This window comes from Gymnoscopelus braueri (genome assembly GCF_963280865.1).
Source record: "Gymnoscopelus braueri genome assembly, chromosome: 13".
Classification (NCBI taxonomy): domain Eukaryota; kingdom Metazoa; phylum Chordata; class Actinopteri; order Myctophiformes; family Myctophidae; genus Gymnoscopelus; species Gymnoscopelus braueri.
This window is the reverse complement of record NC_137615.1, coordinates 52,484,210-52,556,298: the sequence shown is the minus strand read 5'-3', so window position 1 is coordinate 52,556,298 and position 72,089 is coordinate 52,484,210. Positions and strand designations below refer to the sequence as shown.

General features: G+C 42.1%; 3 protein-coding genes across 3 annotated transcripts in view; 2 read left to right on the top strand and 1 right to left on the bottom strand.

The window, feature by feature from the left end:
* The first annotated feature begins 13,524 nt into the window (after positions 1–13,524).
* LOC308098261 (transmembrane protein 272-like) lies at positions 13,525–31,769 on the top strand. The gene is made up of 4 exons (XM_080446542.1): positions 13,525–13,607; positions 13,874–13,958; positions 16,605–16,808; positions 31,435–31,769. Exons 2-4 carry the CDS (start codon positions 13,895–13,897, stop codon positions 31,749–31,751), a joined length of 585 nt encoding a protein of 194 aa, XP_080302668.1. The 5' UTR covers positions 13,525–13,607; positions 13,874–13,894; the 3' UTR covers positions 31,752–31,769.
* A 10,187-nt stretch (positions 31,770–41,956) lies between these two features.
* LOC308099690 (toll-like receptor 13) lies at positions 41,957–43,905 on the top strand (the record flags this gene model as incomplete). The annotated part of the gene is made up of 3 exons (XM_080448423.1): positions 41,957–42,545; positions 43,388–43,505; positions 43,689–43,905. The coding sequence occupies 3 exons, from the start codon at positions 41,957–41,959 to the stop codon at positions 43,903–43,905; spliced, it is 924 nt and encodes a 307-aa protein (XP_080304549.1).
* Positions 43,906–54,948: 11,043 nt separating this feature from the next.
* LOC308098037 (aldehyde dehydrogenase family 3 member B1-like) overlaps positions 54,949–72,089 on the bottom strand; it is a 19,466-nt gene continuing 2,325 nt past the window's right edge. The window contains exons 2-10 of the mRNA XM_080446258.1: positions 71,668–71,837; positions 69,257–69,367; positions 67,942–68,062; positions 64,288–64,373; positions 63,141–63,222; positions 60,972–61,364; positions 59,169–59,335; positions 57,032–57,131; positions 54,949–56,205 (exon numbers count right to left, since the gene is read on the bottom strand). Coding sequence (XP_080302384.1) covers positions 56,009–56,205; positions 57,032–57,131; positions 59,169–59,335; positions 60,972–61,364; positions 63,141–63,222; positions 64,288–64,373; positions 67,942–68,062; positions 69,257–69,367; positions 71,668–71,829 — 1,419 coding nt within the window. The 5' untranslated portion in view covers positions 71,830–71,837 and the 3' untranslated portion in view covers positions 54,949–56,008. The remainder of the gene's footprint in view (positions 56,206–57,031; positions 57,132–59,168; positions 59,336–60,971; positions 61,365–63,140; positions 63,223–64,287; positions 64,374–67,941; positions 68,063–69,256; positions 69,368–71,667; positions 71,838–72,089) is intronic.

The window sequence follows — 72,089 nt, the reverse complement described above, 5'->3', positions numbered from 1 at the left end:
AAGCCTCTCAAACTTTTGATCTGATAGCCTGTTCCTCTTTGGACACAGAATCAGGCTCCCCAGGCTAAAGAGTCTTTCTACTGAGGCACTGGATGGAGTGGCTGCATTATATCTAAGATACAGAATCCCCAAAACAAGAGCAAACAGTCCCGTAACGTAACGTCACGTCAGAAACAGTTACTGCAGCAGCAGTGCCGGTGTCACACAGGTGGCTACCCCAATCACCTCCCGATATGCAGGCTATGGTATGGAACATCTTGTTCTAAATCTGATCATTTTCTTGCATATTTAATAGCAAATAGATAGGTGTCAATGCTTACTAGGAATACAGGATAGGTGATTACAATAGGGACATCTGGGCACCTCGATGTAAAATTGGCTATTTAAGTACATATAAATGCATTTTAGTGGGCACTTTTTTTTTTTTTACCCTTTAACGGGAATTCCCGGGAAGCCCGGGAAAAGGTCTGAAATTCCCGGGAATTAAAATGAGCTATTTCCCGGAAAATGTTAAACCCTAATTCGAACCCCTTGAACCTGTGATGCCCTTGATGAGTATTTAGAACTTTATTAGGACCTGCACTTTACTTATGTAATTGTAGCACATTTCGTTGCTAATATTGTACCCTGCGCTTTGCACATCATTGTAGTATTTTAGTATTGTATTTTAGTTAGCATAGTAGGCACCATAGGAGGTTAGGGTGTTTTATTAGTCCAGTGTTAATTTGGTTTTTGCTTTGCTTTGTATTTTATGGCGGAGAAGCCGATGTATTAGGGACCCAATAAATGTACTTACCTTTTTATACAAAACTGTTTCGTGTCAGTTCTCTCCTGGGTTTTACCGTGTTGTTCTCATACAAAAGTATTCTAAACTTACCTGGTATTACTCAAACCTGTGAATAGCCTGAAAGGAAAAGTGTGTGTATATAGGGGACCTTCCTCTTTATCAAAGGTGGCGTAGTCGACAAGCATTACTATTTGAGTAATTCAATTTGAGTTCACAATAATTACGCACCCCGCACTTTAAGCAGTGCAACTGTTATTTTATTGTTGAGGCGAATAATTTGTAAGAGTATAGAGATTCAAGGTGCCATTATTCTGAATATAATTAGCAAGTAAAATGTGACACTGTCACATACAGTTCAAGTACACATCACCAAGGACCTCAAATGACACACACACACACACACACACACACACACACACACACACACACACACACACACACACACACACACACACACACACACACACACACACACACACACACACACACACACACACACACTTACTTGCTTATGGTAGTCCATCGTATCCGATGATGACTTCTACTTCTTCCTTTGGTGAGTTGTGAGGTGACTGTGGAGTCCAATGCGAGAGCCACATCGTTTATTGCAGTGGGGGCATATGAAGTCAATATTTGTTGTGGTCTTGGCTGCAGTGGCCATCTTTCTCCCCTGGCGTTTCCTTTCCCTCGCCTCACTCCTCTCCTCTTCAAAACGCTGAAGTCCAGCATGGCATAGTTGCCTCCACAAAGGACGTTCTGAAGCAGAGCTTTCCAGTTGGGTATGCTGTAGTCCACATCTCTTCAGTGCCGTTTTGAGCTGGTCCATGTATCTCCGCTTTTGACCTCCTGCAGATCGCTGGCCATGATGTAACTGACCATATAGCAGTTGGCGTGGGAGCCTGTCGTCTGGCATCCTAATGGTGTGGCCAACCCATCGCAGTTGGTGCTGAAGAAAGGTGGCCTCCATACTTTTGGTGCCCGTTCTCTTCAGGACTTCCGTATGTGGTACACGGTCGCGCCAGGTTAGCCCAAGGATGCGCTGGAGACAATTGATGTTGAAGTTCTCCAGTTGATGGATGTGGCGGCGATACAGGGTCCAAGCTTCACAGCCGTAGAGAAGTGTGGAGACACAGATGGCTTGATAGACCGCAACCTTGGTGTGAATGCTGAGGTCTTTATTCACAAACACCCTCTTACGCAGTCTACCAAATGAGCCTGAGGCAGACTTTATCCGGTTTTGGACATCATTGTCCATACTGCAGTTGTCAGAGAGAATACTCCCTAGATATTTCAAATCTGGGACTACTGCTAAGGGCTTGTCGTTGACGATGAAGACAGGTGATGGTGGTGGAGTTGGGGGAGGGGAATTCCACTGGCAGAGTACCTCAGTCTTTGCCGTGTTTACGGTGAGACCCAGTCTGCTATAAGCCTTCACAGCAGCTGTCAGTGTTGCTTGCAGAGCCTCTGATGTATGTGCCACAAAGGCACAGTCATCTGCATACTGTAACTCCACTACGTTTACAGTTTCGATTTTACAGCAGCCTGTAGCCTCCTGATGTTAAACAGGTTCCCGTCCAACCTGTAATCCACTAACACACCACTACTTCCCTCAACCTCTTTGTGCAGTAGCCAGGTAACACTCATGAGAAAGATGTTGAAAAGTACAGGTGCAAGTACACAGCCCTGCCTGACACCTGTGCATACTCTGAAGGGCCTGGACTCCTGTCCTCCTGTAGTCACCTGAGCCATCATCCCCTCGTGAAAACTTTGTAGGATGTTCACAAACTTCTGCGGGCACCCTACCCTGAGAAGGACCGCCCAGAGCAAGTCTCTGTTGACCGTGTCAAAGGCCTTTGATAAATCCACAAAAGCCATGTATAGGTCTTGATGTTGCTCTCTACACTTCTCTTGTAGCTGGCGAGTTGTGAAAATCATGTCCACAGTACTGCGTTTTTTCCTGAAGCCACATTGAGACTCGGGCAATAGGTGTTTTGTTACGCTCCGTATGAGTCTGCACAGCATCACTTTGGCAAGGACCTTGCCGGCAACAGACAGGAGAGATATTCCCCTACTATTGCCGCAGGCAGACTTCTCACCCTTCCCTTTATATATGGTAACGATGTTTGCGTCCCGCCATTGTTGAGGGACGGCTCCATGCTTCCATACATCGGCAATGGAGTGGAAAATTGCTCTGGTGCAGAGATAGCCTCCCTGTTTAAGGATCTCTGCAGGGATGCCATGATCAGGGCCAGGGGTCTTGTTGTTTTTAAGTGACCTGACCGCAGCCAGGACTTCAGAGAAGGTTGGTTGAAGATCCAGCTCCTCAATGGTTGGATAGCTGGGAAGCTCTTCCAGGACTGCCAAATCAGGAGTGGCAGGTTGGTTTAAGAGAGTCTGGAAGTGTTCAGCCCATCTATCCACAACTTGCTTCTGGTCCTTTATAAGGGTTGAGCCATCAGCGGACTTCACAGGTGAGAGAGAAGAGTTCTTGGGGCCATGAATGGTTTTCACAGCATTGTAGAAGTTGTGCATGTCGTTTTTCACTGCAAAATTCTCGATTTCTCTGGCCTTGCCAGTCCACCAGTCATGTTTCAGTCTTCTTAAAACAGACTGCACCTCCTTCCACACACACACACACACACACACACACACACACACACACATGTGTGTGTGTACGCGCGTGTGCGTGTTATTATTGTGGGATCGCTAAAGCGATCACACTACTGTTATCTTCACAGCTTTTGGGACAGTTTTTTGGACCGTAACTAGTCCTTCATACTTTTAGCTACAAACTCCGTTCCAACTCTTCAACATTCGGCCTACTCAGGACATGTCGGCTATCTTTTTTTTTATTTTTATAATTTGTACTTTTAGAGATATTTCACTTTTTACTGCTAAAAAAATCCCATTCATTTCAATGGGGAAATCCTATTTAGCTACACTAGCAACTGCTTATTAGACCCTAGCAACACCATATTAGACCATAGCAACCACCTATCATACCCTAGCAACCACCGATTAGACCCTAGCAACCACCGTTTTACCCTAGCAACCACCTGTTTTACCATAGTAACCGCATATTAGACCATATAGACTGCATATTAGACCTTAGCAACCCCCTATTGGACCCTAGCAACCGCTTATTAGACCCTAGCAACCACCTGTTTTACCCTAGCAACCACCAATTAGACCCTAGCAACCGGCTATCAGACCCTAGCAACCACAGTTTTACCCTAGAAAACTACATTTTACACTATTCAACACCGACAAACCTTTAGAACCGTAGACCTTTAAAACCTTTACAACCTTTCAAACCTTTCAAACCTTTTAACCTTTCAAACCTTTCAAACCTTTCAAACCTTTCAGACCTTTCAACCTTTCAAACCTTTAAAACCTTTCAGACCTTTCAAACCTTTCAAACCTTTCGAACCTTTCGAACCTTTCAAACCTTTCAAACCTTTCAAACCTTTAGAACCTTTGAAACCTTTCAAACCTCTTAAACCTTTAGAACCTTTCAAACCTTTAGAACCTTTCAAACCTTTAGAACCTTTGATTGATTGATTGATTGAAATTTTTATTAGGCAAAAGAATGTAAAATAACACAGTTACATTTATAATGCTTTTGTCTAAAAGGTCCGGCCAAAAAAGTCCTTGCGGACTTGTTTCCGTTGGGGTCCTTGAATTAATTTCATAGACATATATAGTAGCAACCAAACAGTTCAAAAATCAACATGAAAATACAGATAATACAGAAAAAATACCACTATGTACAAAAAAAAGCATGAAAAAATAAAATAAAAGGGGGGGGGGGGGGAGCATGGAAAAATAAAAATTATATACAAAAAAAGCATGAGGAAATACAAAATATGTACAAAAAGGAGGAGGGGGGGGGTCGTCTGTCTACAGGGAAACTGGTACTAGCTCCTCTTTAGGCCTCCAGAAAGATGAGTTGCTGTTTTGAATGAGCCCAGCGAACTGCATTTTTTGAGGGATGGTGTTAGACTATTCCATTCCTTGGTGGCTGTGCTATAGAAGGAGAATTTGCCCATGTTTGTTTTATGGGTGGGTGGTACCAGATTGTTGTTTACGCTCCCTCTAGTTTCGTGGCTGTGGGTGTCACTAACTTTTTCGAGGTATTTATACAGATATGCGGGTATAGGGGGCATTTCGGGCAAATCTGCATTTACAATTTTGAAGACCAGTCCCATTTTTAGTTGTTTAACCCTGTCTTCCACCCTGAGCCAGCCTTGGCTGGCAAAGTGAGTGGGAGAGAGGTGGGTCATGGGCCCCAGTCCGAGAAGTAGTCGAATCAGTTTGTTTTTGGGAGGTTTGAAGCTTAGTCTTCAGTGACACTGAGGTGTTGGAGTACCAAGAGGAGCTAGCATAGTCAAAAAAGGGGCTGAATCAGGGCCCCTGAGAGGGTCCTGAGGGCCTGAGGGTTGACAAAAGAGGAAACTCTGCCCATAAATCTGGTTCTCTGGTTTACTCCTTTGACCACCTTTGTTGCCATGCTTTCACCTGTCAGGTATTTGTCAAGAATACATCCCAAATAGGTAATCTCTTCTTTGCTAGTGATGATTGTGTCATCGACTTTGACCTTGAAGTCATTTACCTTCATTTTACTGAGGGAATGTTTGGTCCCAAATAGAATGGATTCAGTTTTCCCAAGGTGTAGTGACAGTTTGTTATCGGTAAGCCAGGTACGGATTTTTGAGAGTTCAGAGCTGAGAGCTTCCTCAACTTGCAACTTGTCCTCACCCGAGATCAGGATTGCCGAGTCATCAGCGAACAGGAACAGTTTGCAGTTACAGGCAGCATTCATGTCGTTAATGTATAGAAGGAACAGTAACGGCCCTAGAATGCTGCCTTGAGGAACCCCGCAGCTCACCGGGAGGGATGAGGACATGGTTCCGTTGATGTCAACCACTTGTTCTCTACCCTCCAAGTAAGATCTCATCCAATTTAGTGATGTGCAATCAAAACCAATCGCCTTCAGCTTATCAAGTAGAATTGCGTGGTTTACAGTGTCAAACGCCTTTTGGAGGTCCAGCATGACCATGCCACAGTATTTGCCAGAGTCTACCTCACGTTTGATGTAATCGGTCAAATATAGTAGGCATGTGTCAGTGGAGTGGGATGTTCTGAAGCCCGATTGGAATTCAAACAACAGTTTACGCTCGCTGAGGTAGCTGTTGATTTGTTCTTGGATTGATCGCTCTATAACCTTTGAGATGGAACAAAGGATGGAAACAGGCCTATAGTTGCCAGGATCTAGTTTGCTTCCTTTTTTATATAGAGGGATTACTCTTGCCAACTTGAATTCTTGTGGGACGTGACACTGACTGATGGATAAGTTTGTAACGTGGGCTACTATGGGAGCAATGGAGACCGCTGCGTCTCTGAGGAATCTGGTGGGGATGTTGTCAAGGCCGGTGGCCTTGTTTGGCTGTAGGGCGAGGAGTTTGTTTTGCACATCATCAGTCAATACAGTTTTGAAAAAGAAGGAATATTTTTTAGCCCCTAGTTTCTCATAGTGAGCTCGAATGTGGTACAGACCTGAATGCTGAGGGAGTTTGCTTACCAACTGGGTTGCAACTGTGGTGAAGAAACTGTTAAAACAGTCCGCTACCAATTGCTTGTCGGTAGTGAGCGAGCCACTTGAAATAATGCAAATGTTTGTAGATTTTGTCTGAATTTTTCCGTTGCAGCCTAATTGTTTTAGTGCCTCCCACAGTTTTTGTGGGTGGCTTTTGTTTGCCTCTATGTTCTCATTTAAGAAATTCTTTTTGGCATTTCTGATCAATTTAGTAACTACATTTCGTAGATTTCTGCACTTTTCAAGTAGCTGCTCACTTTTGTTTTTCCTGAACTCGGAGTAGCTTTTGTTCCTGAGTTTGATGGCATTCAAAATGTCACCCTTCATCCAAGGTTCTGTGCTAGCTTTGACCCTCACCACCTTTGTGGGTGCGATGTTATCAAGTACACACAAAAAAGCTTTTTTGAAACAGGACCAGGACTCCTCCACAGAGGTGCAATTTAGGACATGGGACCAGTCCATTTTTTCAAGAGCTGTTGTTAGAAGATCACTTGAGTAGTGTTTCATAGACCTGCAGCTGATTGTCCTGTGACAATAAGCTCCAGGTCCGTGAATCTTCCGAGTGCAGAAAATGATATTGTGATCACTTAAGCTGCACTCAATCACCCCACTCTTGGAAATTCTGGACTGGTCCGTTGTCAACACTAGGTCTATGATTGATTGAGAAGCAATGCCTACCCTTGTAAAATGCTTTATCAGCTGGGTAAAGCTGTGCAGGTCACAGAACTTTCTGAGGGACTTAAAGGTAGCTGAGTCTTTCTTCAGAACACAGGTGTTAAAGTCACCAATTAGTACCGTCTCAGAGTTTCCTAAACCCGCCACATGATCCTCAATCAAGTCATAAAAAGCATTTTGATCTGGGGGTCTGTAGATGGCGCCAATTATCAGTGGTTTTGCATGTGGGTATAACATAACCCAGACCGATTCAGTGGGGTTGTTATCCATATCTGGGATCACATCGTAAATAATGTCTGATCTCACATAGATGCAAACCCCACCCCCAGAGAAATTTCTGTCTTTTATGATGACATTGTAGCCCTTTATTTCAATCTCAAAGTCTTTGATGGAATTATCCAACTTAGTTTCTGAGAATGAAATAATGTCTACCTTGCCACTTCCAAACATGGATCTCAGCTCAGACATTTTGTTTGAGTTTTTAAGACTGTTAACATTCAAGTGAACAATGTGAGATGGCATCCATGTCTTCAGTTGAGTAGTAACCATTGTCCCTTACAGGCTCTGGGGGGTCGGTGGGGGGGGTCGGAGGTGTGGGTGGGGGAGGGGGGGACTTTGTGATGTCCGCGGGGGGGGTGTGGAGGTGATTTGAGGCCGCATATCCTTCCTTAGACCTGCCGTGGGGGAGGGGGGGTGGGGGTGGTGGATGTGGGGAAACCCTTGTGTCGACCTCGGCCAAATTCCCCCAGGCAAAGGACTGTTTGGGAAAATGGGAAACTCAGGGAGAAAAAAATCTCTGTTTCCACGCCGATCCCACAGGGGAAAACCATGTAGATGTCCAGTGACCGCTTGGAAAACAGGGAAAAGAACTCTGTTTCCCAGCATTCCTCTCGGTGGGATACTATGCGGTTGTCCTGGTATCGACTGGTGGTGGTGGTGGTGGAGGAGGAGGAGGGGGGGTGGGGGAGGGGTGAAGCTGTTGTCCCGCGTCGACGCCAAGCGGTGGTGCCAGGAGATGGAAGAAACAGGGGAAAAAACACCGTTTTCCTGTGCTTCCCTCTGAGAGATACCCTGCGGTTGTCTTGGGCCCGTGTGGCGCATGAGGAAATCCTCTTGATGACGCTGCTGTTGGGGAAGCCCTTGTCTCGTCACCGGCCACATTCCTTCAGGCGGTGGTCTGCTTGAGAACGCAGGTCTTGGAACCAGCATGGACGTTAACCGGGACAAATAATCCATCCTTGTTTCTCCAGCTCTTTGCTGGGGTTCGTTCTTATCAGGTGAGGTGGGCCGTTGCTAAATAAAGTTATTTGTCTGCATGTTGTGGACCGGACCTTGTCGGGCGCTGCCGTCGCGTGTGAAATCAGCTGTGATGTTGTTTAGGCCATTGAAGTTGTGATCATAGCGAGTCTCCGTGGTGCTCTTCACGGTCGGTGGGCCGGGATTAGGATGTACATTTCCCGACAACAATAGACTCAACCAAATAATCTTTCTTACTGTAAGGCCGTCTAGCTGGTTTGGTGTCCTTCTCCGTGTTTGTACCGATTTACTCGCGCCGAACACTTTAAAAAGTAACGTCGCCACGTCTTGTGGCGATAATTCACGCTGTTGACACTCGGCAGCCTTTGTAAGCTTTGATAAGAGGTGTGAATGGTTTGTTTTTGATCGATAAGCGAGGTAGACGCACTCTCAGTGGTACGCACGTGCTCCTGCTCAAAAGACTGGCGGGACGCCATGGTACTGCGTCCAATGAGCACTGTACCACTGCTTATAATCACTTTAGAATTAATTATAACAGTGATTATAATACATTATAGCGTTATTATTAATTATAGCAGTGATTATAATACATTATAACGTTATTATTATAACTATGGCAAAGTATTACAACAAAGGCAAATGGAAATTATAATACACCAATGCTACTTGCAAAAACAAATGTCTATGAGTGTCCAGCAACGATGAAACATTATGATATGATATGACCTTACAAGTCATTATAAAATGACCCATAGGTGGTTCAAGCCCAGGATTTCTGGGACTGTTCCAGAGGCGAGGGGGTTCCATTCCATTCATTTTCAAACATAAATATCAAATTAAAAGGAAATGCATGCATTTAAACATAAATAAATCCACCGGCCATAAAATGGGGGGTTATCAAAAGCAGAGGCATAGACCCCCACTCTCGCCATTCCCCCCAGAAAATCCAACCCTATCCACTTGTACTGAAAGCAATAACTCCACTGTTAATCCAATAGAAGATGTCGAGCGAGAGTCTCACTTACGTTATTCTATGAAACACAAACACACATAGTTAAGGGTATGCCAACTCATGGCCAAATCTGCCATTGTCACAGAGGTGTAACCCATAGATATTTAGATACCATACTGGCTGCTTCTGTCTATAGGGCCGATGCGTCAACGTGGCCACCATCTTGGTCCGGCAGCGATTCGTAATGCATGTATGTACATTTAAATCATGATAATTCACTGAATTAAAAATGTTCTAATCGTTTGGTTTGTTACAAATACCAGACATGCAAAGTTACTCTATATTATGATACAGGATACTTAGGGGGAAAAAACGTTCATATACCAAAATATCTTATTGCGAACGCAGCTCCGCGCGAAGTGGAGCTTACTATGAAACCGTGCTCGGCTTGTGTGTGTGTGTCTCTGTGTGGTCTCTGTGTGCTGTATTGTGTGCGTGCACTGCCTGTGTGCAGCCGCCAGAGTGCGCCAGAGTGCACTACAGTGTAGCAGCTACAGTCAAAAATAACAAGGGCCATGAAGAACGCAGGAATGTAGACAATGCTCTGATTAAAATGCACAACAGCCTGCAACATGCCTAAACCAAACACATTTCAAAAACTACAAAGACAAAACACATTTCCAAAAAAAAAAAAACACACAACAAACAAACATAACAATTTAAAAAAGACAAAAACTGTACCACCCACTTCTCTACAATTGCTCATTCCTTTCGATTCTTCTTATTGTTATTTTCGAGCTGCGGTCTGACCTTGTGGTTGTGAGGCAAAAAAAAATCAGCAGTCAGTTGTTTTGTTTAGTTTTTTACTGGTGTTTTTAGCCAGTGTTCTTTGTGTTATTTATTTTGTAAAACACTTTGTAAATCCAGATTCAGAAAGGGGCTATACAGTTTAAATAAAGTTATTATTATTATTATATTATTTCTTCTATAGGCTTCAGTCATCTCTTCTTAAAATGATAGATGATGATCAACCACATCACATTCAACGTCCTGCTTGGCGTTTAAAACCTGAAGGAGGTGAGAAACCCCTCCAGCCTTGAAAAATGTACCATGACATGAACACTGTTGGTGTTGTGTTTACTTGCAAAGTAAATATTTGCTGTCTGCTTTCCCTTAGTTTTGCCTGTGATGTATTTCATTGTCCACATTGTAATTGGTGAGTAGATGAATATGTATTACATTTAACATTGACTAACGATATTGATTACATTTTAGTCGTACATTCAGTACTGTTTGGCAATACCTCTGGTAGCTCCGTTGTTATCATGCCCTGTCTATACAGAAGTATCATTCAAGAAGGAATGATGCAGGGTCCTCACGCCCAAGGTTATTTTGGAAAGCTCACAAAATTGTCAGAAACTGTATTTATTCACTTTAACATACATAAATAGTTAGAGTGTCGGGGGCAGCCCGGGGCGGACACTTAGGGGTTAAGTGTCTTGCTCATGGACACTTCAAAACATAGACGGGGTCAGGAACTTGAACTTGGAACCTTCTGTTTCCCTGCAGATGGGACCATATCAATGTTTGTGAAACACTGCTATATGCTCCCCTTTATCCCTTCCACAGGCGCAGTGTACCTGGGTCAGTGCCCCAGGCAGCCCTACATCCCCATCTACCTGCTGGTGATGGGATGTTTTTGTCTCTTGCTGACTGTGCTCATCTACTGCCTGGAGAAGGAATTATGTGAATGTTTTCTTCCTGTTATGCTGGTTCATCACTGGTGAGTTTGAAAGGCTGGTTTGTCCATAACCAGGAAACAACCACATGGCATATGGACCACTGTGTGATTGTGTTAAAGGGACATTTCACTTTAAAACACTTTAAAAAAAAAGAGTAACTAGTCAAGGTGGAAATTACATAATCTTGACAGTTGCAATATGCATTCTAATGAGTGGAATCGTTATAGTTTACTATAAGATTAAATAAGAATTAAGAAAAGTATAAAACAGCATTAAATTGACCAACCCCATTCTAAAATGTGTTTTTTCTTTTCTCTCATTTTCTCTAGGTAATGTGTGGACCTTCTCCATCTATGAGCCCAACTACTACAAGATTACAAATTCAACAAATTCAACAAATACACCAAATTCAACGTTGGATCAGTATTGTGACAAGACAGTCTACCAGTTTACCATTGTGACCAACGCCATACTGAGTCCCTTGATGGCTATCTTTCTGAAATATGGCTGCTGTGTCATTTTTGTCCCCTTTATTAATGGCCTGGTTTACCCTGTTGACGGCCAGGCTGACTCTGTCATAGCCACAGGAACTATGGGTGCTCAGGGTGCGGCTGCACACTCACCCCCAGGTGCCACAAACCCTCATTGGGAACCAGAATGAAAGAAACTAGGCCTATTTTAGAAATAAATATATATTTTTTGTAAATAGTTTTTAATCTGAACTTAATTTTGAGAAAAGAAATATGAAACAAACAAACAAAAAACCTGTATGTATAAATAAATAAATAATATTTAACCACCCTATTTTTGGCATGTCCTTATTGTCAATATGTCTCTTCTTTTTTTTTAAATAGTGGAAATACCGACACTAGATCTACAAGTTAACATCGCTTCACATTGGGAACTTGTGACGCGTTGCAACACGTGTACTTGTATTAGATCATTTATTGTTACTACTTCTTTTTTTAAGACATTTTGCAGTGTATTTGGGGGTCCTTGGTATGGATGAGTTTGGGAACCCGAGTTTTGGAACGTTCAACAATGTATTCATTGAGGAACAAAGTTTCAGTCAACTGACCATCAGGTACGTGATAACCTATAAATTCATCACACAGACCAACAAGCCTCAGAGGACCTGGCACACATCTGTGATACTGCAATGGCCACTTCTGTCTATAGGGGCGATGCGTCAGCGTGGCCGCCATATTGGTCCGGTCCAGCAGCGCTTCCCAATGCATGTATATCCCATGGATGTCTATTAAAGCAGGAGGATTCAAATCATCATAACTCACTGAATTCTCAGCCTATAGAATTATACATGACTGGCATTTGTAACAAACCAAACGGTTTGAAAATTGGTTATTATACATACTTAAAAATTGGGGTTTTCATACCAAAATATCTTATCTTATAAAGTAATGTTATAAAAAATAATTTAAAAAGGCTCCAGGTTATATACTCAGGCATATATATTTCTTGCAGTATACACAAGGCAGAGCACATGAACTGTGTGGCTAATCCAATCATACGTACAGTATGTGAATAAATGCAGATATTTAAACACGGCCAATGAAGTATTGACGTTCACATGAACAGTTCCACTTGGTTTGTCATTGAGAATGATACTCATTCAGTTAAAAACAAAAGTGAACAAAGGTCACGCCAAATCACACTAGGAAGCGATGGAAAGAGGAAGTGAAATCAAAGGGGATGCGCAAGCACATGTGTTTGTTTGTGTGTGTGTGTGTGTGTGTGTGTGTGTGTGTGTGTGTGTGTGTGTGTGTGTGTGTGTGTGTGTGTGTGTGTGTGTGTGTGTGTGTGTGTGTGTGTGTGTGTGTGTGTGTCTGGTCAGGTGTATTTATTTGGTGTTGGTAGGATTTAGGAAACACAGGAGAGAATGAGATACTGCAGATAGAGGGAAGTGGAGTCAGGGGCTGATAAAAGAAGGCAAATAAAGAAAAAGGAATAATTCAAGGCTTCAATGAGAGGATTTCCCAAAACAAACTGATACGACTACTTATCGGGCCTTGAGCCAATGACCCACCTTATTCCAACATGACTTTGCTAGTTTGGGATGGCTCAGGGTCGAAGACAGGGTTAAGCAAATAACAATGGGACTGGTATTCAAGATAGTTTAATGGACAGTGCCCTCAATACCCTCAAACCTGTCTAACTACTTTTCCAGTGACACTCACAGCCACATCACTAGAGAGAGCAACCATGATCAAACATGGGAAAATTCTCATTCTAGGCCTACTACTCTGCCACCAAAATGTGGAATGCCCTGACACCATCCATTAAATTAAAGGATGTGAAATGTGTCTAAAGTATTCGATCAATCAAACAAAGGTTAATTCATAACAGAGAGAGAGAGAGAGAGAGAGAGAGAGAGAGAGAGAGAGAGAGAGAGAGAGAGAGAGAGAGAGAAGAAGTAACCCTGCTCAACTGTCTACAAACGTACAACAATGCATTCATTGAGGAACAAAGTTTCAGTCAACAGACCATCAGGTACGTGATAACCCATAAATTCATCACACGGACCAACAAGCCTCAGAGGACCTGGCACACATCTCCCAGACAGCTCTGTCTACAACGCAGGTTGGTGTTCTCCAGGGGTGGACAGTAACACAAAGTACATTTACTTGAGTACTGTTCTTAAGTCATTCTTTCAAATCTAGGGAAAAGAGCCAATCTACAAGCTCTTTACGTGTTACGATGTGACGTGTTGTGAGCTTGCAGATTGGCTATTTTCAGTATTATGGATGTATTGATGTAGATCATTGATATTTTAGTCTGTAAAACACTTCGTAAACCATGTTTTAGAAAGAGGCTATTTAAATCAATTTGTTTATATTATTCATCAGGCTTCAGTCATCTCGATTAAAATGTCTAATGATGCACGGACCACAGCATGCCCTGTGATGTACTGCATTGCTCACATTGCAATTGGTGAGTAGATGATTATGTATTCTATTTTTTTTAATAAAGTGTTTGTTAGTTTTTTAAGGCAGGGCAACATTAAAAAAATAATAACAGTACTTATCTTAGGGATGTCATAAACAATAAATATGTTTACTATACATGCTGGAAAATGTGTTTGAATAGCTAAATTATTATCATATTACTATCAGAATATAGAGCTATTTAACACGCACGCACACACGCACACACACACCACCTTAAAGTCTTACTTCCATGTCATTATATATTGTTGTTGTCAGGCAGAAACCTCTTATCCCTATCTCTTTGTGTTTTTTGGTAAATGTATGCCCTACTTCAGCATAGTGTCACACAAAAGCATCAAAAGTAGCGACCTTGTGGATCTATTACTTAAGCAATTTTTTTATTTGAATCCTGAAAAGTAACAGTTTTGGACATACTGTATGTGGTATCCACCCCAGAGACGACATACTGTACATCAGGGGTGGGCAACTTTGATGATGGGCCTCTATATTTCCACACTCACTCCAGAGGGCCACATTGCATATACGGTCGGGCCATTCTATGTCACACAAAAGTAGCAAATATAGCGGATATACATGTTCAAAACACGTTTTGCAATGTGTTTTGAGCTTGTAGATCTGCTATTTTTGCAATTTTTTTATTGGAATCCTGATAGTTTTTTTGGTGCAATTTTTTAATTGGAATCCTGAAAAGTAACATTTTTATTTAATTTCAAATTAATTTAGTTATACTTATGTTAACTTTATGAACTTAAAGGTAGGGTAAGTGATTTGCTTTGGTTAAAATAAGTGTTAAATAGCTCTATATTCTGATAGTACTCATTGCTAGAGTGTTTGTTCAGTATTAGGAGTCTCCTTGTCTCTCCACCTCTTTATAAAACAGAAAATGCATTTTCGTTTCAGTTTCAGTTTCATTACCAATTTTATCCAACCAGGACAGAGAACTCAATCAGGATACAGATTAAACAAGTGAAATTGGAAGTGATGACACCAAGAAATGAGCAAACAAAATTGGAACTGGAACACTATACAAATTAAGCTTAAAAATTGGTACTTTCTCCTGATTGGCTGAGATTTTGACACCTACCGAAAAATGTATTTTCTGTTTATTAAAGAGCTGGAGAGACAGGGAGACATCTGTTACTGAACAAACACTCTATAGCAATGATTACTATCAGAATATCGTATTTTAACCTTTAAACAAAATACTTTTTGTTTTAACCAAAAAATATCACTTACCCTACCTTTAATTACAAATACACAGGACGTGAAAAAGACAATAGAATTGTAATACTGTAGTCATTAAGCTACTAATATAGACTGAAGTAATTAAAGCGGGTCATGTTTGGAATTGTAACAGCTGAAATAATATATCAGTATTCTGTTATTAACCTGCAGGCCGCATTAAGTGAAGGTGGAGGCCGCATGTGGCCCCCGGGCCGCCAGTTTCCCATGTATACTGTACATCAATCAGTGGTTAAAACATATCTCTCCTGATCCAGTTAGGTGTCGATGTGGGAGGGCTGAAATAACACTAGAATTGTTATTGAGTTCAGCATGAATCAAATATCTGATGTGGCAGTTAGATACTGTATGTTACAGTCTAGCATAGCATTTCTCAAAGAGGTTGCCGTGACACAAGTCCAGGGGTACTTTGATAACATTTGGAATTCATCAATAACTTCAGTTTAACCACTTAGACCCTCTAGTTGGCTATAATGGACCTGAGTTGCACTGTACTTGGTGAGATTTATCAAACAAATGCAGTCCATGCCAACTAACACTGATATTAGACCAGTTATACTCAAACAATGGGTTGCGTGTAACCCCACAGTTTTATTATTATTTCAAAAGACAAAAAACATAAGAAATCATTTCTTTTTAATACCTTTTTTATCCCGCGATTTTTGTAACCCTTTTTTTTCACCCGGTGCCAATTTCATAAGTGATCCTGGGCGCTACACCTGCCCTACACCAGTCCCCTTCAGCCTAGGGAGGCCAGGGCCGAGCTCATGCTTCCTTCAATGCATGAGAGCCAACTGACCTTCTTATCACCTGACAGGGGGGAGTTTCCCTGGTAGGACGTAGCGTGTGGAAGGAACACGTTATTCCAACCAGTTCCCTTCCCCTCCATCAGGCGCCCCGGCTGTCATGGGGGAGGCGGTATATCGACCAGGATTACTACATGTTTTTGTGAGGGTATTAACTACCCTAGGAGACACGGGGAGAACATGCAAACTCCACACAGAGTAGGCCCTTTCACCAACCCCACCTAGGGTATGGGCGCTGATGACGTGGAGGAGAAGACACGCCCCCAGCGCCCACAGCATCCCCGGCGGGAATCGAACCCAGGACCTTCTAGCTGTGAGGCGACAGCGCTACCGACTGCGCCACCGTGCCCCTAAGAGAAATCATTTTAAAAAGAAGAAAAATAAAAACATTCCATAAATCCTCAAAAATATTCGAAAATAGTAAAAAGTAGCTGATTTACCGACACGTGTGAGCTTGTAGATCACACTATTAAAATAAAATAGGGCTTAACTGATTAATTCACCAAAATCTATCTTTGTCTTGAGTGAAAACATGTGGTAGCCCCTGCTATAGACTCACCCTTATCTCTTCTCTTCCACAGGTGCAGTGTACCTGAGTCAATGCCCCAGGCAGCCATACATCCCCATCTACCTGCTGGTGCTGGGATCTTTTAGCCTGTTGCTGATGCTGACTGTGTTTATCTACTGCTGCCTGGGGAAGGATGGCCTCCCCAGCCCCCTCAGAGGATGCTGCACTATTTGGAATTACGTCAATGCTCTTTTCCTCTTATGCTGGTTCATCACTGGTGAGTTTGAAAGCCCGGTGTCTCCATAAACATACCACTGTGTGTGGTGTTAAAGGGGTATATCACTTCTGAGGTAATTTTAACGTCTACTCAGGCTTTTGTGTGCACCCCAGACAGTTTTAAAGTTGCTTGATTAAATATTAAGGTAATTATTTTGGAAGACTACAACAAGTTTTCATAAACAGCATTTATTAACATTAAAATGCATATAAATCCATTTCCGGGTGCACACGTCATTTCCAACGGGCCATTGCTAATTGACAAAGTTACACAGTATGACTTTAACTTTTGCGCTCAGGAAAACAATCAAGGGTCAAATGGTAAAATGATGTAACCTATGAGAGGTTACATCATTTTACATTTTTTTTTTACCATTACCATTTTACTTATTTTAGGTGGAAATTGCATAATATTGACAGTTGCGTAGTGTTGGCGGTGGTATATGCACTCTATTGAGTGTAATCTTTCTAGTTTGTTATTATTACGTACATATTAAGTGTTAAAGCAAGTGACATTATTATTATTACAATTATTATTATTATTATTATTATTATTATTATTATTATTATTATTATTATTATTATTACCCTTATCGCGTTTTGTGTCCACGAGCCATAGTCCCTATGCCCTGTGGACACGGCCAATTTCTGGGTTCCACTGTACAGTCTGTGGGGGCGTGAAAATTCACCGGGGGGACTCTAAATGTCTTCTGGGCCCCCCTCTGCGTGTGGATACCACGTGTTCGCCCATCAGTCCCACGGATGATTTTTGTTTCCTTTTTTTGTATTTAGAGTCCTTTTCTGCAGTTCAAGCATAATTCCACAGGGTGGCAGGCTATTTTCCAAAACTATTGGAAGTGGACATGTGTACACAGCCAGCATTAACTATTACCGATGGACACAAACTCATGTAAAACTATTGCCCGTGGACACAGTGGTTAATCTCAAGTGCAAAGGGAATACAGGGCTGACAAGAGCCTAGTACAGCCTAATAGAGCCTATTCTAGTCTAGTAAGGCCTAGAACATTCTAGTCTAGCCTATTCCAGCTGGACCCAGCCCTGTATAGCCTAGTACAGTCATCTAACTACCCATATACCCTATAGGCTATTCTCCCACTGGGCTGGACTTGGGTGTGCTGGAATGTGCTGGGCTCTGGTGGGCTGTAATAGGCTCTGGTGGGCTGTGCTGGGCTCTGTTAGGTTGTACGGGGCAATACTGCACTATAGCCTAGAAATGTTCATGTAAAACTATTGCCGGTGGACACAAACTCATGTAAAACTATTGCCCGTGGACACATTGGTTAATCTCAAGTGCAAAGGGGCTACAGGGCTGACAAGAGCCTAGTACAGCCTAATAGAGCCTGTTAGAGTCTAGTAAGGCATAGAACACCCTAGTTTAGCCTATTCCAGCTGGACCCAGCCCTGTATAGCCTAGTACAGTCATCTAACTACCCCCATACCCTATGCTATTCTCCCACTGGGCTGAACTTGGGTGTGCTGGAATGTGCTGGGCTGTGCTGGGCTCTGGTGGGCTGTAATGGGCTCTGGTGGGCTGTGCTGGGCTCTGTTAGGTTGTACGGGGCAGTACTGCACTATAGCTTAGACATTTTCATGTAAAACTATTGCCGGTGGACACAAACTCATGTAAAACTATTGCCCGTGGACACATTAGTTAATCTCAAGTGCAAAGGGGCTACAGGGCTGACAAGAGCCTAGTACAGCCTAATGGAGCCTATTAGAGTCTAGTAAGGCATAGAACACCCTAGTTTAGCCTATTCCAGCCGGACCCAGCCCTGTATAGCCTAGTACAGTCATCTAACTAACCACATACCCTATAGGCTATTCTCCCACTGGGCTGGACTTGGGTGTGCTGGAATGTGCTGGGCTGTGCTGGGCTCTGGTGGGCTACAATGGGCTCTGGTGGGCTCTGCTGGGCTCTGTTAGGTTGTACGGGGCAATACTGCACTATAGCCTAGAACTTTTCATGTAAAACTATTACCGGTGGACACAAACTCATGTAAAACTATTGCCCGTGGACACATTGGTTAATCTCAAGTGCAAAGGGGCTACAGGGCTGACAAGAGCCTAGTACAGCCTAATAGAGCCTGTTTCCTGTTAGAGTCTAGTAAGGCATAGAACACCCTAGTTTAGCCTATTCCAGCCGGACCCAGCCCTGTATAGCCTAGTACAGTCATCTAACTACCCCCATACCCTATGCTATTCTCCCACTGGGCTGGACTTGGGTGTGCTGGAATGTCCTGGGCTGTGCTGGGCTCTGGTGGGCTGTAATGGGCTCTGGTGGGCTGTGCTGGGCTCTGTTAGGTTGTACGGGGCAATACTGCGCTATAGCCTAGAAATGTTCATGTAAAACTATTGCCGGTGGACACAAACTCATGTAAAACTATTGCCCGTGGACACATTGGTTAATCTCAAGTGCAAAGGGACTACAGGGCTGACAAGAGCCTAGGACAGCCTAATAGATCCTGTTAGAGTCTAGTAAGGCATAGAACACCCTAGTTTAGCCTATTCCAGCCGGACCCAGCCCTCAATAGCCTAGTACAGTCATCTAACTACCCCCATACCCTATGCTATTCTCCCACTGGGCTGGACTTGGGTGTGCTGGAATGTCCTGGGCTGTGCTGGGCTCTGGTGGGCTGTAATGGGCTCTGGTGGGCTCTGCTGGGCTCTGTAAGGTTGTACGGGGCAATACTGCACTATAGCCTAGAAATTTTTATGTAAAACTATTGCCGGTGGACACAAACTCATGTAAAACTATTGCCCGTGGACACATTGGTTAATCTCAAGTGCAAAGGGGCTACAGGGCTGACAAGAGCCTAGTACAGCCTAATAGAGCCTGTTAGAGTCTAGTAAGACATAGAACACCCTAGTTTAGCCTATTCCAGCCGGACCCAGCCCTGTATAGCCTAGTACAGTCATCTAACTACCCAAATACCCTATAGGCTATTCTCCCACTGGGCTAGACTTGGGTGTGCTGGAATGTGCTGGGCTGTGCTGGGCTCTGGTGGGCTTTAATGGGCTCTGGTGGGCTGTGCTGGGCTCTGTTAGGTTGTACGGGGCAGTGCTGCACTATAGCTTAGACATTTTCATGTAAAACTATTGCCGGTGGACACAAACTCATGTAAAACTATTGCCCGTGGACACATTGGTTAATCTCAAGTGCAAAGGGGCTACAGGGCTAACAACAGCCTAGTACAGCCTAATGGAGCCTATTAGAGCCTAGTAAGGCATAGAACACCCTAGTTTAGCCTATTCCAGCCGGACCCAGCCCTGTATAGCCTAGTACAGTCATCTAACTACCCAAATACCCTATAGGCTATTCTCCCACTGGGCTAGACTTGGGTGTGCTGGAATGTGCTGGGCTCTGGTGGGCTGTAATGGGCTCTGGTGGGCTGTGCTGGGCTCTGTTAGGTTGTACGGGGCAATACTGCGCTATAGCCTAGAAATGTTCATGTAAAACTATTGCCGGTGGACACAAACTCATGTAAAACTATTGCCCGTGGACACATTGGTTAATCTCAAGTGCAAAGGGACTACAGGGCTGACAAGAGCCTAGGACAGCCTAATAGATCCTGTTAGAGTCTAGTAAGGCATAGAACACCCTAGTTTAGCCTATTCCAGCCGGACCCAGCCCTCAATAGCCTAGTACAGTCATCTAACTACCCCCATACCCTATGCTATTCTCCCACTGGGCTGGACTTGGGTGTGCTGGAATGTCCTGGGCTGTGCTGGGCTCTGGTGGGCTGTAATGGGCTCTGGTGGGCTCTGCTGGGCTCTGTAAGGTTGTACGGGGCAATACTGCACTATAGCCTAGAAAATTTTATGTAAAACTATTGCCGGTGGACACAAACTCATGTAAAACTATTGCCCGTGGACACATTGGTTAATCTCAAGTGCAAAGGGGCTACAGGGCTGACAAGAGCCTAGCACAGCCTAATAGAGCCTGTTAGAGTCTAGTAAGACATAGAACACCCTAGTTTAGCCTATTCCAGCCGGACCCAGCCCTGTATAGCCTAGTACAGTCATCTAACTACCCAAATACCCTATAGGCTATTCTCCCACTGGGCTAGACTTGGGTGTGCTGGAATGTGCTGGGCTGTGCTGGGCTCTGGTGGGCTTTAATGGGCTCTGGTGGGCTGTGCTGGGCTCTGTTAGGTTGTACGGGGCAGTACTGCACTATAGCTTAGACATTTTCATGTAAAACTATTGCCGGTGGACACAAACTCATGTAAAACTATTGCCCGTGGACACATTGGTTAATCTCAAGTGCAAAGGGGCTACAGGGCTAACAACAGCCTAGTACAGCCTAATGGAGCCTATTAGAGCCTAGTAAGGCATAGAACACCCTAGTTTAGCCTATTCCAGCCGGACCCAGCCCTGTATAGCCTAGTACAGTCATCTAACTACCCAAATACCCTATAGGCTATTCTCCCACTGGGCTAGACTTGGGTGTGCTGGAATGTGCTGGGCTGTGCTGGGCTCTGGTGGGCTGTAATGGGCTCTGGTGAAGCTGTGCTGGGCTCTGTTAGGTTGTACAGGGCAGTACTGCACTATAGCTTAGACATTTTCATGTAAAACTATTGCCGGTGGACACAAACTCATGTAAAACTATTGCCCGTGGACACATTGGTCAATCTCAAGTGCAAAGGGGCTACAGGCTGACAAGAGCCTAGTACAGCCTAATGGAGCCTATTAGAGTCTAGTAAGGCATAGAACACCCTAGTTTAGCCTATTCCAGCCGGACCCAGCCCTGTATAGCCTAGTACAGTCATCTAACTACCCACATACCCTATAGGCTATTTTCCCACTGGGCTGGACTTGGGTGTGCTGGAATGTCCTGGGCTGTGCTGGGCTCTGGTGGGCTGTAATGGGCTCTGGTGGGCTGTGCTGGGCTCTGTTAGGTTGTACGGGGAAATACTGCGCTATAGCCTAGACATTTTCATGTAAAACTATTGCCGGTGGACACAAACTCATGTAAAACTATTGCCCGAGGACACATTGGTTAATCTCAAGTGCAAAGGGGCTACAGGGCTGACAAGAGCCTAGTACAGCCTAATAGAGCCTGTTAGAGTCTAGTAAGGCATAGAACACCCTAGTTTAGCCTATTCCAGGCGGACCCAGCCCTGTATAGCCTAGTAGAGTCATCTAACTACCCCCATACCCTATGCTATTCTCCCACTGGGCTGGACTTGGGTGTGCTGGAATGTCCTGGGCTCTGCTGGGCTCTGGTGGGCTGTAATGGGCTCTGTTAGGTTGTACGGGGCAATACTGCACTATAGCCTAGAAATTTTCATGTAAAACTATTGCCGGTGGAATCAAACTCATGTAAAACTATTGCCGGTGGACACAAACTCATGTAAAACTATTGCCCGTGGACACATTGGTTAATCTCAAGTGCAAAGGGGCCACAGGGCTGACAAGAGCCTAGTACAGCCTAATAGAGCCTGTTAGAGTCTAGTAAGGCATAGAACACCCTAGTTTAGCCTATTCCAGCCGGACCCAGCCCTGTATACCCTAGTACAGTCATCTAACTACCCCCATACCCTATGCTATTCTCCCACTGGGCTGAACTTGGGTGTGCTGAAATGTGCTGGGCTGTGCTGGGCTCTGGTGGGCTGTAATGGGCTCTGGTGGGCTGTGCTGGGCTCTGTTAGGTTGTACGGGGCAGTACTGCACTATAGCTTAGACATTTTCATGTAAAACTATTGCCGGTGGACACAAACTCATGTAAAACTATTGCCCGTGGACACATTGGTTAATCTCAAGTGCAAAGGGGCTACAGGGCTGAAAAGAGCCTAGTACAGCCTAATGGAGCCTATTAGAGTCTAGTAAGGCATAGAACACCCTAGTTTAGCCTATTCCAGCCGGACCCAGCCCTGTATAGCCTAGTACAGTCATCTAACTACCCCCATACCCTATGCTATTCTCCCACTGGGCTGAACTTGGGTGTGCTGAAATGTGCTGGGCTGTGCTGGGCTCTGGTGGGCTGTAATGGGCTCTGGTGAAGCTGTGCTGGGCTCTGTTAGGTTGTACAGGGCAGTACTGCACTATAGCTTAGACATTTTCATGTAAAACTATTGCCGGTGGACACAAACTCATGTAAAACTATTGCCCGTGGACACATTGGTCAATCTCAAGTGCAAAGGGGCTACAGGCTGACAAGAGCCTAGTACAGCCTAATGGAGCCTATTAGAGTCTAGTAAGGCATAGAACATTCTATTCTAGCCTATTCCAGCTGGACCCAGCCCTTTATAGCCTAGTACAGTCGTATAACTACCCCCATAACCTAGGCTATTCTCCCACTGGGCTGGTCTTGGGTGTGCTGGAATGTGCTGGGCTGTGCTGGGCTCTGATGGACTATAATGGGCTCTGGTGGGCTGTCCTGGGCTCTGTTAGGCTGTACGAGGCAGTACTGCACTATAGCCTAGACATGTTCATGTAAAAATATTGGCCGTGGACACAAACTCATGTAAAACTATTGCCCGTGTACACAGTGGTTTATCTCAAATGCAAAGGGGCTACAGGGCTGACAAGAGCCTAGTACAGCCTAATAAAGCCTATTAGAGTCTGTAAGGCATAGAACACCCTAGTTTAGCCTATTCCAGCCGGACCCAGCCCTGTATAGCCTAGTACAGTCATCTAACTACCCACATACCCTATAGGCTATTCTCCCACTGGGCTGGACTTGGGTGTGCTGGAATGTGCTGGGCTGTGCTGGGCTCTGGTGGGCTGTAATGGGCTCTGGTGGGCTGTGCTGGGCTCTGTTAGGTTGTACGGGGCAATACTGTGCTATAGCCTAGACATTTTCATGTAAAACTATTGCCGGTGGACATAAACTCATGTAAAACTATTGCCCGTAGACACATTGGTTAATCTCAAGTGCAAAGGGGCTACAGGGTTGACAAGAGCCTAGTACAGCCTAATAGAGCCTGTTAGAGTCTAGTAAGGCATAGAACACCCTATTTTAGCCTATTCCAGCCGGACCCAGCCCTGTATAGCCTAGTACAGTCATCTATCTACCCACATACCCTATAGGCTATTCTCCCACTGGGCTGGACTTGGGTGTGCTGGAATGTCCTGGGCTGTGCTGGGCTCTGGTGGGCTGTAATGGGCTCTGGTGGGCTGTGCTGGGCTGTGTTAGGTTGTACGGGGCAATACTGCACTATAGCCTAGAAATGTTCATGTAAAACTATTGCCGGTGGACACAAACTCATGTAAAACTATTGCCCGTGGACTCATTGGTTAATCTCAAGTGCAAAGGGGCCACAGGGCTGACAAGAGCCTAGTACAGCCTAATAGAGCCTGTTAGAGTCTAGTAAGGCATAGAACACCCTAGTTTAGCCTATTCCAGCCGGACCCAGCCCTGTATAGCCTAGTACAGTCATCTAACTACCCCCATACCCTATGCTATTCTCCCACTGGGCTGAACTTGGGTGTGCTGAAATGTGCTGGGCTGTGCTGGGCTCTGGTGGGCTGTAATGGGCTCTGGTGAAGCTGTGCTGGGCTCTGTTAGGTTGTACAGGGCAGTACTGCACTATAGCTTAGACATTTTCATGTAAAACTATTGCCGGTGGACACAAACTCATGTAAAACTATTGCCCGTGGACACATTGGTCAATCTCAAGTGCAAAGGGGCTACAGGCTGACAAGAGCCTAGTACAGCCTAATGGAGCCTATTAGAGTCTAGTAAGGCATAGAACACCCTACTTTAGCCTATTCCAGCCGGACCCAGCCCTGTATAGCCTAGTACAGTCATCTAACTACCCACATACCCTATAGGCTATTCTCCCACTGGGCTGGACTTGGGTGTGCTGGAATGTCCTGGGCTGTGCTGGGCTCTGGTGGGCTGTAATGGGCTCTGGTGGGCTGTGCTGGGCTCTGTTAGGTTGTATGGGGCAATACTGCGCTATAGCCTAGACATTTTCATGTAAAACTATTGCCGGTGGACACAAACTCATGTAAAACTATTGCCCGAGGACACATTGGTTAATCTCAAGTGCAAAGGGGCTACAGGGCTGACAAGAGCCTAGTACAGCCTAATAGAGCCTGTTAGAGTCTAGTAAGGCATAGAACACCCTAGTTTAGCCTATTCCAGGCGGACCCAGCCCTGTATAGCCTAGTAGAGTCATCTAACTACCCCCATACCCTATGCTATTCTCCCACTGGGCTGGACTTGGGTGTGCTGGAATGTCCTGGGCTCTGCTGGGCTCTGGTGGGCTGTAATGGGCTCTGTTAGGTTGTACGGGGCAATACTGCACTATAGCCTAGAAATTTTCATGTAAAACTATTGCCGGTGGAATCAAACTCATGTAAAACTATTGCCGGTGGACACAAACTCATGTAAAACTATTGCCCGTGGACACATTGGTTAATCTCAAGTGCAAAGGGGCTACAGGGCTGAAAAGAGCCTAGTACAGCCTAATGGAGCCTATTAGAGTCTAGTAAGGCATAGAACACCCTAGTTTAGCCTATTCCAGCCGGACCCAGCCCTGTATAGCCTAGTACAGTCATCTAACTACCCACATACCCTATAGGCTATTCTCCCACTGGGCTGGACTTGGGTGTGCTGGAATGTCCTGGGCTGTGCTGGGCGCTGGTGGGCTGTAATGGGCTCTGGTGGGCTGTGCTGGGCTCTGTTAGGTTGTACGGGGCAGTACTGCACTATAGCCTAGAAATGTTTTTGCAAAACTATTGCCGGTGGACACAAACTCTTGTAAAACTATTGCCCGTGGACACAGTGGTTAATCTCAAGTGCAAAGGGGCTACAGCGTTGACATGAGCCTAGGACAGCCTAATAGAGCCTATTAGACTCTAGTATGGCATAGAACATTCTATTCTAGCCTATTCCAGCTGGACCCAGCCCTTTATAGCCTAGTACAGTCGTATAACTACCCCCATAACCTAGGCTATTCTCCCACTGGGCTGGTCTTGGGTGTGCTGGAATGTGCTGGGCTGTGCTGGGCTCTGATGGACTATAATGGGCTCTGGTGGGCTGTCCTGGGCTCTGTTAGGCTGTACGAGGCAGTACTGCACTATAGCCTAGACATGTTCATGTAAAAATATTGCCCGTGGACACAAACTCATGTAAAACTATTGCCCGTGTACACAGTGGTTTATCTCAAATGCAAAGGGGCTACAGGGCTGACAAGAGCCTAGTACAGCCTAATAGAGCCTATTAGAGTCTGTAAGGCATAGAACACCCTAGTTTAGCCTATTCCAGCCGGACCCAGCCCTGTATAGCCTAGTACAGTCATCTAACTACCCACATACCCTATAGGCTATTCTCCCACTGGGCTGGACTTGAGTGTGCTGGAATGTGCTGGGCTGTGCTGGGCTCTGGTGGGCTGTAATGGGCTCTGGTGGGCTGTGCTGGGCTCTGTTAGGCTGTACGGGGCAGTACTGCACTATAGCCTTGACATGTTCATGTAAAACTATTGGCCGTGGACACAAACTCATGTAAAACTATTGCCCGTGGACACAGTGGTTAATTCACACAGCCACCAGCTGGCGACAATTGAGTTAATTGATTGGAATGTTAGGTGATCAGCTTGCAAACACCTCTCTGAAGATGACAGCATTGGTCTGGCTATAAATATACCTGAACATAGCTGCCTGCAATATCCAAACTGTACTCAAAGATTACACACATTATGCATGAAAATTAATGTTGTTACAAAAATACACACATTATGCATGAAAATTAATGTTGTTAGGAAAATATTAATTATTATTATTCACTGATATTTTCTGAATATTAGATCATTGTTCATTATTGAACATAAAATAAAAATAATTATTGTCCTGCCTCAAACAATGTTTTGTAGCCATTTACAAAATATAGCAGAGACTGTATTAGGAATTGAATTATTCTATTAACAAATGGTTTATTCTTATTGGCACTTCTTAAACAAATAGCTTCTCTCATACAAAATGTCTTGAAGGCTGCAAAACCAATAATGAAAGTAGCTATTTTACATGATGAAATACAATGTTTCATTTTCTACCTCACTCAAATCAAAGTATTCACATAATTATGTCTTCCTCTGCTAGCCCCCTGTATCTCTTTTTCATTAGTGGCAGAATGCCACATCATATTTGTGCACAACGTGACCTCTGACTTTTAGATAAATTATATGAAACATATATATATATATATATATATATATATATATATATAATATATTTATAACCACTGTGTCCACAGGCAATAGTTTTACATGAGTTTGTGTCCACCGCCAATAATTTTACATGAACATTTCTAGGCTATAGTGCAGCACTGCCCCCGTACAGCCTATATATAGGCTGTATATATATATATAAATGTATGTATGTATGTATGTATGTGTGTGTGTGTGTGTGTGTGTGTGTGTGTGTGTGTGTGTGTGTGTGTGTGTGTGTGTGTGTGTGTGTGTGTGTGTGTGTGTGTGTGTGTGTGTGTGTGTGTGTGTGTGTGTGTGTGTGAGAGAGAGAGAGAGAGAGAGAGAGAGAGAGAGAGAGAGAGAGAAGAGAGAGAGAGAGAGAGAGAGAGAGAGAGAGAGAGAGAGAGAGATCATAGGGCAGGTATAAAGAAACCTTGACCATTACAAAATGTCTTTGGCCTACAAATATATAAACTTGGGTCAGTGCAATGAATGGAGGAGTCTGATTTCACCTTCCCAGAGTAAAACTTCTTTGGAACTAAACCCAATATACTTATAATTATAAAATTACAAAATATAAACTCATATCTGATAATAATATCAAATTATCTGATCCTGATAGCATTATTGCGAACGCATGCGCAGCTGCCCACTACAGACGAAAACCAAAACTCTCGCCCCAAAACAGTCACCCCAGGAAATCCGATAAACGTAACCTCATTAAACTATGCCTAAAACCTAACCTTATTCCTAAACGTAACCTCAGTAAAACTAATAATATGGCTAACCCTAAACTTATTTCTAACCTTATCCTCAGTAAAAACAAATACAGTGTCAGGAATACAAGAACCGCTGGTCCGCTGCGGCAGCAACGCGGCTTGCGAGAGATTTTCTCTGTGGATTAATTAAACGCCACAAACAACACGGTTGTTGTCGACACAAACACACTGGAGCGACTTAGAAGCACTTTATAAGAAGACTAACACTTCTGTTGATTTAAAGTTAGGCCTACATGTGTTTGAATGTTGACATGCGTTCATGGCAGATTATAATATGGGCATTTGACATCCTCTCTGTTCCTGGTACAGTGGACTTGCCCTGACACTTTTAACAAGTTTAATGTAATCATCATGGTACAGTCTGGCTGTGGCTTTCTTTTTACATTAGGGTATGGGGGTAGTAAACTGACTGTACTAGGTTATACAGGGCTGGGTCTGGCTGGAATAGGCTAAACTAGGGTGTTCTAGGCCTTACTAGACTCTAATAGGCTCTATTAGGCTGTACTAGGCTCTTTTCAGCCCTGTAGCCCCTTTGCACTTGAGATTAACCACTGTGTCCACGGGCAATAGTTTTACATGAGTTTGTGTCCACGGCCAATAGTTTTACATGAACATTTCTACGCTATAGTGCAGCACTGCCCCGTACAGCCTAACAGAGCCCAGCACAGCCCACCAGGGCCCAATACAGCCCACCAGAGCACAGCATTCCCCAGCACACCCAAGTCCAGCCCAGTCTAGCCTTCCCAACTGGGAATAGAAAAGGAGAGGGGGTAGTTGGATGGCTGTACTAGGCTATACAAGGCTGGATCTGGCTGGAATAGGCTAGACAAGGGTGCACCAGGCTGCAATAGGCTCCACCAGGCTCCACCAGAATCCAGGGTCTATTACTGCGCTCTTACACTATTACACATATTACACTATTACACTATTATACTATTACACTTAATGCAATATCACAATATTACACTATTACACATATTTCACTGTTACACTTTTACACCTATCACACTTATTGTGCTATTATACTATTACACTTATTACACAATTACACTGTCACAACTATTACACTATTACACCTATTGCGCTATTAAACTATTACACCTCTTACAATATTACACTTATTACACTATTACACTTATGGTGAACCAGCCATGGACCCCCTAGAAGCCCCGGTGGTCCCCAAACCACACTTTCGGAGCCAGCCATGAACCCCCTTTGGAAACCCCTCAGGGACCCCCAGAGGTCCCCGAACCACATTTTGGGAACCAGCCATGGCTGCTCTATGTTGTTGCGAACTAGTCATGGATCCCCTGGAAACCCTGGGGGTCCCAAACCACACTTTGGGAACCAGCCATGGACCCCCTTGGAAACCCCTCAGGGACCCCCAGAGGTCCCTGAACCACACTTTGGGAACCAACCATGGCAGTACAAGGCTGTTTGAAGCTCAACCAGGCTGTAGTAGGCGAGACCATGGCTCTCTGCTGCCCCCCATTGATAAAATGTAGTCGTTACAGAGACTAGGCTTCGTGGACACTATAAGAGCCGTTTCACACTCAGGTCCCGGGTGCGCATTCCAGACCGCTTGGCTAGTGTGAATGTAGCGAATCGACCCGCGAAACGGATCACCGTTCCGTTCCCGAAACCACCTCCGGAGGCAGTTTCGGATCCGGATCATGCGTTTGCGGGTACGGTACGCTGCAATGTGAAAGCAAGCGTACCGTTAGACGGAAGTGGCCCGCTATTTGGAATAGGTGACGGTATATAAACTCGACAAAAACAGCCAACAAAAACACTGCTCTTCTAGCCGGTGCTACTGAATGAATGAAAACGCCCCAGAATGCATTGCGCACTTAAAGGGATACTCCACTTTCAAATAAAATAAACATTAAAAATATATATTTAAAAAAAATGAAAGAAGTTATGGCAAAATCACGGCCCCCTCACACATTAGAGTGTGTTAAGGTGGGCTGGTGCATATTACTCTTAAGGTGGAACATAACAATTGAAATAATAATCAACTTATATTATGGGAGCCTTTCTAACAATTTTACTCATTCAATTCTGAACCGATTCTTAAAATTAAAAATTCTCTATTAGCTGTGAAGGGCCTTCTTTCATGTCTATCAGTCATGAAACATTGGCGGGTCTCCATCGCGCATTTCAGGTGCGCGAGCAGCGCATATAGTATATCTTGTGGGTATCTTGTGGAGTTTCAGCTACTATGCATCCCAGAAATATATAGCTTATAAGGCTTTGTAATTTGAAATTTGTAAGTAAATATGGGAACTCATTTAGATGTAGGCCTACGTAGGTTTATAGTTTCCCAAGGACTATAGCCGTTTCATTCATGATGCAATTTCTCTTTCATAACAGATACATACATGTGCCAGATAATCCCCACACCAAGAGAGTCAAAAAAGAAAAGACGTTGGATTGATGTACTTTATTTAGACATGAGACATGAGAAACAGTACATGGAAGTACCATTCACAATACAAGGTTTCAGTCATTCAGTCGGACTTCACTGTATAGGCTATAGTTGCCTTTTCATAAATGATATATTTTTGTACTTAAGCTGTCGTGAAAGTTTATAATATTTAGAGAAATTTAAAGTTTCAAATACAAAAGTATTAGTAGTTGTGAAGGTTAGCAAATTGGACATTTAGACTGAATGTTTCCTGTATCCTCATCTTGCGCTAATGCACACAAGTGTTTCACCAGGTTTTATTTGTGTTGTTTCTCATAAGCGTACATCCGTTGTCCGTCAACAACACAGAAGTCTGTGGCTTGACTTCTGTGCGCTCACTGTGTTGAGCGCTCAGTGTGTTCTCCCCGCTTCGGGGCGAGGCTCCCCAAAGACCGTGCACTTACATAGATCGCCTCCCCTCCCCAGCATAGCTCTCCAGCCTATATTTCTGCGCGACGACCACAAACTTTGTCGCATAGTTGATGACGTCTGTGTCCACAGAAGAAACACTATGTGCATTCCGCCACCTATAGGATCGGGGGTATACATGCAAGTGTTCTCTGATGCGATTGGATCTTGGGCAGTGTGAATGCTGGCCAGCCAAGCGTACTGGGGAACGCTTCGATTCAAACGGATCCAGTGAGAAACCGCCCTAAGAGTGTCCACGCTCCATAGCCAATATGGGAAATGGACCGTGCCGAGTCCACCGGCAGTATGTTGTCCACGGGCCATAGGATTTTCTATTGGGACTCCCTGAAATGGACACCACTTTTATTGTTACCCTTATTAATAATAATAATAATAATAACATTTTGTAAAGCAAAACAAATACTAAAAGGTTAAAGCATTATTTTGTGATAGTAATTGCTATAGAGTGTTTGTTCAGTAACAGGAGTCTCCATGTCTCTCCAGCTCAGAAAATACCTAATCAAGTTGACAACATTTCAGCCAATCAGCTTAAATTGTATACTGTTCCAATTTTGTTTGGTTATTTCTTTGTGTCATCACTTCCACTTCAAATTTCACTTGTTTAATCTGTATACATGTGTGAGTTCTCTCTGCTGATTGGATACAATTGGTATCCCGACCTGAAAAGGCATTTTTTTTGCTGGAGCGACATGGAGACTCCTGTTAATGAACAAACACTCTATGTTATGTTTAAAAAAAACATTACCAATGTAATACATTGTATGTTTTCTTTTTCTTTTTTCTCATTTTCTCTAGGTAACGTGTGGATCTACTCCGTCTATGAGCCCAACTACAATAAGACTTCAAATTCAACAAATTCTACGTCGGATCAATATTGTCACAAGACTGTCTACCAGTTTGCTTTCTGGAGCACCATTGTGGTCTACATCATATTGGGTCTCTTGCTGTTATGTGGCTGCTGTTTTCTTGTTCTCCCCTTTATTAATGGCCTGGTTTACCCTGATGATGGTGGCCAGGCTGACCCTGTCCTAGCCATGGGATCTATGGGTGCTGAGGGTGTGGCTGTGCCCCCACTCCCAGGTATCGCAAATCCTCATTGGGAACCAGAATAAAATATAAATAAAAATGTTCTTAAACTATAGATTTGTTTTTGTAAATCGTTGTTTTGAGCTGGGCATACAGCAGATTTGGATCCAGCACCCCTTAATACCCCTACAAACATGTATTACCTACCCTAAATTAACAGGATTTGCCTCCAGGGTTAAGATTTTTTTTTAATCTGACAAAGAAAGAAAGAAAGAAAGAAAGAAAGAAAGAAAGAAAGAAAGAAAGAAAGAAAGAAAGAAAGAAAATAACCCCTTCTGTTGGAAAGTACAGTATGTGAACTTACAGTATAGTTTAGTTACTTAAAACACAACAAAATACTCCAGACAGCTAGTGACTTGATAAATATTCAAAGTAAATAAATAATATAATTTACGTATGAGACATGAGTACACACAATGAGTCTTATTAGATTAAAGTGGGGCTTTCCATTTTACCATGAAACACTTTGCACTTTGTTTGAAAATCTGCTCAGTTTATTAGCCCCAACATGAATGTACTTCTGCGAAATAGTTAATGAATTATGTCCACCATTTGAAAAAGAGGAAGCAGCAGCAAGAAACAGGAAATGTATTAGTCCATTTGTGACTAATACATATTATGCTCCGTTACTGTTATGAATAGATAATTGATACACGTTTGTAATCAGTGGAATTGTGGTTAGAGTGTCTAGCCTGAGATTGAGAGGTGTGTGTGTGTGTGTGTGTGTGTGTGTGTGTGTGTGTGTGTGTGTGTGTGCGTGTGCGTGTGCGTGTGCGTGTGTGTGTGTGTGTGTGTGTGGCCAGGAGAGAGATTACACTCACTGTGCATTAAGTTTTGTCTCTATGTGAACAACTGAGTGGATTACACAACTTTTACCATGCTCTTATTTGAAGGGGGAAAAAGCTTGGTAAGGGAAAATAATCTAACTTTTGAGCTGCTAAAATCGTTGCCTCTCCATGTTATTCCTGCGTGAGGAACACGTGCCTTCAAAGAGCAGCACAAGTTAGCCTCGGAAACCCATGCCCTTTTTTTTTTGTTTCATAAGAAAAAAAGGCTGGGAAAACCTTGCAGGAACGCTGGTCTTAGGACCTTGTTATCTCCTAACCAATCAGAGTGCAGAGGGGTGTCGCTCTAAATTCGGTGACGTCAGCCACTAATGGCCCTAAGGCTCGCTGCAGCGAGGGGAAGGGGGGAGCGTCCTCACAGCCGCCTGGACGCACAGCAAGGCAATGCAAACTGCGACTCTATCTATGTCTGTTAGATGTAGTATCAATTTACAATTTCAAAAACTATTTCGTGGGCCGCCATGGACCTTTCCGCGGGCCACTAAACGCCCGCGGGACGCCACTTTGACATCACTGCACTAGACCAAGGAAGAAATGCCACATTGTCCTGTTACTATAGCGCCACCAGGAGGTTGATTTTTGTTAAACAATTGTTTTGATATTTTGTCACGGAAATCGGTACAAATTATCTCTATAGTCATGTGATGAAGACGGATCTGTCAGAATTTTCATATTCCATCCTGATTTCTAACATTGCTGGCCCACAATAACCTACCTGACCTGGCGGAGACCTGTGCTCCGAGGAGCACTTTTTACAGTTGTTTATTTTTTACCAATCATTTCTCTCTATATAGCAGTCACCAGCCACTGGAGAAGTGTGGTGGTGTTTACCTGCAGAAACACACCAGTGTTGATTTTGACAGCACATTTTGATTTAGTTTTAGTCATAGTCTTTTGAATAAAATTCCATTTAGTTTTAGTCATTTTTTGTCATCTGAAATGTTTTAGTGTTAGTCTAATTTTGTCAACTAAATATCATAAGATTATAGTCGACTAAATCTACAGTTGATTTAGTCGACTAAAATGTATTGTGCACCCTTGATGGTGTCGTAATGGCTGATTTTACACTTGGTTGCATGCTGAACATAGCCGATCTACAAGCTCACAATTGCGTCTCAGCGTGACACATTGAGTGAGCTTGTAGATCTGCTATTTTCAGAGCGCAACACCCGAGCGCAACCAAGCATAAAATGACTTGTCTTTTAGTTATACTGGATCTCTTCTCCACTAGTCCCTCACTAACATTTTAGTGTAGTTTTTATTTGTTGACAAAATTGCCAATATATTTAGTCTTAGTTTTAGTCAACGTAGCTTATTTTTTATTTAGTTTTTGTTTAGTTTTTGTCAGCGAAAAAAGGTAGTCGACGAACATTTTTCATCATAGTTTTAGTCGACGAAATAACTGAAACACACTGCCCTCTCGGCTGTCGCTGTATTTTGGTATATTCACTGTTTGTTTTGGTAGACGGAGATGTTTTTGGGCTACCAGAACAAACAGTGAAACGAACAAAATGCAGCGAGAGGGCAATGTGTTTCGTCAGGTAAACACCACCACACTATTCCAGTGGCTGATGGTTGCTGGTATAGAGGGAGATGATGCGTAAACAATTTACAATTTAGAAAAAAAAAACATTTATACATTGTTTTGTTACGCAAACACAGGGCAAAGTTACATATTATGCCTTTAAATATTCTCCAATAGATGAATGATTGTGAATGGCTTTTTTTGTCTGAGCAACACACACACACACACACACACACACACACACACCCCCGCAGTGACTCTGAGGACCCCCTGATGTCTGTGGCACCCAGGGGCCCCACGTAGCCCTGGTGTGGCTATTCTGATGGCAGACCCCTGAGCAGTGTTTGTGCCAAGTCCGGTGCAGATCGGAGCAACGGTGCGCCTCGCAGGTCTGCATGTTATGTTTGTGACGTCCACCGTCGACCCACCGCCAACCTACCCTGTAGCCAATTTTAATATAGGAGGATACAAACCATGGTACAGAAAAAGTCAATACCGTGTGCAATAAATATTCTGCAGTAGATGTTCCATACTTCCATGTTGTTTCAAGGTCTTCAAAGGTTGTTCTTGGCCTCTTCGCCAAAGGCCTCATGGCTTTGGCAAAGACCAAATACACATAACATCAGACACCGGTGAACAAAATCACAAATCAATGCAGATGTAACCAATGGCACAAGATGAAGGAACAGGATAAGACAATGGAGACATCTGCTGGACAGGTAGGAAAGCACAGGAGGAGACCAGCAATAACGCAGATGTGACTTATAAGGGCCCAAATGTGTTCTAAGAGCAGCATTCAATTTCATTGGTCCTCGTGCCTATTCAATTTCATTGGTCCCCTAAGCGGGGTAGGGGCGGGGTTAGAGGTGGGAGGCGGGTTCAAAGGAATTTTGAACTGTGCAGCGGCAGCCATCTTGTTTCACCCTGCTGCAGCTACTGTTAACTGCCTACTGGTCCTCTTCTCTGCTCCTGATAAATAAAACTCCTGCTCCCATAAGGTAAATCTTTTAAACATTAATAGGTTTGATTAAGCTATGGTTTGCTAGCTACAGTAACTAACTCTAACCCTGCCCCTACCCCGCTTAGGGGACCAATGAAATTGAATAGGCACGAGGACCAATGAAATTGAATGCTGCTCTTAGAACACATTTGGGCCCTTATAAGTCACATCTGCAGCAATAACAGGCATTCAGGCTCACACAGCAGTGACAGAACTATGACAGGAGAACCCCCAAGATGGCAAAGGGATGTTCAACCATAGCATACACCAGAGGTTCCCAACCTTTCCCTCCCGGTTACATCTGACAAAAGCTTAGACCCCTCAAACGTATGCACCACACACACACACACACACACACACACACACACACACACACACACACACACACACACACACACACACATTCACACACACACACACACACACACACACACACACACACACACACACACACACACACACACACACACATTCACACACACACACACACACACACACACACACGCACACGCACGCGCACGCGCACACGCACACGCACACGCACACAATAACTGAAGTGAAACAGGCTAAATGGGGGAGTTGATGCAGTTCTTAACAGCCTTTTGAGAGCCTCTCAGTACACACACACACACACACACACACACACACACACACACACACACACACACACACACACACACACACACACACACACAGCGATGGAAGAAGTACAATTTTTTTTTACTTAAGTAAAAGTATCAATACCCTATTGTAGATATAGTCTGTTACAAGTAATAAGTTCAGTATTAAAAATGTACTTGAGTAAAAGTACCAAAGTACTGAAATCAAAATGTACTTAAAAGTACCAGAAGTAAAAGTAGTCATTATGCAGAAGGTTTTCAAATGTATAAAAATAGCCGATCTACAAGCTCACAGAGCAATTATCAAATTGCCAAAGTATATAGGTCTGAAGTGGTTTTGTAATAATAATCTAGCAAGAAACAAAAATTATTGAAAATTGGAAGTACTCCAGTAAAGTAAAAATACCTTAAAATTGTACTTACAGTATGTACAGTACTTCATTTATCAATGGAGTGTACAAACCAGCTTATATTTGAGCCCAGGAATTATCTTACGCTCATGTCCAAGTGATATTTATCAAGCGAATCCTAGCGTCCACACGCACATGCACCTTCACCTATACCAAGCCCAACTGTGTAGCATTTTGGCACACACTGGAAACAGCAGTCTTTCATGTATTCTGTAACGATACTTTGTCAAGTAGGCTAACAGCCTACATGAATGACACCAAAAACATCGTCATGAATGGAATAATTTTGCATTTTCATTCAACCCATACCGACGTGCACAGTGCGCGTTCGAGTTACACTAAAATAAAGCAATCATGTATTCCCCGTGAATCCCAGGCTGCCGTGACCCCACGTTAATGAGAGATAGCCTGGCAAGGCATAATCTGAACGTTTATGGCGTGATTGATGAGTGAATGCATAAACATTAATAGATGAAGGCTGGTGTGTGCTGGATGGTTATATCCCCGATCTCCCGGTGGGCCAAATAAATCCACAGTCAGACAATGCTGCTCCACAGGTCTACGATGGAACAAACTGGTGTAGCTAAAGCCTACACGTCCACAGACCTAATGTGAGATCTGAGCGGGCCGTACGCTGAAGTCGAAGTCACGATAGATTGATAAATGCAGACAATTGCGGTGATCTAGGCTTACGCCCATTATTTGGTCTACACCACTTTGATAAATGTGGGCCCTTGCACCTAGTTACTTTCCACCACTGCACGCATACACGCACGCACGCATACACGCACAAACGCACGCACGCACACACACACACACACACACACACACACACACACACACACACACACACACACACACACACACACACACACACACACACACACACACACACACACACACACACACACACACACACACACACAAACACACACACACACAAAGACCCCTTCCTCTTTCACTTCTCTGCATTGTTGTCACGCCACATGTTATTTCAGAAAGACCCTTCATTCCTCTCAGAGTGACGCACTGGAAGGATGGATGTCACAGTGCTATAGGTGTTCAGGTAGGCTTCAATATTTCATTTCTTTCTGCACAGAAAGATTTCAATGCTGCTCTGAAAATCATCCTGGAAACGACTATTTCTTGTGACTTTTCTGTATTATATCGTTTGTCAAAGACAATAAAAAACACGGGATGACTGGAGAATTAAATTCACTGATATACCATAGAGGTAAATATTTTCATTGAGAATATGTAGCCGCAAAATTATTGTTCATGGTGGATTAACGAAGCAACCCCAGTATTTTTTATTATAATGTTTTTATTTTGTTCTTGTAATGTGCAATGAAAGCACTATACTGATGAGACCCAATTATTATTGAAATCCCAAACACAATATGTGCATTGATGCCTTTACTGTATATACTATATAGCCAGTACTATACAGTGACTGACTTGCCAGTCACGTTTTCGGCAGAGTAGGTTGGACATTTAATTAATCATTTTAAAAGGTATAGCACCATTCGCATAGACACTATAACACATTAGGAGTGCAGTAGTATACATTTAGGGTATAGGCCTATGTGTTTCTGGTAATATTATTTAGACATGTTTTTGGCATTTTCTCAAGCCAGCATGGTGATGACCTCGGCCAGTAACTATTACATTATGCTTGTCTAAAGATAAAGAAACATCTCCAAGGAAAACTGGTCTTTATAAACACAACAGAAATGATGAATTCCTTTCCATGAATTTCATTTTCCAAGCAATTAAAAAAACACTAGCTGACATCAAAGTCTGAGCACACATGCGCGTGCGCGCGCGCACACACACACACACACACACACGCGCGCGCACACGCACAGGCACACGCACAGGCACACACACACACACACACACACACACACACACACACACACACACACACACACACACACACACACACACACACACACACACACACACACACACACACACACACACTGTAATGGACGTTTTTAGATCAGGAAGATACACGCAGGAAACCCATGTTTTTAGGGATCAAGCATTCTTTATTTTGTAGTCATCATCAGGTTACAGAACAGCAGCATGCCTGCCACCCAGGTCGCCCCCTTCACAACTGTGTCCTAGCTCCTTTATACCTTCTTGCAGAAGTCCACACAACCAGCTGGTCAACCCTCTCAGCACACCCATAATCGGCACTTTACAAATAGACCAGATTCATGTGAAATCAGCTGTTGATGATCAGTCCCCATATATAGGCTCCTGAACAAAATGGGTTACACTCTGCCTGGGATACTGTAAATAGTTTGGTGTGTCAACAGAATATTATGGAAAATAATATATCCAGTCGGGTGAAGTTTAGACCATTTATTAGGAAGATTTCAGCAGAGCAGCAGCATACATGTCATGAGAAGCAGGCCTCCGGGCCCTGCTCCAGCAGCCCCTCGGGGCACAAGCCTCCTGAAGTGTCATATGCGACACCTTTTATACACAAAGATCTCTCCCCTAAATGTAGATAAATATAAACAGGCTATACTACGTAAGTAACAGTACCATAGACCTGACTGGTTAAATTAGCAATAACCATATATAGTATCACAGGACAAATGATATGCTGACACAGAGCATATGTGAAAATAGACCTTTGTATCAGTTGTTGAATGACAGGAACAGAAGCTGTGAAATGAACCCTGCTGTGTGGCTACCATTCTAAGGCCTCAAATAAAGATAGATACATAAAGGATTTAGAACAGGTTGGCATTCTAAAATATCCATTACATTTCCAGACTTTTTTGTTTTTGTAAATGAATAATCATAGTCATGTACATATGACAGGAGATTAATTTGGACGTTAAATCTCTGTTTTTCAAGGCAAAGGGCCCTTTGCCTTGAAAAACAGAGATTTAACGTAGATAGCTGTATCAACATGTAAGTGGTAAAATGTCTATTGATTTGTCATTCTATAAATCTCCTGTCGTATGTACATGAATATGATTTTTCATGTACAAAAAGAAAAAGCTGTGGAATATGGTGGCATACATTTATAGATTGCCAAGTATATATATTGTGTATTTGTTAGTTATCTCATTGAAGCAAGGTTTCACATAAATGTGTTAATTCCAACTCAGCTACAGCTGTCCATCTAACAGCTGAGCTGAAAGTCCCATGCTACTCTCACTCTGTCAGCTATTAGTATGTGTACCTATGTGTGTATCGCTCTTATCTTTAGTCCATACCTTATATGACCATTTAAAATAGCATCTCTGGTACAATGTGGACTATAAGAACTGTGTTAGATTGGTGCTCAGGAGGCTTCTGCCCCACGGGGCCCAAAGTCTGGCCATGGAGGCCAGAGCTCTGTCTGCTGTGAATGCTGTCTCTCTGCCTGAATCTTCCTAATAAATTATGAAAACTTCACCCGACTGGATATAATATTTTCCATAATAACATACATAAACACACACACACACACACACACACACACACACACACGCGCGCGCGCGCGCGCACTCGCACACGCACACGCACACGCACACGCACACGCACACGCACACACATACACACATACACACACACATACACACACACACACACACACACACACACACACACACACACTTGGACTTAATAACTGTAAGTGAAGTGAAACAGGCTAAATAGGGAAGTTGATGCAGTTCTTAACAGCCTTCTGAGAGCCTCTCAGTATACAGCTTCATTTGAATGTCCACATTTAAAAAAATATATATATCTTCTTCCTAGTTATTTCTCTAGTTTCTTTGATATGTCAGTCTCATGTGAGTCCCAACAGGATGAGAATGACTTCGGACAAGTCTGTCCAAACATACCTTTACAGATCAAATAGATCAAGATTAAATGTGTGATTTAACTGTTACTGTTCTACCTTTTTAGACCATCGATGCTGAACAGTTTTGTCACCAACCAGGCCTTCACAGCAGATTTACTCCAGAGAAATTACCTGACAGTTGACCCTGAAGACAGCCATGATGCTACAGACAGGAAGCTTGCTTTGTTTCCGCTTCTTGTTTCTGCTGTGCACGCTTCCTCTTAGTCCAACACTGGCTTACCTGCTTAAAGACTGCATTATTGTTTACTCTGAGAATGTCACTGCTGCTGTTTCAGTGGATTGTGAATATCGTCAAATCGTTAGCGTACCAGACGACATTCCCAGAGACGTCAAGTCATTAACACTCAAGGCAAATTACATTCGAAAGATAAACAGGGCAGACTTTTACCATCTGTCAAATCTCCAAGATTTGGATCTGAGCTGGAATGCAATAACTGATGTAGATGATGGTGCTTTTGTCCATTTGGTGGAACTTAAAGAGCTCCATTTTGACAATAACAATCTAACAACACTGTCAGACAAGATGTTTCAGGGACTTTCTAACCTCTTGATACTGAGCTTGGATGAAAACCCTATCCAATCACTCAGCCCTGTTGCCTTCCAGTTACTCCCCAGTTTACAGGAACTAAGTCTGATTTGCAATCAAATTACAGATATCATCACTATATTACAACTACCACATTTACAGGTGCTGAACATCTCAATTTATGACTTGGTGTCTTTTCAGTCAAAAGATCTGCTGTTAAACATGTCTTCTGAGCTCAGGGAGTTGAGAGTTCAATCTGCCTCTATAAGAATGTTTAGCATCACAACTGCTGTATTTCCACATCTTAAAACAATCGACCTGTCACGCTGTTGTAACGATTCTGGATGGGAGTGGGACATACCAGACAAGTATTTTCTCAGGAATATAACTAAGGTGTATTTTGGTGATTATTCTATATCTTTTAACACCATCAGAAAGTCTCTACAGAGCCTTGATTCACTAGAGTACCTACATCTGGATAACATGCAGAAGTGGATCAGAGATATCTTAAATATTGCTTGCAAAATATTCACACTTAGGACACTCAATCTACCAAATAACGAAAACACTAAAAACATAAGCGAAACACTGACACCTTGTACTCAGATAACCAACCTGGATCTATCAGTTAATGATCTCACTGAACTGTCTAAGGGTTCAATCAAACAAATGAAACAACTGAGTCGCCTGAACCTCGCTTGGAACAAACTTTCCAAAGTGCCAGACGATGTTAACAGTCTCTCCATGCTTCAAATGCTAGACCTGCAAAACAATCTTATTAACGATTTAAACTGCTCAGACTTCTTACATTTATCCAGACTCACACACCTTCATCTAGATAAGAACGACATCTCTGAACTAAAACAGTGTGTTTTTCAACCTCTCAGTGAATTGAAGGTTCTGACTGTGAACGAAAATGCAATTATGACGTTAGGCGACACGTTCAAGACTGGTCTACAGAAACTAGAATTATTGGATTTAAGTAAGAATGACCTCGATATGCTCAACGGTCTGAAATTGCTCAAGCACTTAGACTTGGAATTAAGTGACATGATGTTGGACTTCACAATCGCTGATTTTGAAGGACTAGATGAACTGGAAACACTTAGTATAATAATTCACATCAACTCTGTCAAATTGACATCTTCACTTCACCATGATGACTTCCCATTGCTAAAGAGTCTGAAGAAGCTTACAATACAATACGATGGATACAATCCAGATTATACTTATTTTGACACCATATCAGCCATGCTCTCGTGTCTGGAACATTTGGAACACTTTACAGCTGTGAATGTCTATGGACAACCATCAGAATATATTATATATTTACCACAGCTGAAGACTCTTACCTTAAAGAGCGGTAATCTGCTTTACGTGCGCCCAGAGATATTTTACCCGATAGAAAATCTAGAGGCTCTCCATCTTTCCAACATGAAACTGAAGTCCCTCGATTTCCTGGTACAAGCCAACCTGACTCGACTGTCTTGGATGGACCTGAGCCAGAACGAATTGACGGTGATCAATGTCTCTGTGTTCCGTTTCCTCCCTGCTCTCAGTTATGTTAACATGGCTGACAACCTTTTTGTTTGTGATTGCTCTAATGCTGACTTTCTTCAATGGATGTGGGACAACAAACAAACGCTGGTAGCTGCTGCTCACAGCTACATGTGTGCCTATCCTCTGGCTAAAAACGGAACCAGGCTTCTGGACTTTGACTATCATTCCTGTTGGAATGACTCTAGCTTCATCTGCTACATTTCCTCCACTTGTGTGATTGTGCTAACGCTGCTCACATCCTTCACCTACCACTTCCTGAGGTTGCATCTAATCTATGCCTACTACCTCTTCCTGGCCTTCCTCTATGATGCCAAGGAAAGAAAGAGAGGGTCTCCTGAGCGCTACGATGCCTTCATCTCCTACAACGTTCACGATGAGCTCTGGGTTTGCAGGGAAATGCTTCCAGTGCTGGAGGGAGAGCAGGGCTGGAAACTCTGTCTGCACCACAGAGACTTTGAACCGGGTACAAACCTCTCTCTGTCTCTCGCTTATACTGTATTAATCTAAATATCTGTCTGTCTGTCTGTCTCTTTCTGTCACCAACACTTGTAAACAGGTGTCCCTGTCTTAAAAAAAAGTAATGTCTTTAGTGGTTTTATGATGACAGTGTTTTACCATGGGAACCCTAGCTTCCCTATTTTTATAAAGAAAATAGCAGATCAACAAGCTCTACAATGTGTTGTGACGTATGACATTTTTTCGGAGATTTGCTGTTAAGGGAAATACTAACAGACCTAGCATAGATCTACTGTATGTCTGTAAAAGTCCAATATTAATTACATCCTGTCAAACAACAACGTAATACGTGTTACATCAACAGGTACTGACCAATGCTATCCAATTAAATCATGACATGCTCCTGTCAGTCAAATTTCCAGGCTTCCAACAGTGATTATGCTACACTGTCACTACACTGGCTGCCCAAGTTTCATTGGGCAGCCATAATTGGGTGCTGTCTCCATGCTTGACACTAAAGGGCTGTGCTAAAAAAAACATGGCTGACGCGTTGCAAAATGCTTTTTTTTCTTCCGAAGCTAAACAACCTTTTTTTCTGAGAACGAGAAATAGACAATGCAGTGTCATTCAGCACTGCCAATTGCCAATGCTCGAATCAGACCTCATAGCTGGATTAAAAAACAGGAGTTTAGGAGCTCCGTTGTGGTTTGACCCCGCCCCCATCGCTCTTTGGCTGACACATGCCCAGCCCGTGTTTCATTGTGAAACATGTGAACATAATGTTCACCAAATAATGTTTCACCTGGTCTTTAAGGGTTTAATACGATGTGTTTCTTGGTTTATTTCCAGGTAAAGCCATCATAGAGAACATTACAGAGGCCATCTATGGCAGCAGAAAGACCATCTGTGTGATCAGTCGTCATTACCTGCAGAGTGAATGGTGCTCTAGAGAGATCCAGATGGCCAGGTGGGGGCAGTATATCTGACTTTATTTTCTTTTGTACTATTGTGTTTTGTTTAGTTTTTTGTTTTACTGTACATTTACACATACAGGAAATACTACTTGCACTTGGTCACTATGAATAACTATGTATTGTGCATGCAACTTCACTTACTGTAGTGTAAGGTGTCTCTCCTGTCCTGTGTGCAGCTACCGTCTGTTTGATGAGAAGAAGGACGTATTGATCCTGGTGTTTCTGGAGGACATTCCAGCCCAGCAGTTGTCTCCCTACTATCGCATGAGGAGTCTGGTGAAGAGGCACTCCTACCTGAGCTGGTCCCAGGCTGCACAGCACCCTGGACTGTTCTGGCAGAACCTACGCAGAGCTCTGGACACACCTCACACCGAACTGGGTTTGAATGAATAGGCCGAACTATTTCATAGTTAGGAAATTTTAGAAAATGGCAATTTTGCAAACTTACAAGTGTGGGTTTGCAAAATGACTGGTGGGTCAGTGAATTTGAGGACAAATCTGACACTGATGGGAGGAGAAGGGCTTGTTTAGATTCAAGCAGTATTCAGGATTTGTTAAAATTCACTAGCAAGTCAGTTTGCGAACTGACTAGTGAGTTTGAAAACTCACTGATGGGTCAGGGAATTTGAGGAAAAGCTGACATTAACTTGAAAAAAAAACACACAAAAACACACATTGTGAATAATCTATTTCATATATATAAACATTTAAGCCTGCAAGTATATATTTTTTTCTTAATGATAATTCTATTGATTACTTGAATAGTTGAGAAGCACAGTTTATTTATTGCGGTACCATTTTTATATATGAACAAATCAACATGCTCTGGGGCAGAAAGCAGCTAACTTCATTTTGACGCTTTTGCATTTTTTGCCATAAATCAGTGCTTTTGAACACGCTTTACATTTGTGTGTTGGTAAAAAAAATATTGAACCAATGAAAAGTATTAAAAAGCGCTTCTGACAAAACCAGCTAACTCCAGCTGGTTTTGCTGACTCCAGGCTCCACCCCCTTTTGACCTCCAACCTATATTGTGAGCTTGGAGGTCCATTCAGCTGTTCTTATCAATGATGAACAAAACCTCCTAACTCCACTTTTTGTTTTGTTTTCGTCATTTCCTGACAGATGAACATTTTGGAGTTAGCTGGTTTCTGCCTGACAGCAGAGATATATTGTATATTTATTGTATTCAACTAAATTGATTAGCCTGATTAACCACTTAATTCCTACTTTTCTACATCATTGTACAGCAGTGTCACACACAAATAGCAGATCTACAGTACAAGCATGCAACATGTTGCATTGCAACTCTTGTGCTTGTAGATCTGCAATGTTTCTTTTTTTTTATAAATAAATAAAAACACTGTCAATTATTTAATTTTTTTAAATGAAAACAATGTATACAGTAATTGATTAAATTGTTTATTTAGTTTGGTAATTAGTTCAATTACATGTTGCACCCCTAAAAATATGATTACAATTGATGGACTATTTTGTGTTAATTGTGGAACAATAGGTTATTGGTATTGTTACAGTAGCTCTGGTGAAAAACAAGTCTGGGATCATTCTATTTGGTCCCCAACATGTATATTCTAGCACATTTAGAATTAAGTTTTAAAGCACTATTAAACGTTGGCAGAGGTTTGGGTTAGATGCTTGCCATGATGTGACTCCAGATATTGGTGAGATATTGTATCGTCAATTCGTTAGTCTGTAGATTACAAATGACTGGTCTCTAAGTGAAAATGTATACACAAAATAAATGTTAATTCTGCCAGTGCATTAAATTACAAATCCTCGTTTGGCATTTTGTTGTTGTTGTGCTGATTCTACTATTTGACTTAGGAACTAGATCTGATAGCTGCCAGGAATTAATGTGATTGTTATTGTGCATTAGAATTGACATTAGTGTTTATTAACCACTTAAAACCCATATGTTGTTGAGCGTATAGTCCCTTAGGGCTCTAATAGTTCATTTTCTGTTTTTGCTCTACATTAAATATCTTTGCTGAAAATAGCCGCTCTGCAAGCTTACAACGTGTCGCAATGCAGCTTCCTCTTTCACTTCTCTACACTATAAGTTACACCATGTTATCTGTTGAGCTGTGGTCGAATGGACTTCCATGTCACATGAACTCTCTGAAATGACCCTTCATTCACCTCAGACTAACACACAAGAAGGATTCAATTCTGACTGAAAATATTGATTATTGTCTTAGCGATTCATTTATCTATTACTTTTTTTTTAATTAATTGAATTAAACTATATATAGTATCTCCAAGATAAACCCTTTTTTTCCCAAAATGAAAATGAACTTTCACTAATAATGTTGGCCTGTCTCCTGCTTCAGATTCATAAATTCAACTTGAATTGCTGGAAAATAATTGCGTCGCTTTTTCAGATCGTTTATTCACTTCACTCCTGGTGTGTATTAACATTAAAGGGTCTACACCATGAATTTCATTTTTTTTTTTTGGTTTTTAGTATTTTTTGGGCTCCCCAGTGTCTCTTGTACCCCAAAAAATATTTGTTTTTAACATTCAGTCATTCATTCTCATTTCAGAGATTTTCAGAATGGGCGTGTCTGAACAGGCCATTTCAGAATGTGCAACGCAAGTGATGTCACTTGCGTTCCCAATGTTAAATGAAAAGTGCCCGAATCGCTCTGAAACTTTTTCTACCCCCCCTAAGTGGGTGTCTACGAACAAATACTTTGGGCTCGGATTTTGGCTCCGCCCCCCGGAAGTGGGTGAAACAGGCCCCTCAAACACTTGGTGGAATTGTTCAAAAATGTTCAAAGTGTTTTTTTTCCGATTTTGTATTTTTCTTAGATGCTTCTTTTTATGCAGAATTTTTCATTTTTTTTTTTTCTAATATTTTTTTTTATTAACAGACAGAATTGCTCAGTAGCCCCCCCCTGCCCAAGAGGACGTTTTGGTATTGCAGCTGAAAGTGCTGTAAAAGCCAGAGACAATTGACTTGGGATGAGTATATCTGAGTGATGATTTAGGCTCAAACCTTTTGAAAAAGGTTTGAGGGACATACACCATATGATATTAAATATCAAATATTTTTTTTAAATTCATGGTGTAGATCCTTTAACCGTTGTACTCATCTGTTTGTCTGAGTCCCTTTTATGCCCATTACATATGGAGTTCCATGTGCTGCATGCCCAAATATGGAGTCCTGGACAGTCTATGACATCAGCAGGATACTCCATATATGGGGATTTGTGTATTTATCTAAATGTTTTTTAGATCCGCTGATCCGACTGACTTTCTACTCTACTCGGATTCACATCCATTTCAAAACTGGCCTGAAAAAACATCTATCAGGAGACCACAAGGGGAGGTAGATTTCCTATCGAAAGGAGGTGTCATTCGATGCCGCCGTTTTTCCTTTGTACATACAGTGGTTACCTGTTCATTCATGCGCGATCTTCAAACGGCCGCCTATTGGACACCGTGAGGGTTTTTTTGGGTACCTTTTAAAGTTGACGCCCACAGATTCTTAGCGCCTCCCATTGAAATGATCAGAAAGTGTAGTGTGGCCGTTCAGTCACGAGGTGGCGCTTGGTATCAAAATGTACGTTATGCAGAAAGTTTCACATGTTATGTCAAAATTGAAAATAGCAGATCTACAAGCTCCCAACATGTAGCTTAGTTCTGCTATTTTTAAAATAGACAACGTTTATATAAGGCTGAAGTGGTTAAAGTATGTTTTGTAATTATAATCAAAATCTGCAAAGTAACGAACTAAAGTTTTCAAACACTGCGCATCACATCCGTCTGTGTGTGTGTGTGTGTGTCTGACTAAAGCGTGTCCGCGCCGACAGACAGACAGACAGACAGACAGACAGACAGACAGACAGACAGACAGACAGACAGACAGACAGACAGACAGACAGACAGACAGACAGACAGACCGACAGACAGACAGACACGCGTCTTATATATATTATTATTTATTATCCCGAATGAATTGGTGTGTAGTACCTGCTTCTTTCCTATACAGATCCCCAAATGTACTTTCTGTGCTGTGTGTGTGTGTGTGTGTGTGTGTGTGTGTGTGTGTGTGTGTGTGTGTGTGCGTGTGCGTGTGCGTGTGCGTGTGTGTGTGTGTGTGTGTGCGTGTGTGTGTGTGTGTGTGCGTGTGTGCGTGTCTGACTGTGCAGCTTGTGTGCGCCGACAGACAGACAGACAGACGTCTTATATATATTATTATTATTTATTTATTATCCCGAATGAACTGATTTGTAGTAGGCCTACGTACTATGTTCCTCTACAAATTAGACAGCCTAGTGGTTAAAGCTGAAGTCCAGCAAATTAACTGAATTAAAAATGTCCTGTCCTTAATCAATAAAATGCTGGAAGTGGAAGTTAAATGGTGAATATGATACAGTATGTTGCGCACCGGAGCGCACTCGTCTATTAGTTTGTATTGGCCAGTGCGTTATAGATATATGTATGTATAATGGATTAATATTCATAAAACCCACAGACAGACTTTTATTTTAAAACAGCAGATCTACAAGCTCGCAAAGCAGATTTTTAATAAAATAATTTACATTGATTTAACCATCAAATTGCAGATCGTCAAGCTGCAATGCTCATGGGAGAGAGGCATTGTTAGCTTGTAGTGTTTGTATTTGTTGAAGGCATGTATTGTGTAATTGCCAGACCCAGGGGGTCGGGCCTACATGAGGCTATGTCGGTCCCCCTCTCCAAACGTTTTCGTCCATACATGGGCATAAAAGAGGGGGGTCGGGCCTACATGAGGCTTTGTCTGTCCCCCTCTCCAAACGTTTTCGTCCATACATGGGCATAAAAGAGGTCTGTCTTCTGTCATCTTTTTGATTGGCCAAGCTTAGCGTGACGTAGTGCTCTTATCATTCAACCACTAGGGGTCTGGCAGTACCAGGTCTCCTGGTTCACTAGTTTTTTTATACTATATTGATGAATTGAATACATAGGACCACAATGGAAACAAGTCCCCAGGACTTTTTTATGTTATCCTTTTAGCCTAAAATATCTTGCTGTGCCACGTAGTGTTTACATTTCTGACTAACAAAGTATTCAATCAATCAATCAATCAATCAATCAATCAATCAATCAATCAATCAATCAATCAATCAAATAAATGGTTATTTTCAGGAAATTATAAGGCCATAAATCTCCTTATATGGAAATGTTTGTGACGTCCACCGTTGCCCCAGCGTCGACCCACAAGGCAATTTTAATATATACGGTTATGCATAATGTATTTCCAAATAGTTTACTGGAGGGGACAATCTCATGTTTTTTTTATTTTTGAAGTTGGAGGGGACACGTTACTACCGTCCCCGTCAAGTCCAGTGACCATGTTGACAGGAGAAATAATGATCAGAGGAGCAGCCGTATCCTTACCTGGATAGAAGTATGGATGGAGTTTCTCAGTGAAGGTGCAGCCAGTGAAAGTGTAGAGGTGAACTCTGGCCTCCACATCATAAAAGGAGACCAGGCCCTCCTCATAATCCACAAACACTCCCACTTTCTGGACCTTCCCTCTCACAAGGAGGGCGACGACATCAGGATCAGCAAGAGCCATGTACTCATTTCCATTCCTCAACCATATAGACCAGTAACCATTGTTGGGGTTTAGTGTGATTTCTGCCTTCCTGTTGACGGACTCTCTGGCCACTCCTAAATCCCACTCAGGCTTCCCTTCAACCTGAACCTCGTAGTAAAACCTTCCTGAGGAGAAGATTTGTTTTCCTAAGACACAGGGACACGGAGAGAATCTCTCTGGGCTGTCTGGGAGATTCCTCTTTGCGCTTGCATGACTCACTTGTCTTACGTCCTCGGACAGGACGAGCTGTCCGTCTCAGCCAAACTAACATTGGTCAAGCTTCACGTGACACGTGACAATATGTTGTCACCAATGCTTTGATTGGCTAGCGAGACGCATGATGAAATAAAAACCTATAAATAGGTGACGCACTTCAAAAAATCATTTATATTTTTTGAAGTGAGCTTCCATCAGCCAAGCTAACATTGGTCAAGTGACACGTGACAATATGTAATATAAATAGGTAAGACAGGATTAATGAGGAACAGTACTGGCGGAGACCTGTGCTCCGAGGAGCACATTTTCTAGTTAATTAATTCATTAATTCATTAATTCATTAATTAATTCATTCATTCATTCATGCATGCATGCATGCATGCATGCATGCATGCATGCATGAATGACTAAGACTAAGTTAAAGGAAGGGTAAGAGATATTTTTTGGTTAAAACTAAAGGTTAAAGCTCTATATTCTGATAGTATATTTTGTACTCAGGGTTGTGTCTTAGCAGCTTGGTGCCGAGTCCCGGGTTCGATTCCCGACCCAGACAGTAAGCCTAGAAGTCTAATATCTCACTTGGTCAGGAGGGATTTGTCTTTGCCTGAGTGGTAGCTGTGTGGTTTCCCACACAAACAACACATGCACATACCATACAATACATGCACACACATTCCCCTTGGAAATGCAGGTTCCACTCAGAGATTCCAGACTAATATCTACGCAGTGATATTAGTCTGGCCATGCCAGGCTACTGTCAACCAGCTAGACTCCCTGCTTCAAGGGAAGTGTGTTTCTCTGAAGCCCCTGAGACGCCCAAGTGCTGGGCTGCAGTCTAGACTGCCAGGTGCTACATCACACAGCATGTGAGTTCACACATGCACAGCTTTGTGGGGAAAGCTGTGTTTTGAGCCCAGGGTGATTGATGGTAATGGCACTATCATGGAGCATACAGTATATATAGCCTGCAGCATACAACAAACAAAGACAACTTTTTTGGCTTGGACAGGCCCTCTCGAATCGAATTTCAGCGAGGGCGAAACTGTTTTACACTCGCTGTTTATTGACCTGCCAAAGCTTTACACTCGCTGTTTATTGACCTGCCAAAGTTGAACAAAGTTCTGGTAGGCATAACTACATAATCACATATTTCAGAATTCCGGCAGCCTGTCAAAACTTGACTGGCAACTTGACTAGCAGCTACAGTTACTTCAGAACCATTGACAGCAGCTACAATTACTTCAGAGCCATGGATAGCAGCTGCAGTGACAGTTACTTCAGGACCATGGACAGGGCCTCTCTCTCTCTCTCTCTCTCTCTCTCTCTCTCTCTCTCTCTCTCTCTCTCTCTCTCTCTCTCTCTCTCTCTCTCTCTCTCTCTCTCTCTCTCTTTCTCTCTCTCCTCTCTCCTCACTCCTTGGAGCACAGGTCAGGCACGTTATTGTGGCCTCCTGGTGGCGCTATAATAGGCCAATGTGAAAAGGGTGTCATTTCATCTTAGGCCTTTCACGACAATCGGACACGGTATTCATGATTTGAGGCGTTTTGTTCCAAAAATGTGTTTTGCTAAATTAGACCTGCTGGTGGCGCTATAACATGTGAAAAGGGTGCCATTTCTGGCACCCTTTACGGACAGACGGACGGACAGGGGGTAAAACATACTCTCGGCATGCCTTTCGGCCTGGCGGAGACAATAATAAATAATACTTTTGGATGCATCCTGCTCCATATACAACACAATGCACTGCTTTTCAGTTCATCATTCAAGTTTGAGCCAAAACATATATATGTGATTATTATGCGATTAACTACGCAAATTATGCGATTAATCACATTTAAAAAATGTATCACTTGACAGCGCTAATTTATATTTTATCATCCTATATTAAAATTGCCTAGAATGTCACAAACGTTCAGGGGACTGCCATCAGAATAGCCACACCAGTGTGGTCCTCAGGGGCCATGTAAGGGCCCCCCGGGGGCCACAGGCTCACCACTTTTAACCCCGACAGTCCTGATGATTTTAGTTTCCATTTTAATTTGGATGTCTGTCTGCCATTAAGGACTGGTTAGCTAACAATTTCCTTCAGCTCAACGAGGCCAAAACTGAGGTGCTAATTGTTTCCGACAGTATCGCTCCTAGGGTGGCTGACTGCATTGGGTCCCTCAAATCCAATGTGCGCCCTAACATTAGGAAACTTGGTGTCATTTTTGACCAGGCTCGAACATCGACACTCACATAAAGTTGGTGACCTGCACATGCTTTTTCCACCTCAGGAACATTGTCTCACACAATGAGTTAGAAATGATTATTCATTCCTTTGTGTCCTCTCGTCTGGACTATTGCAACTCACTTTTCACCTGCCTCAGTAAAGCATCCATAGACCGCCTCCAATTAATCAAAAATGCTGCTGCCAGGTCCATCCGAAGGTGCCACATTACCCCATGCAGTCCTGGCCTCCTTGCATTGGCTTCCTGTTGCTTTCAGGGTTCGTTTTAAGGTCCTGGTGCTCACATATAGAGCTATGCATGGTCAAGCACCAGCATATCTAACTGACCTGCTAAAACGGCATGTGCCGACCAGGACCCTAAGGTTCTGTTAGTCATCCCTCGAACCAGCTTTATAACCAAGGGTGACAGAGCCTTTCAGGCTGTAGCTCCCAGACTCTGGAATGCCCTCCCGCAGGTCTTGAGAGCTGCAGCGTCTGTGGGCATTTTTAAGAACCGCTTGAAAACACTTCTGTTTGGACAGGCATTCGCGGAAATCCCTAGACTTAAATGATTTGAACATGCTTGAACATTTGATATTTAAGGCCTAATTTCAACTATTACTATGAAACTTGTGGATGTAATTATGGCATAAACAATAAGTTGTAGGGTAAATTTAGCAGGTTCAAATCATGCATACTTTACATTACATTATTTCATACAATTTTCCAAAGCATTATTTTATCTACTTTTTCATATTTTGGAAACAAATGCCAATTTCAAACTGTAAAACATACATATGCCTATACACAATACATGTGTGGTGTATGACTGAAGCAATGCATTTCCTTGTGATTATGGTATTAATAGGACTTATAGGGTACATTAAGTGTAATGCAGGTGTAAGACATGTTGTGTTTGTATTATTGTGTGTTATAGTTATAACTGTTCCAAAATGCCTCGTTTTCTATGTATTTTAGGGGTTTGGGAGGCTGTCTCCCCAAACTCAAAAAATACTAAATAGATTTCATAGATTTTTTCTTTTCTTCATAGATTTCCATTCATTTCAGGGGTTTGAGGGGCTGGCTCCGCAAAGACATTTTTGCCGAAAGGTGGCAACCTACTCTCAGCCCCACCCCCATAGCTATCTATTTCTTGCCTTCAATGTGTAGTGTGGCCAGTCAGCCACGGGGTGGCGCTTTAACAATGTGAGCAACAACTGAGACAGGGGAGCCAGGGTGTGTTTCACTCTCTCTGGTGTGTGGATGAGTGGAGAGCCATGTAATGTCTGTTTCTATACTGGACTCTCTCTTTTCCCGGTCGACGTGGTTTTGGGGTTAGGTTTAGGCATAGTTTCTGTGAGGTTAGAGTTAGGGTTAAGGTTAGGGTTAGGCATAGTTTCTGTGAGGTCAGGGTTAGGGTTAGGCATAGTTTCTGTGAGGTCAGGGTTAGGTTTAAGGTTAGGTTTAGGCATAGTCTCTGTGAGGTCAGGGTTAAGGTTAGGTTTAGGCATAGTTTTTGTGATGTTAAAGGTTTGGGTTTAGGCGCCACCTGGGCAACACACCAAAGGAAGAGGGAGTCCTGTTTCTTTGCAGAGCGGTACGATGACCCATAGTTATAATATATCTCAATGACCGAACGACTTGTTCTTCTTGGTGTTTTTAACAGCATGCAGCCGGCATCCACTACTGTATGTTGCATCACTGCCATCTTCTGGAACTAGTCTGTTACAGTTCTGTGACCAGATTGACCACAGTGCAAATTCAGGGGGGCGGACTAAAATGAAGCTGCATGTTTAACAAGAGGTTGAAGATGGATGGATAGATGAATGGAATTCATTCATCCTCTAGTTGTATAAAATTGTGTTGCAGATTAAACTTTTTCATATATCTCATACAGTAGATAGCTTTATAGGACTTGTTTGACAGCAGTATGTTGGATTCACGTTAATGTGTATTTTCAGACAGTGAACCACTTAAACTGTCAATACTTAGTAAACATTTCACTTTTTTTCTCTTTTTTTGCATTGTTCATTTTAGTCATTTTGTTTAGTCCAAAAATCCAATCTAGATAGTTTAGATTTAGTCAACTATAATAACCCTGTTTACTGGCTTGGAAAATTAATTCAGAGATCCACATTGGAGCCATGTTGGTTTCTGTGGATCCTGACATCCACAAACTTTTCCTAGTTTTCTCAAAAAAGGTAAAAAAAATAAAAGGCCTCAGACCAAATCAACAACAGAATGACTTTGATACGTGTAAATACATCATTTTATTAATTAAATGTCCTTCAATTGCAGTAATTTATTTACAATAATACAATCAAGAATCCGACAGACACACAAATCTACATTTCACATACTGGGCACAGCTCTCTGTGGTTTTGTACTGTATAAAAGATGTCCAGGAATAAGAGGTTCAAATTGACAAGGTGATGCATTGTGGGCAGTGATTGCACTAATTCTAAACATGTTTCTCACCCGTCTCCATAAACTGATCAATCACATCAGGAAGAACGGTGATGTACAAAGGACATAATAGATCTTAACGTGGAGCAGGGTCTGAAACTCTTCAAGTGTACAAATGCTTGTGCCTTTACAGTGTCAATTGGGGTCACAGAGACTTAATAGAAATATAAAATGGGGGTTCATGGTCTAATGCTCATCAGACTGGGGGTCCTTGAAATTCAAATGGTTGAGAATCACTGGAATAGATCAGTGTTAAAGGGATTTTCCACTTTCAATCATGTTTGGGCTCATTTTAACGTCTACTCAGGCTTTTGTAAACACCCCAGACAGTTTATAAGTTGCTTGATTCAGTATTTAGATATTTGATATTCATTTAATCAGACACGCCCCCTTCCTATACAAACCCATTGTAAATCCAAACTCCCATTTTAACCATGTTAGGAAGCACCCACAGGCCGGACTGCTTAAATGTATACTCGGTAGTAACTTGATTTTCACGCCAACAATGTCGATGTGTCTGTGAAAATAGTCTAACAGGACAAAAATGAAGATAATTTACTGGACGGTAAGGCAAGCTGAAGTGTGTCTCAAACATGTTAAATAGTTCTATATTCCCATGGTAATCATCGCTATAGAGTGTTTGTTCAATAACAGAAGTCTCCCCATCTCTTTAGTGACCAGAATATAAGAATTCAGGTCAGGATACCAATTTCACCCAGTCAGGAGAGATAACTCATACAGGATAAACAGATTAACCCATTCACTCCGGGAACGCATTTTAGATTTTTAGCTATAGCCTATAACCATTATTTTATACTATTTTCTTTTAATCGTGAACATTTTCGCAAATCTTTAAATAAATATATATATATATATTTTTAAACTAAATGTTTTACTAAAATGGACCCCCCCCCCCCCCCCATCTCAAAATGTTCCCTTTAAAAAATATATATATTCAAAGATTTGCACACATTTTCAAGATTTTTCAAAAATAGTAGATCTACAAGCTCGTAGCGCGGTGCCACGCTACGAGCTTGTATATCTGCTATTTTTGAATAGCCAAAGTATAAAAATAATGGTTAAAGTGGTTACACAGATGTGTTCCCGGTGGATTCAATTGGAAGTCATGGTACAAATACATGAGCAGACACAATTGGAAATGGAACACAAGCTGGTACATAATCTTTTGTGGGGTTTTCTTTCTTGATTGATTGAAATTTGTATTCCACCTGATAAAAGTATTTTCTGTTTACTGGCGAGACGGGAAGACCCCTGTTACTGAACAATGGTACTCCACAATGTCAGTTTGTCTTGCTGCCTTGGGCAGAAACCTTGTATATCCTATTTTTTTTTGTGGTAAATTAAAGGGATAGGTCACCCCCAAAATGGCTTTTTTCAATCAATTAGTCACCCCATGGAGACTTGGATTCATGGATATTTTTTATGTTTTATTTTTTTACCATTATCTTTTATTTTCTTTTTTTACCATTATCCATTATCCTGGCCAATTTTTTTTTTTTAATCATGAACATTTGTGTAAATCTTTGAATATATATATTTTTAAAGCGAACATTTGTAACTCAAATCTTTGCTTCTGGGGGTCCCTGGAACAACATATTTTGAGATGGGGGTCCGCGGCCAAATACATATCATTTTGGGTGGTCCTTGACATGAAAACGTTTGAGAACCACTGATTATATTTGAGTTAAAAATGTTCGCTTTAAAAAAATTTATATATTCAAAGATTTACACACATTTTCCCGATTTAAAACAAATGGCAGATCTACAAGCTCATAGCGCAGCACTCGGTGCCGCGCTATGAGCTTGTAGATCGGCTATTTTTGAATAGCCAAAGTATAAAACAACGGTTTAAGTGGTTAGATGTGTTCCCGGTTTAAATGGGTTAAATTTGAAAACTAGGGAGGTGACAATTGACAATTAACACCCCTTAACGGCTGCCTCCTTGCTTTGTGGACGTCACGTCATGTCATATCTCATCACATCACGGAGCAGCTGGTCCAGTCCTTCTTGGCGCAGGCGGTCCAGCGCAGCCAGCTCAGGTTGCGTTCCGTGTAGGGCGGGTAGCGCAGGCCGTTGATGAACTCCAGGGCCCAGCCGCGCAGCATCACGGCGCGCCGGTGGCTGAACGTCTCGAAACCCCAGTGGCCGTGGTAGCTGCCCCACCCACTGGCGCCTGCAGGGAAGGAAGGTGACAAGCACGCATGGTTTGGTGTGAAGTAACTAAGTACATTCACTACTACTTAAGTACACTTGGAGGATTTTTTTTACTTTACTAGATCATTTCCAATACTTTTATTTCTACTCCACTACATCTCATAGGCAAATATTATACTTTTACTCCACTACAATTATTTAGAAAACTTTAGTTACTAGTTACTTTGTAGATTTTGATTATTATTACAAAACATAACCACTTCAGCCCTATATACATTTCGGCCATTTGAAAATAGCAGATCTACAATGTGACGCATTGTGAGCTTGTAGATCTGATATTTGAAAACTTAAAATAGGACATTCTGCCTAAAGAGTACTTTTACTTTTGGTACTTTAGGTATATTTTGATGCCAATACTTTGATACTTTTACTCAAGTAAATTTTGAATACCAGACTTTTACTCTGCATTGCCGTATTGATACCTGTACTTAAGTAGCAAATGTTAGTACTTCTTCCATAGACGTCTGTATCTCGGGCGGCATTTTAGAGAAGGCAAGCTTCCTGACTGCTGGCCAATCACAGCGCGCCTGTTCCGGGACTTGGCAGAATGTAGTTGTATAAAAATATAACGGGATATTTTTATACAACTACATTCTGACAAGTCCCGGAAAAGACGAGCTGTGATTGGCCAGTAGTCAGGAAGCTTGCCTTCTCCAAAATGGCTGCCGCGATACAGGTCGGTCCAATGAACTGCAGAGGCCAATGAGGTATCTAGGTTTCTATATCTATGTCTTCCGTCACTGACTATTTGTTGTTGAGGCAGAGTTCCAACGTGCTGTTCTTACCAACTCCTCCAAAGGGCAGGCTGGGTAGAGTCATGTGGAGGATGCCATCATTGGAGCAGAATCCTCCACTGCTGGTCTGCTTCAGAACTGTGTCCACCACCTTGGAAAAACAGTTATATTATGAATCTACTCATTATCTTCGTTATGCAAGAGTGTTGCCCAAAAATTGCTATTTTCACTATTTTAGAAAGATTTCGAAACCCGTGCAAGTGGTTAAAGGTAGGGTAAGTGATTTTCTTTGGTTAAAATAAGTGTTAAATAGCTCTATATTCTAATCGTAGTCATTGCTATAGAGTGTTTGTTCAGTAACAAGCGTCTCCATGTCTCTCCAGCTCTTTATTAAACAGAAAATGCATTTTCCGGTCAGGATACCAATTTTATCCAATCAGGATAGAGAACTCAGCCAGGATACATATTAAACAAGTGAAATTGGAAGTGATGACACAAAGAAATGAGCTGAACAAATTGGAACTGGAACACTATAAAAAATTAAGCTTATAAATGGGTACTCTCTCCTGATTGGCTGAGATTTTGTCACCGATCTGAAAATGTATGTTCTGTTTATTAAAGAGCTGGAGAGACCTGTGACTGAGCAAACACTCTATATAGCAATGATTAGGCTACTATAAAAATATAGTGCTTTAACCTTTTAACAAAACACTTTTTGTTTTAACCAAAAAATATCACTTGCCCTACCTTTAAGTCAGTGGGTTTTTATAAATATTTAACCAGTGATTTATTTTTGAATAGATGAGGTTTCCACCCGAAACAAACAAACTAATTGCCTCAAATAATTCTAATGGCATGAATAATAACCCATTTAGACATTAGAGCCGATTTTAAAAACACCTTCTAAATCCTAACCTTAGTTTTATGAAAAACATGTGAGCTTGTATCACACAATGGGAGCAGAATACTGGTTTTGTTATTTTCCAATGAATAATACAATTCTCCTTTCGACCAAAGGTAGCATTCACAGTAAAACTCCTGAGTAAACCTATATACTTATATTGTAAGTATACTGCAGTAGGCATACACCAGGGGTCTTTTTGACAGAGTGCCCTCAGTGCTTCAAGTTGAAACATTTCTTTTTTGATTGATTGAATAATCTATTAGTCAGAAATGTAAACAGCTAGTGGTACAGTAAGACATTAAGGCTAAAGGGACAACACAAAAAAGTCCTTGGGACTCGTTTCCATTGTGGTCCAACGTATACAATTCATCAACATACTGTGGCATCTTAACACGTGAATACATGTCATCAACAAATACAAACACTATGTACAAAAAGGGGGGGAGGGGGGAGGCGGCAGTGAATGACACCTCCTTTGGATGGGAATTAAAATCCTGATTTCCTGATCGATGTTTTGAAAGAAACCAGTGATTCACAGCCTTTAAAAAGGGATAGTTCACCCAAAAAAAAAAAGAATCTCTATCGATTAGTCACCCTACGAAGACTTGAATGAATGGATATTTTTTCGTTTTATTTATTTGATCCTCCTGGCTCTGTGTGTGACAACCCGCTCGTTTACCACCGACAGTGAGAAGTCTATGTTTACCCTCATTTCAGCTAGGCTATTTGTGCTAATAAACACATTATACGTTAACGGTTGATAAGTTCAAACATTGTGTGGGCGTGAAGACACACTTCCATGCGTGGGCGTAATATCATCGGCGTGCGTCACCGTGCATGTCCAAAAAGCGTTACTTTTCAGGAAACAGAACAAGTGAGTTCGTAGATCGGCTATTTTTCACAACTTTTATTGGACACTCTTTGTATGAGTTGGACACTCTTTGGACACTCTTTCTATCAATTACACACCCCATGAAGCCTTGAATTCATGTAGATTTTTTTGTTCTTGTCATATTCCTATGCCAATAATTTGATGACCGGCGGAAAGATGCTAATGGAGATGCTATAGGAGACTCAAAGTTGACACTTTGAGTCTCCTACCAGAGCCGCCACCGGTCATCAAATTATTGGCTTAGTGCGATAAAAACTAAAACAATATCCTTGAATTCAAGTCTCCAATGGGGTGTGGAATCGATAGGAAAAAAAATTATTTTGGGGGTGAACTATCCCTTTAAGAGTGAGAGCGAGAGAGAGTGAGAGTGTACCGTTTTTTTTAAGTCTTACCGAGGATTCTTCAGAGAAGACGTAGAGGGCCAGGGCTTTGTCCTTGCGGTTGATGAACTCGATGCCTTCCTCCAGAGAGTCCACGGTCAGGATGGGCAGGATGGGCCCAAAAATCTCCTCTCCCATCAGAATATCTCCCACCGGCACGTCCACCACCACTGTGGGAGCTGGTAGAGTAACACACTACTGTTACTAAAACATCCAACATTAGGCCCGTCATAATTATTACAGAATCGACTAATCACAATTATTTGAGATAATTGGCAATTGTTTTGCATAAATCATCATAATTGTTTCCATGTTGAAATATTTTCATACATTTTCAAACATTTTCCCCCAAAAAGCAGAAATAGCGAAGTGACGTGTTGTAAATCAGCTATTTAATTTGTTCCAGTTATTGTCTCCACCAGGCACCACTATGTTTTGCACCCTGTCCGTCCCTGTGTCCGTCTGTCTGTGAGCAGCTAATCTCTGGCACTGTTGGCCCGGTCGCTGCGAAACTGTGCGCACACACTGCCTGGACGCCAAAGCTGAACCTCTGACCCTGAATTTTTCAAATTGGCCTGTTATAGCGCCACCAGGAGGCCGATTTTTGCAAACATTTGTAACCCAAATCTTTGCTTCTGGGGATTCTACAAATGTCTTCTAAATCCTAACAGTTTTCTGAAAAACGCATGTTGCTATATCAGTGGTGCTCAAACATTTTCATGTCAAAATGATATGTATTTGGCCGAGGACCCATCTCAAAATATTTAGTTCCAGGGACCCCCGTGAAGCAAAGATTTGAGTAACAAATGTTCACTTTAAAAAATATATATATTCAAATATTTAGATTTTTCGAAAATAGCAGATCTACAAGCTCAGATCTATAGTGCTCATCTGTTATGAGCTTGTAGATCTGCTATGTTTGAATAGCCAAAGAAATCTTAAAATTGTTTCCTAAACAATTAACACAATATGTAAAATGATTATGTTTTACTCATATATAACCAGGTGAAGAAATCACAGATTGAGGCTTTGACGTTTGCTTTAACATGAAATATCCCAAGACTATTAAGATGTCATGGAAGATGCTTCTGTACATATTGCTAGTTTGACCACTTCAAATGCTCTGATGTAAAAAAATATATAATAACCCCAAAATAGCCAATTTACTGGGACGCATTGAGAGCTTGTAGATCTGTTATTTTCTCTGCGCAGCATGCTTCCATAAGAAGACATGCTGGCTTCTATGGAATCTAAATGACTGAGATGAGTCGTGGAGACTGAGAACTTTAACCCATGTGACGCACGTTTTAGCTCAAGACCCAAAAAGGGGAATTTGATGTCTCCCTGTGACACAAACTAGTGGAAACAGCCAATCTACAAGCTCACAACGCGTCGCCATGCGACACGTTGTGAGCTATTTCCACTACTTCTTAAACATTTGTTTTCGAATTTATGGAATTTGTGGAAAAATGTCTGAATTTGTTTTAATTCATGATTTCTTTTGATTTTGGGGGGGATTCTCTTTTTTTTTATAATTAAAAACAAAATGTAGGAAATGAAAAAAAAGTAAAGGGGATATTTACGACCCATAAAAATGGACCCGCGACCACACAAATGGGTCCTGAGTCGCGACCCACTGTTTGGGAACCAAAAGCTTTTTCTAAGGTCTTTTAATTCGTTCTAAATCGATCTTTTCCCCCAAGAAAGGGTCTTCTTTTAGTTTTTTACCTGATTTTGTGCATTATAAATAAAATGCATTAATATTAATACATTATTATTATTATTATTATTATTATGATGATGATGTAAACCCACCCATGTACTTCTCCTCGCGGTCGCCGTCCCCTCCGATGACCACCCTGGCCTGGGTCTTCTGCAGCATGTCGGTGAGCCGCGTCCAGTGGCGGTCGGTGACGATGCGGCCCAGGTCCGGGCTGCTGCGGGGCTCCTTGCCGTAGAAGTCCTCCAGGATCTGCCGCAGCGCGGGCACCAGGGCGTCGCGCGTCTCCGGCGAGCAGAGCACGTAGTCCGGCGCCACGCAGCTCTGGCCCGCGTTGAAGAACTTGGCCCACGCCAGGCGGCGGGCGGCCGACTGGATGTGCACCTTCCCGTAGATGAAGCACGGCGTCTTGCCGCCCAGCTCCAGCGTCACGGGGGTCAGGTGGAGCGCCGCCGCCTGCAGGATGCTCCGCGCCACCGCCTGGGAACCTGGGGACGCAGAGTCATTTTAACCCATTTAAAAAGCAGTGGTGGAGAAAGTACTCGATTCTGGAAGTGAAAGTCCAGAATTCAAAGTTTACTTGAGTAAAAGTACAAAAGTATTCGTATCAAAGTGTACTTAACACATTCCCCGCCAGAGTTTTTTTTTTTTTTCCCCACTGCCAGTATTGTTTTAACCTTTTTTAACCATTTTTTAAGTAGTCACAAAATATTTTCCGTGATCACCGTCCTCACGGTGATCCCCTCATTACACACACACACACACACAGGAGTCTCGTAGAATCGTGGAAAAAAATAATCCGATTGCGGTAATCCGTTCCATAATTGCAGCCAGTTGAAAATAGCATGTTTCACCCAAAATAACATGGTAAAAAAATAAGTACACAGGAGCCGAGATACAGGATTTTAAAGTAATAAGTTAACCAAGGAGTGAATGGAGCTAGAAATCTTTGGATCGCGATATCTCTGGTTCTGTGTGGATAAATTGAAAAACGGTTATACTCGTTGTTGGCGGTAAACAGGTGTATTTTTCAACAACGGTTATACTCGTGTTTGGCAGGTAATGTGTTAAAGTACCAAAAGTAAACGTGCTCATTATGCAGAATGTCCCATTTCATCTTTTGAAAATAGCAAATCTACAAGGTCGTGACTTTGTAGGTCGGCTATTTTTATTTGGCCGAAATGTAAATAGGGCTGAAGTGAGTAATGTATGTTTTGTAATAATAATCTAAATCCACAAAGTAACTAGTATCTAAAGTTTTCAAATAATTGTAGTGGAGTAAAAAGTTGAATATTTGCCTCTAGCTGAAAGACAGATGAAGCAAGGGGGGGACCCCAACTGTATAAACCAAACCCCTTTGCCGAAAATAGCCGATCTACAAGCTCACAAGCGTTGTGAGCTTGTAGATCTGCTATTTTTGGCTTAAGTTCTCTTCAGAATAGGGATAATAGGGTTCAAGTGGTTAAAGGGATACTTCACTCTCGGGCCGGGGACACATTTAAAAAAAATATTAAAAATAAATGAAAAAAGTTATGGAAAATTCATGGCCCCCTCACACATTAGTAGGACACTCTAATGCGTGAGGGGGCCATGAATTTTCCATAACTTTTTTCATTTATTTTTAATATTTTTTTTAAATGTGTCCCCGGCCCTAAAGTGAAGTATCCCTTTAATATAAAAAAAGACAAATACAAACACACAAAGATTTGGCAGCCCCCCTATAGTAACTCTGAGGACCCCCAAGGGGTCCCGGACCCCCTGTTGAAAACCCCTGCATTAAATGCTCAAGGTTGTGTTTATATTGTTACATCTTGTGTACAGGTACATACTGTAAGAGTAAAACATATTTTTGTTCGGCTTCCTTCAGACAATGCAGCAGCATACTGTAGGTAATAATAACAACAATAATAAAACCAAAAAAAAATGAGCAAAAAAAGAGAACATTAGCGTATGTTAATGTGCATAATGATCTTGGTGTATTATACAGTCTAATAATGATTCTACAACTGCCTTAAGGGTCCAAATGATATCAAACTAGGGGTCTTTGAAAAAATAAAATAAATAATCACTGCGCTAGATTAGGTGATGATGAAAATGATCTCCCCAAATGTAAAGCGAGTTCGGGTACTTGGAAAAGTGCTATATAAATCTGAAATATTATGATGAGGATGATCAGCATCCAGCACAAAATCATAGATAATAAGTCATTAGTAATTAATATAGTATAGTATGTGTAAAAGATGAATGTCTGTAGGTATGTGTACCTGTGTAGAAGATGTGGTCAAACTTATTCTCTAGAAGTGCCTTAGTCTGCTCTGCCCCGCCCGTAACAACTGCATAGCAGTCCTGCAAAAAGAAAGATCATATCAATACATGTAAACACTAAAACAGAAAGTGATTCAACAATCAATACAAATTGATTTAAAAATCACAAGAAAGGAAACATAATAAGCTAAACAAATAAACATTAGTGAACAAAACAAAAAACAAGAAGAACCACTATACTAGGTGCCACTACCATTTCTCTACAGTAAATCTCTTCACTGAAAATACATAGTTGTATGTATGCTACTAGAATCCTGCACATCTCAGTTCTATAGTGTAAAAGGTGAAGGTGCAATACAGTGTACATATTTTAAAAAAGGTGCCTCGTGGCTGCATAGGGGTGGTACCTGGTGTAGCAGGAATGGTGTGTGGAATGTATAGAATGGAATGTAGGTCACCCGTTCGTTTGTAACTTGACCTGACAGGCCGTCAAAAGCCGGTCAATCAGGCCCATTTGGTTTTTCTGCCTCACGTGCTGCGTTCAACACTAGCAGAGACGTACGCTACAAAACGACCCAGCGTGGTCAGCTACACCGATGGTTTCTCAAAGTGGTGTCCAGGGGCCCTCGACGGGGGTCCAAATAGGCCCTTACAGGTGTGTAACGCTGAGAGTGTACAAATGGAACCAAATTGGTTCCATTTGTACACTCTCAGAGTTACCTATTTAGACCCCCCCCCCCTCAAGGAGGGTGTACCCTTAAGGGTCCATTTGGTTCCATTTGTACACTCTCAGAGTTATGGGGGTCCTTGAAATAAAAAAGTTTGAGAACTCCTGAGCTACACTGTTGCCAAGTCGCCACTGAAGTGTTACTCAACGCACTCGTCGACATTTATCAAGTGTGCGTGCGACGTGTGAAAAAATATAAAAGGTTATAAAGTGAGTGAAGGAGTTTGTACTGTACCCGAGACATGTATTTGGGAATGAGTTCTTACTGTACGTGGGACATGTACAGTATAGGAATGAGTTCTTACTGTACCTGGTTTGTGTATTTAGGGATGAGTTTATACTGTACGCGGGACATGTAATTACTAGTAATGAGTTCTTACTGTACCTGGGACATGTATAGGAATGAGTTCTTACTGTACCTGGTTCATGTATTTAGGGATGAGTTCTGCCACCATACGCTCAGTGGCTGCGCTGATTTCTGAGGGCTTGAGCACCACGCAGTTCCCTGATTGGACACATCAACAACCAATCAGTGATAACATTGGTCAATATAATGCATTAAAAATATATATTATACATTGTGTGGCACACGCCTACCCTACACCGCAGCGTTAATTTTTTTTTTGTTGATTAAATATCATAAGATTTTAGTCAACTAAATCTACAGTCGATTTTGTCGACAAAAATCTATTTTGGTAGGCTGTCATGGCATCGTAATTCCTGATTTGTATTTAGCTGCATGCTGAAAATAGCCGACCTACAAGCTAGATCGGCTATTTACGGAATGCGACACCCGCACACAACCAAGCATACAATGACTTATCTTAGCCAATCTCTTGCTGCTATCGCTCATTGCAACGCATTGAGTGGGGGAACTCAAGTTGTCCCATTTTCAATGTAATTGGTCCTCACTAACGATCATTATAAGGCGCCACCATTTCTGTCTTTTCACTGTGTCTCAGAGGAGGGCTGTGGACCGTTCCGAAACCTGGCCTACCAGTGACATCATCGTTTTTTTTTTATTAATGGAACAACGGCTTCTATTTCAGCATGCTAACTTTCCAGGAAAAGAAAAACGTGCCTACCAATGATGTCATTGGTAGACAGGTTTGTCAACTATCCATTACTAGTCCCCCCCCCTCCCGTCTATCCAGCTTAACAAACTTGTTATACATTACTACGAACATTTGTTTTGCCTTTTTCAACAGACATAAGGCGTGTGTGCATATTTCTCTCCTTGTGTGTACACAGTTGTATGCAAGCATTTGTATGACCGGGGTCTCATTCACAGACTTCCTCCATGAAGAAGGTACATTTTCAGGTCAGGGATAGCGTAGAACTGAAACTGCAGTTATCACATTGTTGCCGTCGGGTCGAAACATTGCATGTCCAAAACTATTTATATAGTTTAAATATTTTTTTATTTTATTTAATTATTTTTTTATTTTTTCTAATTTTTTTAAAAAAAACAACAGACACTCCACCACTTTCAATATAAAAACATTTTGGAAATAGTGAAAATAGCAGATCTACAAGCTCACTGTTGCGTTGTGTCATGTTGTGAGGTTGTAGATCTGCTATTTTCACTACGTTTGTGTGACACACTTGTTTGATGCAATGGGTTATTCATTTACCAAAATAAAACAAAAAAACATAAAAAGAATAAATCTGGAGTACATGTTTTCTTCCCCGACAGCAATGATATGGAATCCATTTAACCATGGCTTAACCTTTCAAATCTTTCAGGTGAATGACGGAACCGACCATCCAAACATATCGAGTACAGTATATTGAGGGATGGGACAGTGTTTAGCCGGATTGTGTCTCTCTAACTGTTTAGGACTTAATGAAATTAACCTACATTAAGTCATATAAAAAATAAAATATGAACAGAATATTAATGGAATAAATCACTAATCTATAATTGTTCCTCATACAATATTTTACAATACCTAATAAAGATCATTTGAAGAGAATAAAACAACCTTACAGAATGAGATATAGACCTAATGTATGTTACAATATGTTTTAGGCCCTATTTGAACTGCCCTCAATTATATATTGATATGACGTCATAGGACGGTTAACCACCCACAGTCCAAAGGTTAAATGTTTACCCCAAAAAAAGGTCCAAATGCCCATCCCTAATATTGACTATTATGGAAGTGGTACTTGGTGCAAAAATGGTTGGGGACCCCTGGCGAAATGCATATCAAACTGGGGGTGCTTGAAATGAAACAGGTTGAGAATTACTGTATCAAATACTGTGTGGACTCAAATGCCAATGAACTTTGACCATAGAAGCCAGCCAGTGCCTGCCTGGTAGAGCAAGGTTCATGAGCTTACTCCAATATTGGCAGTGGTGTAAAGTAACTAAGTACATTTACTCAAGTACTGTACTTAAGTACACTTTTGAGGAATTTTGACTTTACTGGAGCATTTCCCATTTTCAATACTTTTACTTCTACTCCACTACATCTCAGAGGCAAATATTGTACTTTTACTCCAATTATTTAAAAACTTTAGTTACTAGTTACTTTGCAGATATAAATTATTACATTATAAAACATACATTAACCACTTTAGCCCTATTTTATACCTAGGCTATTTGAGTTATCCCGAGTTTTAGGGTTATACCCTCAGTGCCAGAACGAGAAATCCTGAGTTAAAAAAAAAAGAAAAATAAAAAGTTTTTTTTTTATTTTTTTTTTTATTTTTTAAAGTGTTCAGAACCCAATATATCATTATCTGAAGATTTGCAGCTCCATCCACTCTTTGTTTAACCTATAACTGAAAAAGGCAGTATCTCGCTTCCTAAGCACTTTTTTTTTACTTTGAAAAAAAAAAAGAAAAAAGTTGGCATGGTTCGCAATATTTTTTTTTTTTCATTGGCACTGACTGAGAGAGTTAAGGGTGCAACAGTTAATACATCTATTTAATCAATTCATAACACATAAAATAATCTATTAATCAAGTATGAATGGACCGTGGGAGCCAAAAAATGCCTGTAACAGTTTTGGCCATGTGATTATGAGTGATTATTTATAAATACAGAAAAATTGCCAAAACACGAAGTGTCGCATGGGTCTGTCTAGGTCGCAGGGGTCTGTCTAGGTCAGGGGTCTTCAATGTTTTCAGGCTAAGGACCCCCTAGCTGGGAGAGAGATGAAGCAGAGACCCTCTTTTTACATCTACACCAAACGTCTTCATAAGAAAAAAATCCCAAAAATAGCCGATCTACAAGCTCACAGCGCCTCGCAGCGCGAGTCGTTGTGAGCTTGTAGATCGCCTATTTGTTGGCTAAAGTTCTCCACAGGATGGGGATGCTCGGGTTCAAGTGGTTAATGTAAAACATTAAAGGTTTAAAGACATTCACTTTTACACCACATTCAAAGTCTTTGTCCTGGTCCTTCAAAAGTGTACAAAAAGTTTTAAGTGAAAATCCCATTCCAGTGATCAATGGCAGGTGTTTTTCTCTCACATTTCTAAAGCCTTTTCAACTGCAATGAAAAAAGAAATCTTTGCCTGCGGGTGTCGCTGGTGAGGGATTTTGCCTGTCAATCATCGCCTCTGCTCCCCCCCCCCCCCCCCCCAAAGGAAAGGATAGGGGAGGGGAGGGGCGAGGAGGAGAGTGGGCGGGATTAATCGACAGTGACCTCACTGTCGAAGGGCCAAGCTCAGATTACTTTTCAGCCTAATTATTCAGAAAACCCCAGACCACAGAAAATCCACTGAATGTTCTAAGTTCAGGTTTTTTGGGTGTAATTGAGGTCATAAAACCCCAAATAAAACATTGAAAATAAAAAAAGTGAAAATGAATGTCATGATACCTTTAAAAATCATATCACAGAAAGATTTGGCGCCCCCACCCTGTAGTAACTCTGAGGACCCCCTAGGGGTCACGGACCCCCTGTTGAAGACCCCTGGTCTAGGTTAATCAGACTAATTGATTGAGTCGATCCTAAAAACAAACGCTTCTCGATTATTTGATCAAATCGCAGAAATGATGGATAGATAGCATAAACATTGAGAACATATTGGGTAGTTGCTGCCCTAGCAGACGTGTGGCTTACCTGCAGCGATGGCTGCAACCATGGGCAGCAGCACCAGATGGATGGGGTAGTTCCACGCGCCGATGATTAGAACCACGCCCAGTGGTTCCCTTTGGATAAAGCAGGTGTCCACCTTTGTGGCCTGAAATGTAATGAACAAACATGCACACGGACATATTGACATCGCACATACTTCGATAAATACTGGATGTCAGCTGGTGTTCATCTTCTTGATACCCATTAAGACCTGAGGCCTGATGTCTTCTAACAGTCTCCTGAAAAAACTCATGTTGCTATATCAGTGGTTTTCTCAAAACGTTTTCATGTCAAGGACCCCTAAATTTGTATTTGGCCGCAGATCCCCCCCCCCCAATTTTTTTTTTAATAAAATAAAAATGTATACATATATATGTGTGTTTATATATAGACCCCTTAACAGACGACGTTACACTGGTTGCAAGCGTCATACTGCGCAAGCGTCAAACCCATTCTGTCAGGTCTCGCTACGGCGTGCAGCACTAGCCAACACACAAGAGGGGGTTGGGGTGTGCTGAAACCAGTGCACCCAGAAACAACAGGTTGAGAATTGATTGTATGAAACAATCACCTGTGCATCCAGTCTCAATGTTGGTAAACAAATAATTGGTCTATATATATATATATAGCTGAGCCTAGGTGACTATTCCTTCTAGTAATGCCCTGGGGAAGAGCCACGCAGGTCAAAAGAAATGGCCAGCATTCTTGTTGGCTTTTTAACCTCTTGTTTCAAGAGTGCTAATTTGTCCTAATTGACACAGCTTTTTTTTACGATCCCCTTGGCTCATTTGTGAGCGTGCTTGAAGTGAGCCGAAGGCCTTCTTTGCTCTGGTGTCGACTTGAGTTTAACAGCAGCTAAGATGTAGAGTAGACAAAATGTGTTGCTTTTTTGCAATCAAATTCAATACAATAGCATTTGGTATTTAAAGCTGCCAACCAGAACTTAATTGAATGAATAAAGTGTGATTGCGGTGGTGGTTGGAGCTGGTCTCCCTACTCTTCCATTGAGAGACCCTGGTGTCGGGTAGGACACCTGCTGGTTGAGAAGTAGTACTGCCTGAAGCTCATGAGCGCAATATCTCCACCGTGGCTGCTGGCCAAGTGGGAATTACCTCTTGAATGAGTGGTAGAAATGTGGGCTCTCTCATGCCGGAGATCAATTACACACCCCATGAAGCCTTTAGTGCCAAGAAGGAAGGCATTGGGTCCCATTTTCATGGGCCACTCTAACCACAAGGCCACCGAGCAGGTTTTGCTTTCTATTGTATAGGCTACTGTTAAAAGAGAAAATGCAACGTACCAGGTTCGTGGCTGCGGATTCGGGCTGCATCCAACTCTTGAGGTTGTCCAAGGCACAATAGATGTCATTTGCCACGATGTCCAGCTCTGACAGCACCGCCTCGAATTTGGCCTGACGGGAAACGGGTGCAATGCAACGAGAAAAGTACACACCAAAGGTCAAGTCAAATCTCAAGGCACTCATATCCATGCAAAACAGCCTCTTTAACCACTGAAACCCTCTAGTTTTAGTTAAACCAACCTGAGTGAGTTGCAATCGTACGCAATCGTACTTTTGACTGCTTTCCTCCCCCCATCTACACCACATATATAGCACCAAAACAAGCTCACAAGCTCACAACGTGCCACGACGCCCTTGTGAGCTTGTAGATCTGCAATTTTTGGCCGAATGTTCCCCGCAGAATAGGGATGCTGGGGTTGAAATGGATATCAGGCGTTACCACTCTAGTCTTAATACTCTGTAAACGGTTGTAAACCTTTATTTTTATTTACTAATACCAAATAAAAGCCCCATTTCATGCTCACAAATGTTCATGAATAGCAGATCGACAAGCTCACAACGCGTCGCAGATGAGACTCGTTGTGAGTTGGGATGCACCTACAGTATGTGAAGTATCTGGCTGATACCGACAACCCATATCAACATTGCTGTTATGTTTGATAACTGATACTGACCGATGTCAATATTAGCCGTTTAAAAAGTTAATATTTTGACCATTCTGAAAAAAACACACATAAACACTGTATTTGAAAAAGCAACAACTTAAATATAATACTTTTATTTAACATTTTTGCAACTTGTTGACCCTCTTGAAAGAGTCTGCAGAAAACATTGATTGAATCTGCAGCCTTTATCATCACAAAAAGGCTGTTTCAAGCTTCACATTCACACATAAATATTATAAAATTAAATATCGGCTGAAAGCGATATACCGTATATCATTTTGACATCGGTCCGATACCAATATTGGATTGTTAAGGCCGATATTGTAGATATCGATATGATGACCGATACAAGGCACAGCTGAACTTGTCTTACGGCACACTGTTTGGTAACCAGTGGGTGTAGTAGCAACTAGAAAGCTGATTACATCTTGTGTGTCTAGTCACACCGAATGCTGATGTCTACTGATTATTTTAGTCAAGTTGCATATACCCGACTTAACCCATTAAGACCTGAGGCCAATTTTACAAAATGTCCTCTAAATCCTAACAGGTTTTTATAATATCAGTGGTTCTCAAACTTGTTCATGTCAAGAGCCACCTAAAATGATATGTATTTGGCTGCGGACCCCCATCTCAAACTTGAGAGTTAACTTGAAGAAAACTGCAAGGTCAAAATGTCGCCAAAAATTGCAGACCTACAAGCACACACCGCGTCGTGAGAGCTTGTCTGCCATTTCTGTTTTGTCCAACGTTCCCCTCAGAATATGGATGTGGCGTTCAAGCGAGTTGCGAGTCCTTCTTTGGTCTATTATTTTGCTGGCCTTGCGCTTTGGCTCATGCAGCGACATTGGAGCATGTGCGTTATCTGTGTCTTTGACTGTGTCTTTTCCCCCACTTTGTTTGAGGGGAAAGGAGCGCTTGTTTTTGTTACCTCAACAAGGCAGGCGTACCAAGAGCTCGCTAGGCAATCGAGAGGCCACGCAGTAGCACGTTTGGGTGGGGCGGGGCAATTAACCGAAAGTATTTAGATTAGTAACCAAAATGTTCAACCTCCAATTTAAAATTAAAAAATATATAGATTACATTTCATTTCTTATATCAACGCATCGACACAAAAAAACATTCTAAACAGTTTTTTTAATCGACTAAATGGATTAGCCTGGTTGACCACTTAAGCCCTGTATTATGCTTTGTACAATGGTGGCGTGGAAAATAGTAGACAAATAGTCCATCTACAAGCTCATGCAATACATGATCATTAATAGGGGTGTGGGAAGAAATCTATTCGAATCGCGATTCTAATGTTGGACGATTCAGAATCGATTCTCATTTGCCGAAAATCAATGTTTATTTTGATGTATTTATTAATTTTTGGATCTTGGATTTACCTTTGTGTGTTTACATTATTATCAGTTGATAAAACCTTTACAATTACAAAAGCTACATAAATGTACTCTGCTTTCATGCCAGCAGACTGGAGTACAGTAGATCCTGAAATCCTATGTTTTGAATCGAGAATCGTTTTGAATTGAGAATCGTTTTGAATTGAGAATCGTTTTGAATCGAGAATCGGGAAAAAACGGAATCGTGACCCCAAGAATCGGAATCAAATCGTGAGATAGCAGACGATTCACAGCCATTAATCGTAATCGAGTCAAACATTTTGAAATAATGGTGACATTGATTTGAAGCTTTTATCGCCCCAGCCCTATGCCTGGGGCCCCGGTGTGTGGGTTGGGTTCCTACCTTGGCCAGGTCTTTGTGCAGAGCGTCTACGAGCTGCTGCTCGTTCTCTTTGATCAGAGACAGCAGGTTCTGCAGCTGCGTCCGGCGGAACTGTTCCGGCACCGTGACCCTGGAACGAAAGGCCGTCCGCAACCTCTCCATCACCTCACCCTGGGACTCCATCTGTAAACCTGAGGATACAGACACACATATTACCAATCATCTGTCTGGGTTAAGATTGGGGTAGACTGCGGGTGGTATGCTTTTGTGCATTGTATTTTTGATCTTTTTTTTTCTTTTCTTTTTTTCGTTGATGTCTTTATGTTTTCAAGGTTGGTTTATTTGTATTATGTGTATGGTATGTCTTGTCTCGTTCAATGGTCAGTAATGTCGCTATTTGAATATTGAAGGTTATTGTGATGTTTATTGTATGTCTTGTCTAA

What these genes read in the sequence shown, in the direction of transcription:
- LOC308098261 (XM_080446542.1), top strand. Translation starts at nt 13,895, where the DNA reads ATGTCTAATGATGCACGGACCACAGCATGCCCTGTGATGTACTGCATT. An exon ending in CATTGCTCACATTGCAATTG is followed by an intron (nt 13,959 to 16,604) that starts GTGAGTAGATGA and finishes TCTCTTCCACAG; the next exon opens with GTGCAGTGTACCTGAGTCAA. An exon ending in CTTATGCTGGTTCATCACTG is followed by an intron (nt 16,809 to 31,434) that starts GTGAGTTTGAAA and finishes CATTTTCTCTAG; the next exon opens with GTAACGTGTGGATCTACTCC.